The sequence below is a fragment of the Phascolarctos cinereus genome, unplaced genomic scaffold, assembly GCF_003287225.1.
Source record: "Phascolarctos cinereus isolate Bilbo 61053 unplaced genomic scaffold, phaCin_HiC Scaffold_3;HRSCAF=262, whole genome shotgun sequence".
In the NCBI taxonomy this organism is placed as follows: Eukaryota; Metazoa; Chordata; class Mammalia; order Diprotodontia; family Phascolarctidae; genus Phascolarctos; species Phascolarctos cinereus.
In genome coordinates this window covers 120,262,099-120,333,696 of record NW_027555736.1, presented here as the reverse complement: position 1 = coordinate 120,333,696, position 71,598 = coordinate 120,262,099, and the positions used below count along the sequence as shown (strand labels likewise).

At 42.1% G+C, this 71,598-nt stretch overlaps 2 protein-coding genes across 5 annotated transcripts; both read left to right on the top strand.

The window, feature by feature from the left end:
- Positions 1-29,343: 29,343 nt before the first annotated feature.
- On the top strand, positions 29,344-39,804 carry AEN (apoptosis enhancing nuclease). 3 transcript variants are annotated; one of them, XM_020964785.2, is made up of 4 exons: positions 29,344-29,639; positions 33,466-34,096; positions 35,671-35,874; positions 36,634-39,804. In XM_020964785.2, exons 1-4 carry the CDS (start codon positions 29,605-29,607, stop codon positions 36,835-36,837), a joined length of 1,074 nt encoding a protein of 357 aa, XP_020820444.1. In that variant the 5' UTR covers positions 29,344-29,604; the 3' UTR covers positions 36,838-39,804. The 3 variants fall into 3 exon arrangements, with proteins under 3 accessions (XP_020820444.1, XP_020820452.1, XP_020820428.1); XM_020964793.2 differs by lacking the exon at positions 29,344-29,639 and adding an exon at positions 29,904-30,054; XM_020964769.2 differs by lacking the exon at positions 29,344-29,639 and adding an exon at positions 30,061-30,194.
- A 5,702-nt stretch (positions 39,805-45,506) lies between these two features.
- Positions 45,507-59,312, top strand: ISG20 (interferon stimulated exonuclease gene 20). Of its 2 annotated transcripts, XM_020964814.2 has the most exons (4): positions 45,507-45,765; positions 46,263-46,521; positions 53,316-53,516; positions 59,040-59,312. In XM_020964814.2, exons 2-4 carry the CDS (start codon positions 46,285-46,287, stop codon positions 59,124-59,126), a joined length of 525 nt encoding a protein of 174 aa, XP_020820473.1. In that variant the 5' UTR covers positions 45,507-45,765; positions 46,263-46,284; the 3' UTR covers positions 59,127-59,312. The 2 variants fall into 2 exon arrangements, with proteins under 2 accessions (XP_020820473.1, XP_020820472.1); XM_020964813.2 differs by lacking the exon at positions 45,507-45,765 and having other exon boundaries at positions 46,002-46,521.
- Positions 59,313-71,598: the final 12,286 nt, after the last annotated feature.

Sequence of the window (71,598 nt, the reverse complement as noted above, 5' to 3'; positions counted from 1 at the left end):
ATTTGAGGGACTTGGGGGAGGTAAGTAGCAGAACTGGTATTTGAAACCAGGTCCTCTGATGCCTGGTTTTGTCTGTGAGGTTGCCATTACACCATAGCCAAGTGGTTATCAGACTGATTGGCCTCAAAGGTGAAATTCGTCCCTGGATTCCACAAGGTATTTTCCATATCTATGCTTTATAATTCTGTTCTTCCATTATGGGAATTCATTTGCATTATCTTTAAAGGTCAACACTGGTAAAATCTCTCTAATGTTTAGGAAAATAGGAACATTTCCTCTTCTCCAAGGTTTCTGTGTTCCATTTAACAGTTACTCTATCACAGAGGTCCCCAACTGTTTTCAAAGAGGAGTTATTTTAATCTCTCAGAAGCCTTGAGACAAGGGTGGAGGTTGGGATTCAGACTGCTGTCTCTATGGGAATTTAGAGTGGGTATTGCTACTGTCTGTGCTCCCTTCCCACTCTCAGAAATTGAAGAAGAGATCATGGTAGAGACAATTGGTTCCCAATCTACTATCTAAGGCTCTGAAATCTACTGATGAAGCTCAGTCTACTAAATGGGGATTCTGTTTTCCACTCCTTCCCTTAAACAGAGGAGGAGCAAAATACATTGGGCAAAGGTATTTCATCTCCCTGGGTCACAGTTTATTGATCTTTATACTGATATGTTTGAACTAGCTGATCACTAAGGTTTCTTTCAATTCTGACATTCTCTGATTTCCTAAACCCCTGTAAAGCAGGGTCCTGTGACGCTGGCTTTTTTTTTTAAACAACTTTGCATGGTCAATATGGCCACAGCTGCAGTTGATTGTGAAGTACAATAAGCCCTGAGGATGAGGAGAGCTTATAAAACATATACACCCTTTCCTCCTCTGAGATCTTAAATAATTTCCTTAATTTCTGGCATAGGATGAAGTGTAGACTAAGTATGCATTTAAGGAGATGTCAGAGGCAGTCCTGGACTACCTAGGCACTGCTGAGCTTCCTGCCCAAGATGTGCAGTTCCTTCCTTCCTTGCTTCCTTCCTCTCTCTGTATGTCTCTGTCTCTGTCTCTGTCTCTGTCTCTCTCTCTCTGTCTCTCTCTCTCTCTCTCTCTCTCTCTCTCTCTCTCTCTCTCTCTCTCTCTCTCTCTCTCTCTCTCTCTCTCTCTCTCTCTCTCTCTCTCTCTCTCTCTTTTTCATCTGAGCAAAAGGACAGGGCTGGCAGAGTAGTAGTTGAGTGGGAATTGCGGCAAAAGAGGAAGAGATCAAAATTAAAAAGAAGATGAATTAAAAGCAGCAGCTATTGGGAAGGGTAATTATCCCTTAGTTAAGCAGAAATACAATTAGGGCCATGCTCTCTGAGCCTCCAGGATATTGTGGCTTTTGCTAATTAGGGAGCACATATGCGTTGAGGCCAGCCCAGACAGCTAGAACCTTAATCACATTCAAGTTGCACCATACCGTTGTGGAAATTAACAAGGGGAATGAAACAAACCTGGGAGGGATGGCCAGCATCCCTCCTACCTGCCCCAAATCTCTCCCTCTCTGGCTGGCTTTTTACCCCCCTTTTCTTCACACGGGGGCTGGGGGCACTGAAAGATGTTCTTTGTTGAGTCATTTAAAGGAGGATAAGGAGAGGGAGGAATTGTTGTGCATGTTGGAAAGGCTTTGAATGTGGTCCCAGCAACCGACTTGGTCTGTTGTACATCCTGAGTTAAGTATGGAGAGGTTTTTCACCAGAAGACCGGCTACTAGGTTGTGAAATTTGTGGCTACAGTGAATCATGAAATGCATTTTTTAAAGCTCCCTTTCCTATGATTTACCCTCATCTTGCATACTGATTACTTGATAACCGCTATGACCATACTGGTTGTAATGGCTTCCCCTTTACCCTGCTCCTTTAACCTTTGACTAAGACTGGAAACTGGAAGACAGCAAGTTATTACAAGATCAGGGTGTGTGTGTGTGTATGTGTGTATGTGTGTGTGTGTGTGTGTGTGCACATGTGTGCATACCACCATGTTTAAGCAGGATTAGTATCAAGGCCTACTGATTTCTAGACATAGCATAGTGGAATGAACACTTGCCTACCCTGCTTAGGGGGAGAAGTGGAACAAGGGAGAACTTCACAACTATTCTGATCCTAGAAGGCAACTAATATCAGCTTAGCTCTTTCTGATCTCATCCAGACCCCACTCATCCTCCTCCATACTGAAAAATCACTGCTATTTATGAAGGAGCATGTTTTGTAAGCCTATAAAAACCAGAGAAAGGAAATTATGAGACAACTCCATTCGCTGTTCTTTTAATATAATGGGCCATAAAGCATCACATCAAGGAGAAAAGAGGAATAGGGACCAGGAGGTTCTTTGCTGAGTGGCAGGGATGTGGTACCCAAAAGCTGCTTTCTGAAACATAAACCATAGAGAACAAGGGAGTGGGAGAGACTCTCAGGATTAAGAAAGAGGGAAATCACCTAGGTCCTATTGAATTAAGTCCTGAATTTTGATTCACAAAATCACTCCTTTACTGTGTAACTTTAATCAGTTTACTTCTCTGCTCACTGTCTTAGTTTCTTTGCTTCAGGGAAGCAAAACCAAACCAAAGAACAATTGGCCAGACTTATTTCTTTGGAACCAGAGACGTCATTGTGTAGAAAAAGGACAAGTCAGAAGACCAGGGCTGTGTAACCTAAACTAAATCCTTTAATTCTCTGGGCCTTGGTTTTCTTATCTGTAAATGGGACAAATGACTTAGAGTTAGGAAGGACTTTAGAGGTCACCTAGTACAGCCTTCTACTCCATATAGAAGTTATCTCTATCACATTCCTGATGGGTTGTCTTCTGCTTCTTTACCTCAGGGTTGCTGTAAGAACCAAATGAGGTAGGTATGAGAACATGCTTTGCAAACTGTGCAGCGTTCTAGAAATATAAGTATTTTAATATTCTCTTGGCACTCAAAACAGTTTCCATGCATCCTTTTCCTTGAGATTTGGAGTGTGAATAGAGCTACTGATCCCCATTTCACAGATGGCAAATAGATGCCATTTATGCAACTATGACTTGCCCTGGGCCATGTCACCTAGGTATCTAGTAGAGGTGACAGGACCAGGAAAAGCACTCAGATGTCTTTTGTTCTTAGTCCAGTGTTAATTGGGTCCCTAACCTCTCTCTGTAGACAGACTGATACCTTGCTGAAGTTCAGATTCTCTGGTAGTTCTGCTATCCTTCCCGACTGAGTCTACTATGGATATGATCCCAAATGAGACTGAGGGCTATCTTGAGCAAGCTGAAAGCAGCCTGTTTTCTGTAGGTCCAGATGGCTCCCCCAGGTTGGTACCTTTTGGGGAGACCCAAGATCAATCTAGGCTAAGTGTCCAGGAGCTCCTGACCAGGAAAGGTAGGATTGAGGAGCAAAACTCTATCTCCTCACATAGTTAAGATGGGTAGGAGATTCATTGTGAGGAGAGGTTAACTGCAATGAACCAACTAAATACCACCCAGGGGCAGACTAAAGGACCCTTTACCTAGGAATGGCTACTTTTTGTAAGTGCCCAGAGTTTGGTGCACGTGCATAATTTGCGTGTTTATTTACATATATTTGCATATCGAGGTCAAGAGGCTCTCACTACAAGTATGTAAAATGAGTGAATTTGTGAAATCCTATTCAAACCCATTATTGGAAGCATGGCATAGATGGAACAGATACTTGAGAGTTTTTTTAAAAATCAAATTGTAGATGAGGAGGGGCAGACAGACCTATAGACATGGATTCACAGAAGAAGAGTGGGAAAAGACCCTGGGACATAAATAGGACACTCAACTCAAAGCCATCTTGAAGATTTCTTCACAATTCTGCAGTCTATTGCTCTCAAGGTAACTGTGGTACTGTTCTCTGGAGCCATTCTCACTCAGGGTAACACCTACCTTAGTTAGACTATACTTTTCAGCTATTATAGTCTTTGTATCTTCTTGAGAGGAGCTGGGATTATAAACCATGTAAATGAAAGGCAGAGAAACCAGGAGCAGTGGGGAGAAGGAAGTGTGAGCCAGTAAAGGGACAGTACTGAAGTGTTGAGGGAAAGTGGGAGTGAGGATCTGGGGACAAGAAAAATCTAGGTTATCTCCTCCCTACCAAACACACACACTGAGAGTCCCTACCCTGAGGTACCATGCTCTTCCTAGGAGTCTTGAGATGTTGTACATGGCCCTTGGGGCAATGGGGGTCATCGGTGTGAACACTGGCCTGGCCCCATCTGGAAGACTAGTGATTTTGTTGTTCTCTAACTTAAAGATTGACAACAAATCCCAGTCTGCCTTATGGTGCCTGGTCATGTCAGCAGGAATGGAATCTTGGGGAAAGAGGCTATAATCTCTTCCTTCCTACTGCTAGGCTGCCTCCTCAGGTATTGTCTGATCTCTTCAAAGTATTTCTTTGTTTCCTGGAAAACAACAAGACATCCACACTGAAACAGCCCTGAAAAGCTCTTGGCAACTATCTGCCACAATTTCAGCATTTTCCAGAAGCAAGAGAATGAACAACGTATGTGAAGAAGGAACTCAGTACTAAAAGTTTTTCCTTCCTGTGTAAACTGGTAGCATGGTAAACAAATGGCCGAAGTGGGGGGTGGGAGTTCAAATCCCCTGTGGTCATTCATTCAGAAAGTATTTATTCAACGTTCATTGTGTACTTGTGTCATGGGCTTCCTTGCCCTTTTTCCCAGGGGCCACTCTCCAATGGGCCGCATGGTATCTTTTGTCTGGCAAGAGAGAATTATGTGAAAGTACACAGAAGACTTACATCTTAGATGCCCATCTGCTTGTTGTCTGTATGTCTCATGTTTTTATAAACTGTATTTGCGCTAGGTATGCATGTAGCTCATCCTTCAAACTATTGCTGCCTGACAGCAGTATGCCATGTACATCAACAAGCTTTATTAAATGCCTACTCTGTGCCAGGTACTGTGGTAAGTGCTTTACAAATATCTCTTTTGATCCTCAACCACTGGGATGTGTTATTATTCTTTTCACTTTACAATTGAGGAAACTGTCATTGTATATAAGAAATAAATACCACAAAAATAAATGTATATGTGATGTATAGAGATAAATAATAAAATACAATAATAATGAAATATAATAAACTGAATACAAAGACACAAGTGAAACACTGCCTGTCCTCAATGAGTTTCCGTTCTCTTGGGAGAGATGACAAATATATCTGTAAGTACATACAAAATAGATGAAATGATTTTGGGAGGGACATCACTAGCAGCTGGGGGGGGGAGCAGGCGTAGCATGGTGGAAAGAACAGTAAAGGTACAGGTAATGCTGGATACTAAGAGGTAGCCTGAAGACCCAGTATATTGCAGGCAGGGATGGGAAAGATAGCTACCACAAACATACAGAGAGGGAAATGTAGTCCTGGGCTCAAGGAACAACAATGAAGAGGCCAGTTTGTCTGGATTTAAATGATGTAATGAATAGAGCATAGGATGGGAAGACATGGGTTCAAATCTCATCTCTGACACTTGGCATATCACTTAACCTCTTGGGTCTCAGGCAATTCCCTAGGACTTATCTATTAAGTCACAGATGGATTGCAGTCCATAGTGGGGAGGCGGGGTAAGCTCTCCCTTAGGAGCTCTCTATGAAAATCCTTCCTCTATGTTGGTGTATGCATAGTCTTGAAACATACCTTGTGTCTGACCAGAGTGCTTGGAAGTCAGTCTCCCTGTACCCAAGAAGAATGCAATAGTATAGAGAAGTGCAGAGTTAAATGACCTGTGTTCAAATCTGACTCTGCTCCTTACTCCCTGGGTAACCTTGGGCTAGTTTTTTTTTCCCTTTTGAGGCCTCATTTCTTCATCAAAAAGTGGGGAAGGGGATGAGGATTGGATTATAAGACCTCTATGGTCTCTTATAGACCTAAATCTACAGTACTATATCCTTGGCAGTCACCTATGGAAGACCCCTTCTAGCCCTGACTCTTCATTCTCAGGGAGCTGGTGTGCCCAGTATGACGATCCAGGAAGAAAATTTTCACCTCATTTGATCTAGACGAGCACAAAATTCCCTATAACGTTTCCTGGGAAGAAGACAGTGACTGGCAAGAAGTTCTTTCCCAGTCCATCCCCCAATCACCCAGGGGACACACTCCTTTCTCCAAACCCTCCTGTCTTAATCAAAAGCAGAGTTTGAGATCTTTCAGTTGCCGTAGCTATGGGCACCACAGCAACAAAGTACTCCACGGGGAGCAAATTTGAAAGACAACCCCTACACAAAATCACACTCAAATATACATGTTCGTATATAAATCCTTCTCCACATAGTCGGCTATACACAAAATCCAGTACTTACCTCCCACAGGCCGTACCCTTTTGCTTCGAAATTATTCATTAGGGCTCTAAGTGAGATAATCTATAGGGCTAGGAGGAGCATCTGTCTAGGAAAATCTCCCCTCTCACTTTGAGGCCCCTCATCCCATCACTGATGCTCTCTGTTAGCTGGCTTAGATCAGGTGAGGCAGAAGACATTAAAAGACTAACCCACATAGGTTTGACCATGGGAAGACTCCTGATAAAGGGTCCCTCTGGGCGAATGTCTGATCTATGGGTCAATCTGACTGACCCCAAGAACCCTTGTTACTCTTCCCAAATCAGCAGAGTGACTGCCAGGAAAGTTATTTCACCAAGTCAGTGGCTGGATGCCAGTCTGTTTTCCAGAAGAGCATGCCACTCCCTCGGGTTCATCCGCTCTCTGTGGGCTATGTTTGGTCAGAACTTGCTGCTGAATTCCAGGAACCTAAGAACCAGCACCTTGCAGATTCTAACAGCACACTTTTGAGAGAAGAAAGAGCTATCCAACCTGAGAAGAAACCAAAGGAAGGCTACCTCCCTGGCAAAGAAACAAAAGAAGATGTGACACCCCAACATTCCCACCCAGGAAATGCCTGCTGTTCCTATAAACTCCCAGTCCCCTAGTTTTAGTTTTGTTTCATCTGCTTTTTAGTTTCTGCATAGCCTTGAGACAGGACCCAGACCTCCTTTCAGCCCAGGCTTGCTCTGCTTATTCCATCCCAACCCTTCCTGCAGTCAGCAGGCCCCCAGTCCTATTAGAAATCTTATTCACACTGTCAGAAGGCTGCAAATTGGTGTCACTCTGTGGGTGTCCTCTCTTCACTGAGATCACACTGTCAAGGATGGGAGGGGCAGGAACTACAGATTCATAGAAGAACTAAGCTTAGTCTCTGCCAGGACAACATCCACCCTCTCTCCCTCCCTCCTACCACTATGACCTACAGGCAAGAATCCTGGGCAGTAACAGAATGGGCTATGGGCCTTATTAATTCTGCAGTCTCCATCAGGTCTGAGCCTTCTTCCTTACTGCTGCAGGACCCAGACTTACTTCCTAGCCTTCTGACCCAGGAATAAACAGAAATAAATGTGAAGCCAGAATGTCATAGTAAGCATCAGTACAGACAGATGTATCTAGGGGGAAAGAGAATCAGTAAGAGGTTTGGAAAGCTAAATGGGGGAGAGAGAACCTCTTTCATGGGAATCAGGGGAGCTGCAGGGAGGTAGTTTTCAGCTAGAACTGTAGAACTTGGGGATACAGCCCCAGGGAATCCAGCCCTGAATGTTTAGCCCCCTACCTGGAGTAGCCATTAAGCATGTTGTTTCCATTGAAAACCTTTGGTGAGACTCTATTGTTCATAACAGTGGTGTCAAACTCAAATAAAAAGGGGCCCATAATGATCTCTGTGGACTGCATATTGACTTAGAAAACCACATATTAACACCATGTTTTATTGTATATTAATTTTGTTAAATATTTCCCAATTACATTTTAATATAGTTTAGGATTCGATTGGGAACTGTTATAGACACCTCTGACCTATGGGGTAAACTCAAATTCCTTAGCCTGGCATTTAAGGAACTCCACAATCTAACTCCAACCTACCTGTTCAGCATTGTTTCACACACGGTGTTCCAGCCAAATTGAATGGCTGATTGTTTCCTAACCTCGCCTTGTACTTTCCTGACCTCTCCTCTGTACATTCACACATACCTGAAACCACTGCTTCCTTATCTTCACTTCTTGAAATCTTCCTCAAGGCCCCAATCAGGTTCTGCCTCATCTACAAAACTTTTTCTTATTCTCCCAGCTGAATAGAACCCTTCCTTCTCAAGTTTTCTTAGGGTACTTTTCCCCCTGGATCTCTCCTTTTCTCCTATCCCATTCTACCTTGTATTACAATTATTTGTGTATGTGTCACATCTCTCCCAGTAGACTCTAAACTCCATGAGGGCAGGAACTGTATTGTTTTGCATCTTTGCATCTCCAAGGTCTAGGAAAATGCAAAGTACATGGTAGACACCAAATAAATGTATGTTGAATTGAATTAATTTGACTGAGCTTTCATTTTCCTAAGACATGATAGTCAGGGCATAGAGGGACTTTTAAAATAATAATGTAATCTATAATCAATTAGATACCAGACCAAGACTGGAAAACAAGCAAAGGCCAGGCTATGAGAGAGCTGAACAGGGGATAATTCCAGTTATTTGGTGGTTCTTGCTCCATGGCCAGGAGCCATCAAAATGTGGTGGTAACACTGCATTCCTAGGTGATTTTCTAATAGAGTGCAAGCTTTAGCAGTTCACCCCTCAATTACAGACCCAGAAATAGGCTATGTATATGACATTCAAGGCCCAGTCTAGCTAAGTCTGGGGAAGCTCACCAGCAGAAAAAAAAAAAACAAAGAGAGAGAGAGAGAGAGTAAAAAGGAAAACTTTTTAGTGATTATAATCAGCCCAAGTGAGAGGAATCCTGAAATCCTGCATCTTTTAAATTATTAAAATAAGTAAGAATCTCAATGCTCAAGCAGACATAGAGGTACTAGCAGGAGGGTCTTAGAACACCTTCTATCCCTTTTACCTCCACCAGCTTTTTTCTGTGCATTCTACTGGGATTGGGTTATAAAGCAAAACTGATTAGCCCAATGGACAGGCAGTTGGTCATTTAAATGTTTGGCCATCTGGGCACTTTGTCCTTTTCTAAAAAGGACAGAAAAAAAGCAGAATCCTGTCACCCTTGGAAATTTTGCCCCAGAAACAGTATGATGTAATAGAAAGACTGCTGAACTTAAAAGAGCTGGACTTGGGAACAGAAAGCCTGATTTCGACTCTCTGATGTGTAAATAAAGCTATGTGACCTGGGGTCATTTAACCTCTTGGAGCCTCGGTTTCTGCAAAATGACTAGAACAATAACCATATTACTTACTTTTCAGGGTTGTTGGGGAGGCAGTGTTTTGTAAATATAAAATCACTGTACAAATGTGAGTTATTGTTGTAAATTCTACTTCATATAGGAGGCAGCATGGTATTGTGGAATGAACCCTGAGTTTGGAGTCAAAAGACCTGGGTTTGAATCCTTGCTCTTTTACTGACATCCCTTCTCTGAACCTCAGTTTCCTTATCTCTAAATTAAGGGATTGCAAAGACTAGATGGTGTCTGGGGTTCCTCTTAGCTCTAGATCCTATGACTGGCCTCATGAGATTTTGCTCTAGCTTTATTACTCAGGTTATCAAACATGATGGCCCATAGGTTTGTGAGGATAAAACCAGGATGAAGGCATGTGAGATAGGTGGGGTTGCAATAGTAGATGCCCTTGGCAGGGATGGGGAGAGAATGAGAAACTCTAAAATCCTATAGCCCTTTAGGCACTAAAAACAACTGATTTCTTACCTAAAACCTGGTGATTCAACATGGAAAAAACAGTTGACAATCAGAGTGGTGGAGCAATGCCCTCTACTGGATATATAAGGTAGCTGCACCAAAAAGAAATTCGAAGACCTCAGGGCAGAGAGTATAGAACTCATCTGGCCTAAGTCACCTGGAATGTCATTGGCAAGTGTCCATGCCAGTTATTGCCTGGCCCCAAGATCTGTGTGCTAACATGGATAGAATAATCCAAACATAAATTCACAGCAGTTTTGTGAAATTGTGTAAGTGAAAGCAATTGGCTTGTGGATAGACTGTGGGAAAAGGTGAACTCTGAATTAAACTAAATTGGTAGAGAGGGAAAGAGTTATCAATAATATAAAACAATAGGGGAAAATTCTAATTTGTTTTGGCCATATAGCCAGAGATATGCATTTAGTCGTCTCCTCTCCCCACCAAAAAAAAAAAACAAAAACAAGCACACGTACAGAGTATTACTTCTCTCAGCCAAAGCTCTTACTGTCAACAGCCTAGGATCCAACTAAGCAGTGGGTAAGTGGAAATCCTAGTCACCATAAATAAAAATGATAAATAATCCTCTGAGTAGATATCCCACAAAGATAATAAAGACTGTGATGGACTGCAGATGAAAATCAGATTGAATGTTATTTGTTAAGCATGAAACAATGTGGGGTTATGCTTGGTCCAGTTAATCAGTGCAATTATCGTTCAATGCAGCTGTGGAGGCTCATCAGTGTTTTAGTGGCTTTGTGATGTGCATTCCCTCCAATGAGGCAGATTGCAAGCTCTCCTCACTCTTCCATCTTATTTCATTCTTGTCCACAGCTTTCTATCTCATCTATGAAGGATACATCCAATATGTTGGAAACCTTCCTTGGATTCCTTTAGTATTTCAAGGATACCAGGACAGTACTTTACTGTCTATTTCTTATTGTCCCTACCTCTCATAGCATGACTAGCCTATTTCCTTTCCTGGTCATAATGAATGTAAGAAATTAAAACAGAAAGCCATTTGTAGATTGTTGCTGCTAAAATGCATACTTGATATCAAATAACTATTGAGGTTCATCCACAGATTTTGGTTATTCAAAAGGTAGATCTTTTTTTGTGTGTGTTCTCACCTTCAGGAGTACAAAGGATCACATCAGAAATGGGAAATAAGATATACAGGTAACAGGGGTATAGAAATCTATCCTACCCTACAGGGAAATAGAAGGAAAAGGGAATAAGAGAAGGGGAAAGGAGATAGAAGGGAGGGCAGATTAGGGGAAGGGGTATTCAGAATGCATGCCGTCTTGGGGTGGAGGGAGGGATGAGATGGGGAGAAAATTTGGAATTCAAAATCTTGTGGAAGTGAATGTTGAAAACTGAAACTAAAAATAAATAAAAAAGAAATGAAGATAAATTCTAAACTCTAAAAGACTTAACATCTAATAACAAATAAAAGATATTATAATTTAAAAATAAATAAATAAATAAGAAATCTACAGCTGAAGGACTGCTGACTGAATGCTTCAAATCACTACTAATAAGAGAAAAAGATGGGAATGATCAGTGGTGGAAGTATTACAAAAAGATGGGCACATTACTGCAATGTTGGTTGATCTATGTACTGGACTTACCATTCTGGAAAGGAACTTGGAATTGGGAAATAGCCAAGTAAATTGTGGTATAGAAATGTAATGGAATATTATTGTTTTATAAGAAATGATGAATACAGAGAAGCATGAGAAGACTTAGGTAAAATGATACAAAATGAAATAGGATCAGGAAAACAAGATTCTGAACAAAGACTATAATGAAAATGGAAATAAAATAATAAATGATCCAAACTGAATGTTGTGAAATTATAATGATCAAGCTTGGCCCCTAAAAAGAGATATGAGAAGTCATTTCCCCCTTCTTTGCAGAGGTGGGGGATTATAGTTACGGAACACAGCATGAAAAGCCATGTGGTTTTTTTTTTTAATATGTCTGTTAATTTTACTAAACTGTTTTTAAAATACCTTTTGAATATTTTTTATTATAAGAGATGGGTTTTGGGGAATAGAAATACATTGGTAAATGGAATGATATAAAAGCAAAAGACAACAATAAAAATGTATTTCAAAAAAGAATTCTAGAATCTTCTCTCAAGCTACAACTGGTTCACAGGGCCATAGCATCTGATTTTTTGATTCTATCATACTCCTGCCTCGCTATTATCAATGAAGTATGACTAGGTCCCCTGTGACTAACAAGTGGTATCATCTATTACAACATCTATGTAGAATTCCCACCACTTTCTGTAGTGATTTTGTAGACTACTGGATAGACAGTCTCTCAATTATATGGTACCAATCTGCTACCTTGTGTTGGCTTTGGGGGCAGGACTATATCCCATGGCTAGTTTTTTTTTCTTTTTTAAGCAAACTCAATTATTATACCACTGATTTTTCTTTTGTACTCTACTGGGTTGAAATTATAGCTCAGTGGTTGACCTTTCTTAATTGGTATCCTTAAACAAGTGACATATGGATCATCAATATATAGATCTCCTCCATCCTCTGAAACTCCAAAGGGTCAATCAATGGGCACCATAGCTCTTATTCAAACATCAATATGTATTGGATAAAGCCTGTAGCATCATGTCTGGTAATATATATGGGGAGCTCTTAAAATACCAAATGCTACCCCCACTGAGCTTGTTTGGGCTCCAGTGTGCTCAGCATGTGTAGCAGAATGTAATTAAAATGTTGTGGCTGTAGGTCTCCTTGAGGATGATATGGTCTAGTTGTAGACATTCTCCTTTCTTCCACAATGAGTTCAGTGCCTGGCTTATAGTCTTTCTCTCCTTGCCATCTCCTGACCTCATACTATGTACTTATGATACCTTCTCAAAAGCTCTAATGTTCCAGTTCTTCAATCTACTTCTTTCCTATGACCTACTGCTCCACTCTACATCAGTTACACACAACAATCATACCTTTGACCTTACTATATCACCCACAAATATTCCATTTCCAGATTCATTAACTTCAAGATTCTTTTAGCTGATCATAACCTTTTATCATTCTATTTTCCCCTCTAACTTACGATTCCTAATTCTGTTCTTCACCCTCATTGTGATATCAATTCCCTGAACCCCTTAGTTCCTTCCCAGGCCATCATCTTTGTAGTAGTTCTACGCTCCCTCATTTCTTTATCTCCTCCCACTTATCTCCTACCCTTGATTTCATTGCCCCCTGGTCCTATTGCCAACCATGTCTTGCCAAGCCCAACAGATTACTCATAGCATTTTCCCCCTTTGCTCCTATTCATGTGCTGTTGAATGGAGCTGAAAGAAACCATGAAATCATGCTGACTGAGCTATAAATTTTATGTTATCTAATCTTAACTAAACCCTCACGGCAGTAAGACAAACATTCTATTCCTCCTTAATTGATTCACAATCCTTCTGTCCATAGCGGCTGTGCTGTTCTAAATCTTCTTGCCTCTCCTCAGTTCTCCCACAGTACCCATCGCTCCTGCCCTTTCCACTGTCTTCATATGCTCCACTGAAAAAAAAAATTTGAGACCATTTACCAATGATTCTTCCTCAACTCATATTAGTCAGATACTTTCCTCTACTATCATTTTTCACATTGACCTCAGATGAAGAGGTGGCTCTTCTTGCCAAGGCAAACCCCTCTACGTGTACCTTTGATTCCATTGTCTCCTGAGTTGCCCAACAATTTCCCTCCACTATCGTTCTTGATCTCTCTCAGTTTTAGTCTCTTCCTATCTCTTTTCCTGCTGCCTACAAACCTACCCGTGTTTTCCCCACCTTTAAAAAACCCTCACTTGACTTGATGATACTTGCAAGTTGCCATCTTGCTGGTTACTATCTCTCCTCCCCTTCATGGCTAATCTCCTTGAGAAAGCAATCTGCAATCAGTATCCCCCCACAACTTTTCTAAATTCTGTGCAAACTGGCTCCTAATCTCATCATTTAATTGAAACTACTTTTTCCAAAGATGCCAACAATCCCTCAATTACCAAATCGAATGGCCTTTTCTCAATCCTCACCGTTTTCAACCTCTCTCTAGCCTTTAACACTGTCAATCAGCTTCTTCTTCTAGATGCCTTCTCTCTGTTCTCCTCATGACACTGCTTTCTCCTGGTTTTCCTCCTATCTGTAAGGCTATTTGTTGTTCAGTCATTCCAGTTGTGTCTGATTCTTTGTGACCCTATTTGGGGGGTTTTCTTGGCAAAGATACTGGAGCAGTTTGCCATTTCCTTCTCCAGCTCATTTTACAGATAAGGAAACTGAGACAAACAGGGTTAAGTGACTTGCCTAGGGTCACTTAGCTAGTAAGTGTTTGAGGCCAAATTTGAACTCAGGAAGATGAATCTTCCCGACTCCAGGCCTGGCACTCTAACCACTGTGCCACCTAGCAGCCCCAAGGCTATACATATGTGAGAAGTTATTAGTATAATTTAGGAGACTCTGCAGTGTTCATCAGTAAAATGCCATCTACAAACTGGCATTCAGAAGACCTAGTCTTCTATAGGTAATCCTTCTCCTATTTTTATTGCAGACTATATATCCTCCACAATAAAGTAAATAGCTAAAGAGGTATCTTGTTGTAGTACATGGTTTTTCTATAGTACATGGTTCAAATCCTGTCCTGCTGCTTACAATCTGTATGACCTTAGACAAGTAAGTTAATCCTCTCTGGGCCTCAATTTCCTCATCTGTAAAATTATAGAGTTGGACTAGTCAACTCAAAGGTCCCTTACAGTTCTAAATATCATCCTATAATTTGATACCTTTTGAGAGCATAGGTCACCCAATATTATGCCTCGCATGACAATCAAAAGATTGTCAATTATCTCTTGTATCTAACAAGACATAACATTCAGTTTCAACATATGCATGGAAAACTCGTTTTTGGAGAAGAGATTTTAAGGCTTACTTTTGAGCTACCAAATCAAAGGCTATTTTTTAAAAATCTACAAACAATAAATATAGTAGGATCTTGTATTTCTTTTCTGTCAATTGTATGGATAGAAATATGTGCTGTCCTGTATTTTCTGGGAAGCTTACTTGTTCTCTTCTCATATTTTCACTAAGGATGACTTCGATACTCATGTGGACCATCTTCATTTAGATTTGGTAAAGCTGAGAAAGTAAGCATATGAGTTGTTAGTCATTGATATCTTCTCCATCTAACCTCAGTGCAGAAACTCTGGAAATACTGGTTTGTGTCTGGACCCACCAGAGTATCCACCTCTTTGCTAATGCCCATGACCTTCCTGGGAAACTCATAGAATCATAGATTTCAAGCTGAAAGGGAACTTAGAAGGCATCTAGTCCAATCCATTCTTTTTACTAATGAGGAAACTAAGATACAAAGAGGGAAAATCATTTGGCCTAGGTCACTTAACTTGTCAATAGCAAAGCAAGCTTTTGAATTCCAGCAAAGCAAGCTTTTGAATTCCATTTCACTGACTCCAAATCCAGCCTCTTTTCTACCACCCCATACTGCCCTTAACTTTGGGGGATAGGATGTAAACTAAAAGATAACTGTGATATTGTTGGTCCTTTGGACCAAAGCAAGAAAGGTTTGGTCTTCTAAGACAATATAAAAGAGTATATCTTAAATTGTCTTCATAAAATGATTTAAATATGGTCATTACATATGAACCACTGTCCAGCCCAATCAACTGCTCATCATACCTTTGATGCTCAATGTCACTGTTTCATGGGATCCTATGAATTCAGATGGAACAGACCAAAGGAAGGTCTCTGAGATGAGGCCTGTGAAGGCCCCTGTTCCCTGCCCCATATCTATTTCTTGACAGCACTTTCTGCTGCAAATTGTATTCTTCTCCCTAGTGAAAATCCTGCCACACCTCAGAGAGAGGTATGTGGCTATAGCTACTAGTTAGTTTCCCATATAAGATTTATAAGTAGATCCCAACTGATTGATTGGAGAGCCCTATAGTAAAATGAGGAAGATGTTACAAAAATATAAGCCAATAAGTCATTTAATCAGCAAGCATGTGTTGAGTGCCTACTGTGTGCAAGACACTCTACTAAGGACCATGCATCCAAAGTATATAAATCAATCCCTGTTCTCTGTTCTCAAAGAGCTCACAGTCTGATGGTTGAGACAACATGCAAACAGCTACTTATAAACAAGTTATATACAAGATAAATAATTCTATTTTCATGATGGCTTACTGGCAATTAAGCTATTGAATATGGAAGCCATCTATTGCCTGATTTCAGAACTCATTCACTTTCTTTTCTGTGGTGTCCAAATAATAATGCAAAGGTGCAGACCCATTTTATATTTTGCCTCCTGGTACACAGCTGTTAGCTCAGTACTCACTTTCTGCTGGTATTTTTCTCTGGGCCTTTCTGAGTATCTCAAAGTCAGGAGGTCACAGAGTCTGCATATTTCCACTTCTATGCATGCAGCCTAAGTCTCAGTCAGTTTTCTATTTAAAATGGTACCACTGCTCCCCTAGGTCAGGCAATTCTTGGCATGCAAAAATCAAAAACCTTAGCCTACATTTTTTTTAGGCAAAGGCATTAAATAGTCTATGAGGCTCAGAGGCAGTACGACAGACGGCATGAGGTAGGCCCTGCAAATAGTGACTAGTGACACATGTTCATGGAATGCGAGGACATGCCGCTCATGCATGGGTCTGTTTGACTCCACTTGAGCAGAGTATAAATTTCCACTGTATAAGATCCACACATTCAGGCAGTAGCTACAATTAAGTTAATTTTGGCATCTATAATGTTCCCTGAATAACAGCCCTATGCATACTGTAGATCACATTGCAACAACTTTTGGTTTGGGATAGGCTTTAGGATCACAGGGATGACAGAGTTAAAACTGAGAGGTCTTAGAGACCTTCTTGTCCAACACTCTCATTTTACAGATGAGTAAACCAAGGCCCAGAGTAGTGAGTGGCATGTCCGAGGTTGACAGGTCTTTTACCGGTACCATTTTGGTATTGTAAAACCTTCTCTCTGGGGTACTCCCTCTAATTTCTACTTTTCCTGACTCAAGCATTTCTCTACTCCAGTCCATCATCCACCAAGCTGTCAAACTGATCTTCCTTAAACACGAATCTATGTCACCCCTGACTCCAGACTCCATTCACTAAATTCCAATGGCTCCTTATCACCTTCAAGATCAAACATAAAATCCTCTGTTTTGCTTTTAAAGCCTTTCATAAACTGTCCCTTTTCTACCTTTCCTATTCCTCTTACACCTTACTCCCCTCAGAGTACTCTTCAGTCCAGTGACACTGACCTCTGTTTTTCCTCACACATGATACTTCACCTCTGAACCTTGAGCATATTCACTGGCTATCCCTCTATGCCTAGAAACTATCCTATATCATCTCTCCCTCCTAACTTCCTTCATGTCTCAGCTAAAACCCCACCTTCTGCCTTTCCCAACAGTCCATATTCTTAGGGCCTTCCCTCTAAAACTATCCCTAATATTTCTGTCACATTTTTGTTTGTATATAGTTGTTTGCATGTTGTCTCCACCTTTAGACTGTGAGCTCCTTGACAACAAAGACTGTTTGGGATGGCAGAAGCCTCCCCAGTTTGTTCCCTCAGGTCCTCAGCTTTTTGATCCGTTACTTCCTAGGCAGGAGGTCAGAGAGTTTGGTTTTCCCAGCAAGCTAAATGCCCTTTAGACTTTTCCCTTTAACAACTTTTCCTGGTACTGGGCTGGGTCACTGTAATTTATGGTGAGTATTCAGTACATTTTTTAAATCTCTGTTTCTGAAGGCTAGGCTATAAGCAGTTAATAGCCTTTCACCCAATAATCATCATACAGCTTTGGAGTTCAGGGTCCTATAATTTTAAAAAATTCTTAAGTCTCTTCTGTTGATTCATGAATATGTGAAAAAATATTTAGTTGCTATGTGCCAAGCATGGGAATGAAAATATAGCATCAAAGTCCCTTCCCTGACATAGTTTGCATTTTGATAAAGACAGACAACATATAAGACAGGTGTTTTGGCTTGGAAAGTTACATGGATGGGAATGGATCTATAGGAGAGTAGATTGACTTACCCTTTCCAGGAACAAATCTCATGGTTTGATCATAGTCCCTTTCTAGGGTGGGAGGTAGAGGGTAAGCATCCAGTGGCAAGAAGAAGCCTGGGAAGTAGGTAATAACGTGAATCATGGCAGAGGTCTTCCTGAAATAGTGGGTCAGGTAAGGCATCCACCAATCAGGAAGGGGGGTGGGGGGTGGCAGAAGGTGGAGTGAAAGAACTAGTACTTGTAAGGCATAGTCTCCAATCCAGAGAACCAGGCTAATGAGTAGATAGGAAAAGATACTGGAGGCAATTAATGCCCTTGGCAGGGGCAGGAAACCTGAGGGCTAGAGGCCACATGTGGCCCTCAAAGTCCTCAAGTACAGGTTGGGGGGGCCTTTGACTGAATCCAAATGGAGAAGTTCATTGTCTCAAATGGCCACACACTACAACTTCCCTTGTCTTTTTACATAAGATACCTCAGAGTCTCCCTTCCTTTCTTTTTTTTTAAATCTCATATGATTTTTTTATAATTAATTAATTTATTTTTAGTTTTCAACATTCACTTCCATAAGATTTTGAGTTTTAAATTTTCTCTCCCTCCCACACCTCCCTCCCCCAAGACAGCATGCAATCTGATATAGGCTCTACATACACATTCATGTTAAGCATATTTTCCTGTTAGTTATGATGTACAGAACAATTAGAACTAATGGGAGGAACCATGAGAATGAAACACTAAAACAAAACAACAAAGGAAAAGGAGAACAAATACTGTGCTTCCATCTGCATTCAGACTCCATATTTTTTTCTCTGGGTGTGGAAAACAATGTCCATCAAGAACCTTTTAGAGTTGTCTTAGATTCTTGCATTGCTGTGAAGAGCCAAATCTATCAAAGTCAGTCAACCCATAATGCGGCTGTTACTGTGTACAGTGTTCTCCTGGTTCTGCTCATTTCACTCTGCATTTGTTCATGTAAGTCTTTCCAGGTTTTTTTTGAAGTCTGCCTGCTCATCATTTCTTATAGTACAATAGTATTCCATTATATTCATATACCACAACTTGTTCAGCCATTCCCCAATTGATGGGCATCCCCTCAATTTCAAGTTCTTTGCCACCACAAAAAGACTTGCTATAAATATTTTTGTACATGGGGGTACTTTTCCCGTTTTTATGATCTCTTTGGGATACAGACCTAGAAGTGGTATTGCTGGGTCAAAGGGTATACAGTGTTTTATAGCCCTTTGGTCATAGTTCCAAATTGCTCTCCAGGATGGTTGGATCATTTCACAATTCCACCAACAACGTATTAGTGTTCCAGTTTTCCCACATCTTCTCCAACATTTATCATTGTCCTGTTTTGTCGTGTTAGCCAATCTGATAGGTGTGATGTGGTACCTCAGAGTCGTTTTCATTTGTATTTCTCTGATCAATAGTGATTTAGAACATTTTTTCATATGAATATAGATAGCTTTAGTTTCTTCCTCTGAAAACTGCCTGTTCATATCCTTTGACCATTTATCAATTGGGGAATGACTTGTTTTATAAATTTGACTCAGTTCTCTATGTATTTTAGAAATGAGGCCTTTATCAGAGACACTGGTTGTAAAATTTTTTCCCCATTTTCCTGCTTCCCCGCTAATCTTGGATGCATTGGCTTTATTTGTACAAAAACTTTTCAATTTAATGTAATCAAAATTATCCATTTTGTGTTCATAATCTTCTCTATCTCTTGTTTGGTCATAAATTCTTCTGTTCTCCATAGATCTGAAAGGTAAACTATTCCTTCCTTCCTTTCTAAGGTATGAAAGAGTCTATTTTGATGTGTAAAGGGGCCCCCCTTCAAAAGGTATTGAATGGGAAATACCCATATATCTTATTATCTTTGTTACTTGTCCCTTATATTCTGCAAGTTTGGCAAAGACACCTCCCTATAGCATTTTAATTAATGCTGATATTATCTGATGAGACAGCAAATTATGAACTTTGACTAGATAGATAGATAGATAGATAGATAGATAGATAGATAGATAGACAGATAGATAGAGGGCACAGGGTGAGTTGAGGATGAAGGGGTGATAGCTGGAGAATAAAATTAAGGGGTGAAAATGGATTATACTGGGAAAAGGAGAAAGGAAGAGGTAGAATGGGGTAAATTATCTCACATGAAACAGACAAGAAAAGGCTTTTACAGTGGAGGGGATACGGGGAAGGTGAGAAGGAATGAGTGAATATTATTGTCACAGGATTTGGCTTAAGGAGGGAATAACATACACACTCAGTTGAATATGGAAATCCATCTTACCCTACAGGAAAATAGAGGGGGAGGGGGACAAGATAGCAGGAGGATGACAGAGGGAAGAGCAGATTGGGGGAGGGGGTAATCAGAAGCAAACACTTCTAAGAAGGGACAGGGTCAAAAGAGAGAATAGAATAAATGGGGGCCAGGATAGAATGAAGGGAAATATGCTTAGTTTTTCACAACATGACTACTATGGAAGTGTTTTGCATGCTATACATGTATAACCTGTATTGAGTTGCTTGCCTTATCAATGAAGGTGAGTGGGGAGGGAGGAAGGGAGAAAATTTGGAGCCCAAAGTTTTAAAAACACATGTTAAAAAAATTGTTTTGCAGGGGCAGCTAGGTGGCACAGTGGATAGAACATCGGCCCTGAAGTCAGGAGGACCTGCGTTCAAATGCGACCTCAGACCAAACACTTGACACTTACTAGCTGTGTGACCCTGGGCAAGTCACTTAACCCCAATTGCCTAAAAATTAAAAAAAAAATTTTTTTAATTGTTTTCACATACAACTGGGAAATAAGAAATACAGGAAATGGGGTATAGAAATCTATCCTGCCCCATAGGAAAATAGAAGGGGAAGGGAATAAGAGAAGGGGAAGGATAGAAGGGAGGGCAGATTAGGGGAAGGGGTATACAGAATACATGCCGTCTTGGAGTGGGGGAAGGGATGAGATGGGGAGAAAATTTAGAGCCCAAAATCTTGTGGATGTGAATGTTGAAAACTAAAAATAAAAAAAGAGGGAAAAAATAGTAAGAGCTCACATTTATATAGTGCCTACTATGTGCTTAGTGCTTTACAATTATTATCTCGTTTGATAATAGCCAATGGCTTTAGAGAACACCCTATACTCTCAGGTTACCCTAGCTCTCTAAAGGGATGACGTAGCCAGAACAGCCCTGGGAGAGGGATCCAGAGCATAGACACTACCTATAGATGGCAAACAGAGACCTGGAGAAGTGACTCATACAAAGCCACACAGGGAGTCAGTAACAGAGAGAGGAACTTAAAACATTCATCCTAATCTCTAGAGGGAAAACTAGGAAGAATGGATGGGAATTTGAGAAGTAGATTTTATTTCAAAATGCAACCTGAAATAAAGAGAACTACTACCACAAAACAACTGGCAGCAACAAAAGTCTTTAATTGAGGCAAGAAAATTGCATGCAGGACACCTCACAGCACCAAAGAACTAGAATGCCTGACAGACAGGTGCAGAAGGGGCAGAATTCAAATACACTTCAACAGAAGCCGTTCCATAAGTTGTTCAGCAAAATAGCTGAAAATCCATAGAGCAGGCTGAGGAGGCTCAGGGAGACATTTGGTCAGAACAGTGGATTCCAGGTGTAGTAATAGGGAGTTTGCTGAGAAATCATAAAATTGAATCCAGATGTTCCATTGGGTCAGGGTCAATAGTCCCTTTGATGGCTATATTCAACAAGTATAAGAAAGCATTTTCTAATAATTTGAGCTTCCTGAAAATGGAACAGTATTGTTGTTGTTCAGTTGTGTCCCACTCATCATGACCCCATCTGGAATTTTCTTGGCAGAGATACTGGAGTGGTTTGCCATTTCCTTCTCCAGCTCATTTTACAAATGAGGAAACTGAGGCAAACAGGGTTAAGTGACTTGCCCAGCTAGTGTCTGAGACCAGATTTGAACTCAGATCTTCCTGACTGTAGGCCTGGTGCTCTATCCATTTTGCCTCCTAGTAGACTGCCTCAAAATGTACCAAGGTCTAGTTGCCTGAGCAAAAGCTATGTGACTGTCTATTAGGGACATTGTAGAGGCGTTGTGGTCTAGGAGATCTGGGAACCCAGAAAGTCAAGGGCAAAAGGTGCAGGTCCTGCCTTGAAAGACTTTAACTCAAGCCTTCTTTCGGTCAGAGACAAGGTTTATTGTATTGCCGTAGAAGAAGGCCAGACTCTTAAGGAATCTGAACAAATGGCCAGATTTTAAGAATCTGAGCAATTTAGTGGAGGCAAGATGGACCTTTTATACAGAAAGACTGTGGGAAGATCTGGATGTGATCTAGGAGTAACCAAGTAGTCTAGGGTGACTGCAAGGTAACAGAGAAAGGGTCTAGATGGAATTAAGGTGGGAAGCAGCCTAGGGCGATCCTGGAGGTAACAGACAATGAAGGGCTGGGCTAGATCGGAGTTAACAAAGAACTGGAAATTGGGGCAGCTTCAAAGCCACAAAGCAAGGAGAGCTGAAAGGATTAAACTGAGATGAGCCTCTGTTGAGTGTCATCAGTGGGTTTCCAGGGCCCATACACCATCAGGGGGAAATACTTTCTGAGGGGGTGAGGGGGTGGGGAATGGAGCTGTATGTGCAGACTGCCTTCCAAATATAAGATGCTATAATGATAATGAGTAATTATGAACATCACTATTGCCCGTAATTAAGCTTTGGGCCAGAACATACATACTTATGTACACATGTTATATATTCCTTCTTCCTCAGTCTCTCTGACTGATCCACACAACCCATTGCTAGAATTGTACATTAGAAAAAATAGAGAGAGCAGGCAGATACATAAGGCCAGGAGTGGACCACTAGAAATCTATGCTAGGTCGCAAATAGCACCAGGCCCAATTTTGCAAAATGTTTTATTACATTGCCCATTTCCCAAACTGTTGCACCGACCCAGATGGCAATCCAGAATTCTATAATCTCATCTCTCCTCAATAAATGTTTATTGAATTGGAACAGGCATAAGATTTTTTTTCCTTTGGGTTAAAAGATTACGCCTATTAAAATACAATTTCCTTTAGGAAGTATTTGGCCTTGCCTGTCATTTGTACCTCTTTTCTTCTGGTTAGCAGGTTTAGAAAAGGGAGGGAGAAAAGCTTATGGCCATCAGCCATGGCTTATGGCCATCAGCATAGCCCCCCCCCAGTGAGGGATATTTACAAAGATGAAATAAGTAGTTCATTATGAACTTCACTTTAAGCAAGCAAAGCCAATTAAATTTACATTTATAATTAAACTACTTTTAAAGATTTTCTGCATACTTCTGAAAAGGGAGCATTTTTAATATTTAATTTAAAAAATACTCATATATTTATATAAGCCAGAAAATTTAGCTCCCTGTAATAATGTTTTTATTTTGTGTGAGTCAATCCCATGAGTCACAATAAAGACTCAAAGCATGAGGAGAAAAGAAGACAGGTTTTCAAATCCTGCCTAGTATTCAAAAAGGTTGTGCTTGGGGTTGCCATTATGGGCCCTGAAGTAGGACACAGGAGGATCTGAAGTTGAACTCTACCTGTGATTCATTCATTCATTCAATAAGTATTTAATGAGCATTAGATGCTTTCCTGTGCCTGGTGCTCTAGAAAATACAAATAAGTGTGAAGGGTTGTGGGAACCTCTGAACTACATATCCCAGAAGCCTATGCATTGTTAGTTCAACAGATTTCAGCTGGCTCAGTTTGAAGGAGGGGTGGAAATCTCATTAGTCTGATAGAATGTAAGCTCTTTGAGAGCAAGGATTGTTCCAATCTTTATAGGTGCTGGTGTGCCTGTAAATGTTTAACCATCTGCTGAGGGGCATGGGTAATGTACTGCAGGGCACACTTAAATTTAATCTGTTAAGTTTAATTATTAACATTTTCTTCATCAGTTTCTTAAGTCTAGGCCAGGGGTCAGCAAACTATGGCTTTAGGCCAAATCCAGCCAACCTCTTGTTATTGTAAAGTGGGAGCCAAGAATGGTTTATATATTTTTAAAAAATAGGCTGTGTGCTGAATTTGGTCTGAAATCACCATTTACTGTCCCTCTCTAGTCTAGGCAATGAACAAATAAATCTCTGGATTTGTTGTGGATTTTCAAGGTGTTAATGTTCACACTGAAAATTTAACAATCAGTTCTCTCTCCTTAAAAGGCTCCACAACGTGCTTGTATTGCCAGAACCCTGTACTGCACCTGGCACATAATAGGCACTAAAAGCTTGTTGATTAATTGATTGACTCGGATTAAATCCAGTGAAAAAAATAGATGAAAGAAGAAGAAAATAGGAGCTATATATCTACCCCACGCTAGTGCTAAGACTCCTAGTAGAAAACAGTTTCTCCCATTCTAGCTCCTGATCTAGAGGAATGTTTCTGGGCTGTCCAAGCATTGAGGCTTCATCTTTGCTCTGATGGGAAAATCTTTAACTCCCTCTTTTCCTTGGCCTGTATGAAAAACCATTCCGGGAATTCAGACAAGTAGACTTGTAGCTTCTGGCCCTTGTAAGTTTGGAAGGTGGTAGCCTTGGGAAATGGGCCACGAGATTGCTTGTTGTTCTATTTAACAACTTGTTGTTAACCTTGCATTCTATTTTAAGAAAGTGTCTTTTGCTTTATTATGCTGCTACATGTATTATTCTGGCTTCTGCTGGGTGGATTCAATGAATAAGGATGCTCCTTAACTGTGGATTAAGATAGATGATTATCCCTGGAGTACCATGGGCCTTCCAGCAGCTAATGGGGGCAACTGAGGGAGTCTAGTGGCTAAAAAAAGTAATATACAATCTCTGATCTCTAGGAGCTTTAGACTAATAGGGGAAGAAAAGTCAATAATGAAAAAGTTAAAAAGCAATTAAGATTCTAAGTTGTCTAAAAGCAGGAGCTGGGTTTTTTCCCTCAGGGCCCCATTATGTTTGTATCCCTCAGCACAGGGCATAAGGCATTGTTGGAACTTCATAAATGTTTGTTGAAATTGAAGAAAATCAATCAAGAAACATTTATAAAGTCCTACTATGTGGCAGTCACTGTGCCTGGGAATACAAAAACAAAAGTGAAAGAATCCCTGCCCTCAATCAAGAGTCAAATGAGAAACACAGAAAAGGATTGCTCTAGGACTTCAAAAGTGAGATAAAACTTGTGGATCAACCAATTCACAAGTTGATCCACCACCAAAGGACCTTCCACCTCAGACCTGGGGCACCACTTTATTTTGCAACTCTTTCATGTTGGGTTTGGTTCCAGAATGCAGCAGTAAAGCAAATCACACAATTTTTCTGGTTTCCCAATGTATGTAAAAAGCATGCTTATACTATACTGTAGTCTGTTAAGCATATAATAGTATTATGTCTAAAAAAACCAAACCAATGTACATACATTAATAAAAAAAAATACTTTATTGCTAAAAAATGCTAACCACTATCTGAGCCTTCATTATCTGAGCCATTTTTTTTTTCTGGTGGAGGATTTTGTCTCACTGTTGCTGAAGGTTGGAGTGGCTGTGGTCACACCCTGGTCTGACTGGCTGGAAAACTCATAGGTGAGTTAGGGGAGTGACTATTTCAAGCACACAAAAACTTCCCTCTGCCAAATGGTCGAATGAGAACTATTTGTTCCAATAGAACAATTTGTTCCAACAGCCATGAAGGCAGCTGTGGAGTGCTTAGAACTTGGTCAGACATTGAAGACACCAAGGTCTCCCACTGCATCCTGGGCCATGGCTGGTCTTCTCAACTTTTGTCCTGCCACTGGACTTTGATGACTCTGGGAGAAAGAGTAAAGCTGTGCAACTCTGCCTTACTTAAATACAATTCACACATGAGTCAAGACATCACTCCATGATGTCATTGGTCCTCTTAAAAAAAATGAAGGACAAACAACATTAATTGGCCTAATTTCAATGTTGTATCCCAGGGAAACAGAGAGGCTGGTTGGTGAAGCAGTCAAAATACAAACAACATTTATCGATTAAGTTCAAAGTCTTATATGGCCTGGTTAGTGGCATCCTAAAACAATTATAATAGTAACATCAAAGATCACAGATCACCATAACATATATAATAGCAATGAAAATTTTGAAATATTTTGAGAATTACCAAAATGTGACCCAGGGCCACTCTGTGAGCACATGCTGTTGGAAAAATGGTGCTGATAGATTTTCTGAATGCAGGGCTGCCACAAACCTTCACTTTGCCAAAAAAAAATGCATTGTCTACAAAGCACTATAAAGCTTACAGCAATGAGGTATGCCTGTACTTAGGACCATATCGATCTAAATTAAAGATAATTTAGAGATTATCTAGTTTGACTCCCTTAGTTTACCAGTAGATTCTGACTATAAATTTAAAGCTGGAAGGGGCTTTAGAGGACATCTAGTCCACCCTCCTCATGTGAGGAAACTGAGGCAAGGGAAAGGAAAGTGATATACTGATAGAATCCCATGTTTTCAACATCACCTGGGACCATAACTAGCAAGTATGGATGGATCAAGTGAGGATAGGGCAGACATGGATATGTTTGTAGGTCACAGGGAAGCAGCAGGTAGACAAGGAGAGATTTAAGATAATTGAGAGAGTGGGGATAATAGAGGGGGCAAACTGCTGGAGGAGACAGGATGAAATAGCATCATCTGAAGCAAGGAGAAGAGTTTGAAAAGGACCGACTCATTATGTGAGACAGGGATGAAAGGGGAGGTAGTGGTAAAAGGTATCTGGGTGATGTGAGTTGAGTAGGAGAGGAGAAGAGGACCTCTGGAAAATGGCCTCAATTCTTTCAGTGAAATATGAGGCCAGGTTCTCAGTTGAGAGTGTAGGGGTAAGGGGAGCTATGGTAGGTTTGAGGAGGAATGAAAGGGTTTGGGAAGGTGGCTATGGTGATGGGAAAGTAAGTCAGTTAGACAGTTGTAAAAGGATTGATTTGCTGCAGTGAAGGTCCCATTGAGATTATGTAACATAAATTTGTAGTGGATCCAGTTAGCACAGTTTCATGACTTTCTCTAATTTAATTCCAAGACACCAGATGGTGGGAGAATTCCAGGACTGAGGTTTGGCAGGGTAAGATCTGGGACAGAACAAAGAGACAAAGCACAGTGTTAAGTTGAACTGGTTTATAAGGGGTCAAGATATGGAAGGGAGGAGTGTTGCCATTACAGACATGATGAACTAACATTTCAGGGGTGATATAGGGAAAGAACTAAGGGATTGGAGGTCCATGACAACAATAAACAGGGTTTTGGATTTGCAAGAAAGTGAGAGGTGGAATAACATCAAATTGTGACTGGATAAGGGAATTTCAGCATTCATAAACATGGAAGAGGAACTTTTGTGGTTGATGGTAGGACCAAAAGTATCACCATCTGTGTGTAGCTATGGTGGGGTGGAGGAGGGAGTCATGGGAAATGAATAAACTGAGGAACTGGAAGGTTAGAGTATTTGAAGGAGAATCAATATGTTGAAGTCCTCTAGTATGAGGACAGGAGTTGGGGAAAAGAGAAAGACTAAGCCAGGCACTGGACTTATTGAGGAAAGGAGAGTGTACTGGAGGTAGGTAGACAACAGTGATCAGAATTTTGATTGGAGAAGTTACTAAGTGAAAGAGGTTACTGAGTGAAAGAGTATTCCAACTTTTCCACTTGGACTGATTAGTCAGGATTATGAGTGAAAGTGCAACCAGTGTTTGAAAGGGATTCAAAGGTGGCCAGGGTGGTTGTATCATCAGGAGGGATCTAGGTCAGAGTGAGAGCCAGGAGATGAAGGGAGTGGAAAAGGAAAAGATTCAGGATGAAAGTGTTTGTTACCTACCGAGCATCTGTTCCAGGGAGCACAATGGAAGAAGTGGGTAACTTCAGAGTGGGACATTGTAGTCAGTGGTAGGGAGGGATATATGTGAATGGATTTTGTGTAATGAAGGAGGGGCATTTCGGGATGATTTGGATGGCCTGGGTATGATGGGGTTGGGTGTTTTTTAATCAGTGTCAAATGAGTTCTGGAGGGTTAATAACATCATTAGATATTTAATCTCAGGAAGATGACCTCTCAGGTTGTTAGTCCTCTCAGGCTGGGGAGTAGTGTAGGGACCTAACAGAATAGGTTTTCTTGCCAATACCTTCAGAAAGGTCAAGCCAGGCCAGGAGATAAGTAGGAGCAGGAAGGAATAGCATCTCTAATGCCTGAAGGCAGGAAGGGTCCCCTGAAAGTGAGAAGAGGACAACCCAGGAGACCTGAACATATGAAATAATATTGATCAGAGTTTTAAAGTGCTTCAAAGTTGTTCAGTTTTACAGGGTTGTGGTTACTGTATAATTTGTTCTCTTGATTCTGCTCATTTTGCTCTATATCAGAGTGCTAGTCTTCCCATATTTCTGAAACCATCCCTTTCATCAATTTACTAACCCATTCTTAACATCTTCCATGCTGCTCTAGTTTACATTCCTGAAACAAAAGGCAGGTGTTAGGTTAGAGCAGAGGTTCTCAAGGTATGGTCCTTTGAACCCTGTAGATCAGGCCTAGACCCTTTCTGTCCTTGAGAAAATTTCAGAGGGTTGATTAGGTCAAAACTATTTTAATGATAATACTAAGGTATTATTTATCTATTAACGTGCTCTTCCCTTCTCCAACTATACATATCTGTGTAAGGCTAGATTTTCTTCATTTTTTTTCAACTACAACAGCATATCACAACAGATTGAATGCAGAAGCAGATAGGAGAATCCAATTGTCTTCTATTAAGCCAGACTTTAAAGCGATTTGCAAAAATTGGTAAAACAATGATCCTCTCCTCCCTAAATTTCTTTTTGTTTTGGGAAACCCTTTTCATAAATACATTACCTATGTTAACGTGTCGTTGGTTTATTATTGTTATTTTTAAATGAATTAATGCTATTTTAAAACTTATCAGTTTAAAATTTTAGTAAGGTAAATATCAAGAGATATAACCAAAAGCTGTTTGGGGTCTTCAGTAATTTTTAAGAGTATAAAGAGGTCCTAAGACCAAAAAGTTTGAGAACTGCTGGATTAAAGCAATGACAACTGAAATGACACATGGTAAGTCGGGTAAGAAGGAGAGTGGAAAGAGGGAACTGGGAATTGTACTCTGAAAATTTTATTTTACTTTTTTTTTTTTTGGTGAGGTGATGGGGTTATGTGACTTGCCCAGGTTCACACAGCTAGTGAGTGTTAAGTGTCTGAGGCTGGATTTGAACTGAGGTCCTCCTGACTCCAAGGCCGGAGCTCTATTCACAGCGCCACCTAACTGCCCCTGAAAATTTTATTTTAAAAAATGTTTCATCGATTCTCTTTTCTTTTTCTGCATTCCTGTCATTTCTCAAACTATTTTCCTATCCCCGCCCTCCACCAAAGAATTCTTCTCTTAAAATAAAGTCAAGCTAAACAAATCAATACATTGGCCATAACTGAAAATATATGCCCCTTTCTATACCTAGAGTCCACCACCTTTCTCCAGGAGAGGCGAGAGACTCCTGAAGTCAAGATTAGAGCCCTGAAGTTTTTTCCTTTTTCCTTTATTATTGTATTATTGATGTCTCCTAATTCAGGTTCTGCTCACTTGGCCCCGTCCCCGTAGCCTTTACATTTAAATCCACCCCATAGGTAAACCAGAGGGGATCCTGGAAAACCCCGCCCCTTCCCCAAAGCCACGCCTCTCCCGGCTTCGAGCCGGCTCGAGAATGTCAATCCCGTGACCAATCAGAGGAGCTTGGGGGAGGGCAGTACAGTTGCAGGAGCCAATTGATTGAGAGCAGAAGCAGGGCTTGCCCGGGCATGTGGGAGCCTCTGCCTTCCGTGCGACCATGTGGAGGCCGGAAGAGGGACTTGCGGGTGTCCGGTAAGCTGTGAGGCCGGGGGGGTCGCAGCCAAAATCCAGGGCCTCCGGGGAGGGGACTCGGAACCGAGTGAGGAGGGAGACCCTCGGGAAGCGGCAGGTCCTCTGGGTGGGGTGGGGGGCGAGGCCGGGCCGGGGGCGCGGGTCGGGTAGGCGTGGGAGTGGGAGCGAAGGCAGCGCCCCGAGGCGCCCCCCCCCCCGTCGTGGCACTCGCCGAGCTTCCTTTATGGCCTCGCCACACGTAGCGGGGCAGAGAGACCCCCGGTGGGCCTGGGGAGGTTCCAGCCCCTCTCCTGGGCTGGACCGTAGGGTCGGGGTAGAGGCATCAGGGGGCACCCCAGTCCTTTCATTTTACTGAGGAGGAAATGGGACTTCCCCATACCCCCCTCCGGGCAAGAGCTTAACCGACTGGTCCAAGGTCAGGCCCCGAGACGGGATTTGAACTCAGGGCCCCGAATCATGGTACAGGAGATAGCATGGGCTTATGGAGTTAGAGAACCAGACAGCAAATATTCACCCCCCCGATACTTGCTACCTGTGTGACCTTAGACAGATCAGGTAACCTCTCTGGGTTTCTTCTTTCATTAAATGAAGAGAATTGACCTCCCACATTCCTTCCAGCCTGTGAGCAGAGCAGTGCTCTTTCCATAGACCTTGCCTTCTGTAGACCTCAGTTTCCCCTTCTCTGAAACTAGGAAATGGGTCTAGATGACCGATAAGAGTTTTTAGGAGCTTTATTTTTTTTTTAAACTTCTCTTGGGCATTCTTTAGTCAATCACCCAGGTCCCACCCTATTGCTCCTTAAATTAGGTTTCCAGTTTGAGGGCAGCATTTGGAGTCCACCCCACTGATCGCTGCCCACTTCCCTGGAGGCCTTACTCTTAAGGACTCAGCCCTCATTTTCCTTCAGGCTTTTGTGTGGGTCATACAAGATTACAAAATTGTTAAAAATGGAGACTTTAGCTATCACCTAACCAACCTCGTAATCTCACAAAGGAAACTGAGGTCTAGAGGGGGAGAGCGACTTGACAGAGGTTATATAGCTATTAAGTAGCAGAGTCATGATTTGTACCCAGATCCTGGGATTACAGATCCTCACTGTGAAGAATAGTGGCTCCTGCCACTCAGGACTATTTTACCATAAGGCCTCTCATTCAAGAATCCTGAGTCTATTGCTCCAGAATTCTGGAGGGATGGTAGTGGTGAATTGGGTCCTGAATTCTTGGTGCTGTAGAAGAGGAAAGAGGCTGGATCAATGACTTCTCCCTCTGAGGTCCTGATAGGGATATTCAAAGTCTGAGTTTTGTTCATCAGAGCATTAGTCACTCAGAGCTTTGTCAGCACTAATTATAACTTACTCTGAATCTTGAGAGCCTTTCCTTTGATGAGGTCATGCTTATTGTATTCTTACTACTCAGCCTGGACTTTTCCCTGTGGGATAAAAAGTGGTCCTGGAGACTTCTCATTTATTGCCTAGTAACCTGAAGTCTAGAGAGCTTAAGTATTATAATAGAATGAAATTTTTGACCTTAGGATTTGGAAGTGACCTTAAGGGTTCTCTAAAGGAGAGAAAGATCTCTGGGGGGGAATCAAAGAATCTGGGTTCCAGCTCTGCCACTGTCACTGCCACTGTGTAGTCTTGGGTAAATCACTTAATGACTCAGTTTTGACATCTGTTGAACAAAGGGGTTGGAATAGATGACCCCCAAGGTTCCTTTCAGCTACAAATCTATGATCCTATGTGCTCAGTCCAACCTCTGTGGGTGGCCAAGGTTGGTAGTCTTCTGGCTCCTTCCCCCAATCTAGTGCTTTTCATATCATCTGGCAAATTGGTGGCAGAAAGTCTAGAATGTTAATCTCCTGGCTCCTTGTAAGTCTCTGTCCATTGGAATTCAGATTATCTTACTCTGTGTTCATGATTTATTTCTCGGAGTCTTGACTAACTTGGATTTCCAAAGCTCTGGAACTTGCCTACCACAGTTACCTTATCTCCATCTGTGTCTTCTTGTCTTTCAGTGTTTATATAGGTGATCCTACTGAAAGAGCTTTAGGGGTTGCCTGCTAGAACTCAGTCTCTTCCCTGCAGTCAGGGAAAGTAACAAGATCCCATCCCTACTACTTCTTCTTCTTTTTCTTCTTCTTCTACTACTACTACTACTACTACTTCTACTACTACTACTATGATTTGGGGCAAATCATTTTCGGGGCTTCCATTTCCTCAACTGTAGAACGAGGAGAAAACTTTCAAAAACGTGGAATGACATGCCTGATGATAAATGTGCTAACATTAAGAGTTAGGAGTCAAAACCAGGTCTTTTGACCTCTTGTACACATTAAAATGTTTAAAATAACAAAAAAGCAGAAATATGGATTGGAGTATAATGACAATGTTGTGATATAGATTGAGTTAATTAGAGAAGAAATCATTAGAAGTGAATTCTGACCACTGTTTATAAATGAGAGATCCACAGAATCTAGAGATGGTAGAGAGGCAGTATAAATCAGAATCAAAAATTTATAAAAATGAGTATGTTGGTCTGCTTCTGGATGACGAGGAGTAGAAATACTGACACACTCACCTCTAGTCTAAGTACAGGGACTATTTATAGCATGTAATCGTGGAGGAAATTCCCACCGAATGATTCTAGGAGACAAGCTGCTGTCTCGCTAAGCAGCCTTGAGTCACAGTCATGGGACTGGGTGTGGGAAACCAAAGCAGTACTCATATCCATAACCCAGGAAGTCTGTATCCAGACTGTAAACTCAATGGCCCAATCCTGGTAGGGTTGCTGGAGCCTTTTGTAAGTGGATCAGTTTAGGATAAGGAGGTCCTAGATACTTTTGAACACCAGTCTTGAGTAAAAACCTTGGCTCGGGGCTCCCTCTGTCCTTGCTTGGTGAGTGCGTTAACTGACTTAACTATTTCTGGTAGGCCCCAGACCATGTTTCCTCTTCTTGGCAGTCATCTTGCTGCCTGGTCTACTCTCCCTGTCATGACCCCTCTTCTCCATTTCCAGTTCTCAATCCATAATCAAATCAACAGTGCCTTTTGGTAAGAGGGTATGTTCATATAGCTTAACTCATTATATCTATACTCTTTCAAAATTGAATGCCTGGCTGTAGCTACCACCCCACCTGAGATGCCACAGACTTTGGCTCACACTGCACAATGTGAATTCTCTCTTCATCTGTCCCTGTCCCTGGCCATCACTCCCCTGTTTGTGTTTTCTCCTGTTAGAATTTAAACTCCTGGATGGGAGAGACTGTCTTTTTTTTTTTATTTGTAGCCCCAGAACTTAGAATGCTGTGTATAGGCACATAATAAATGTGTTTTTATTCATTTATTCATGGATTGCTAGAATTCTTTTGCTGTCTGGGTCTTCACTAGTGGATTTTTCAGTCATTCTAGCTGTTTCTGTCTATGTGTGTTGCTCCTGTCACTGGCGGGGTCTAATTTAACCAGCTTGCATCCATGAGTAACTTGTATGTAGGGTTTGTTTAGTAACAACGAAGGGGAGGAGTTGGCAAGCAAGTAAACTCAAGTAAAACTCAAGGGTCCATATCTAAAGGATCAGCAATACAGTGTTCCCATTGTCCCTGGGGAGAAACTGTTCACTACTATCTGATTTAAGTCTGGAGATCTAGGCTCGAATCTTGGCTTTGACATTTACTATACCTGTGACCCTGTAGTAAGTTTATCTTATCACAAGGCAGTTTACATTCTGGGTTTCAGCTGACATATCAATGAAATGTTTGGGAAGGGGTAATGTTCTAATGAGCTCTGATGATTACTCTGACTTGACTTCTCTGTTCCTTGTCCCCTTCTTAGGGTGCTGAGCAGTAGTGGGTCACAGCCTGGTAGAGAGATGGCCACCCATGTTCCCCTCAGTGAGCTGACAGGGATAGCAACAAAAGAGAGCTCTAAGTACTTTGAGTGCTCAAGCACACCTTCGACCAGCTTCGGTGGTAAGGACACACCTCGGTGGTGGCACAAGAGGAGGAGCCGGCAGCACCAGCGGTTCATGGTACGCAAGGCCTTTCTAGAGAAGCGAGGTGTGCTGAATTTGCCTCAAGAGTCAGAGGGCACCCTCCAGTTGGCCAGACCAGAGGTTCTGGAGGGCACAGAGACCACCAGGGGTAGTACACGTCAGGCTACACTCAGATCACCTGATACTCAGCCCAGAAAAAAGCCGATTCAGAAGATTGAACCCCGCAAGGGCTCCTCTGGCCATGCTATGCCCAACAAATGTGTGGCCATTGACTGTGAGATGGTGGGTACTGGCCCTGGTGGGCGAGTGAGTGAGCTGGCCCGATGCTCGGTGGTGAGTTACCACGGGGACGTTCTGTATGACAAATACATTCGGCCTGAGACACCCATTGTGGATTATCGAACCCGCTGGAGTGGCATCACCCGACAGCATATGCAGAATGCTATCCCCTTCAGAGTGGCACAAAAGGAGGTATGGGCATGGCTAGGAAAGCTCTACTGATGTGCTGCTAAGTATTGGAGGACCCCTGTTGGCTTCAAGATTCATACCTTCCTCCTAAGAGGATTTGGGGCAACTTACAAGTTAAGGACAAAATAAGATTGAAAAAACAGAACAGGGAGGCTCATGGAGTCTTCATCTGGTCCCACTTCTAATAACTAATAGCAGGGCCTGATTCCCCCTGCCACAGGTGACTTGAGCCTGGGACTAAGAGTATGGTTTCTGACAGCTGTCTTGGTTCCATCATGTGAAGTCTTGTCTCCTCAACTAGCTTTTAAGTTCCTTTAGGGCAAGAAATGACCTTAGAATCTTGTATCTCTATATACCTAGCAGTAGAGGCTGGCAGTGTCACCTAGTGCGGAGAGAGCTGGCCTCAAAGGCAGGAAAACCTAGTATTTCTGGTATGACATCTGACCCATACTGGCTATAACTGTGGGCAGATCACTTAACCTCCCAAATATCTAGGCAGCTCTCCAAGACTAGAAGTTTTAGAGAAGGGCCAACTTGTGTTGGAAGAGGCCGCTTCCTCTTCTGGGAGTTCAGTGAAATCATAGGTCCAGTATAGCACCTTCTTGCACACTGCTGGGTATGGAGTATTCAGTCTAGGGGTGGAGAACCTGCAGCGTTAAGAGGCCACATGCAGCTCAGTCAGTGACTTTTGATGGGTTAATGAGTGCAGGATGGTGAGGAATCCTCACTGCACCTGAGGAAGTTGTCCTAGAAAGAGATACTTTGGAAGAAGACAGGTTAGATCAGATGGGAGGGGAAGTATCCCCTATTCTCAAAAGCTAGGGAATTAGGACCAGGGGGAATAAGTAGGAAAAGACAGTTACCAGAAGAAAGCAAGTCAATGCTTTGTGATTTGCATCATGCCAAATACTATGGAAGATAGAGAAGAGGTAAAGGACAGGATCCTCAAATCATTTGTAGTCTAATTAGGGAGACAGGATTTGAAAACATGCAAAACAGGCTCCCAATTCAAGATACTCCAATTACTAACTGGCATTTACACAGTGCTTAAGGTTTGCCAAATAGTTTACATGTTTCATTTAGTCTTAAAGTAACCCAGTGAGGTAGGTTGCTGTTATTATTCCCATTTTGCAGATGAGGAGACTGAGGCTGAATGAGGTTATGACTTGACCAGAGTCACATAACTAGTTAGGTATCTGAGGTAGGAGTTGAACTCATGTCTTCCAGACTCCACTCCATCTACTGTGCCATGTATGAGGTTGGGGAAGGGAAGAAATCAATAAAAGAGATATAGAATATGACCAAATTGTAAAATGTGGTATTGCCAGTAAGAACCCTCAGAGGTGAGTGGATGGAATCCTCTTCATAAAAGAGGTATCAGACTTTACTCTTGCACTAGAATGGTTGGAGCAGATGTGGGCCCCGGCCCTTAGGAATGAGGGTGGTCCTGGATCCTATCAGAAGCCTGTTCTCTCCCTGGGTTACTTCTTGAACCCTTGAAAGATGCTTGTCCGCTTGTAGCAGGTATTCATTGGTAAAGTGATAAGAATCTCACTGATGCATTTCATGTTTCTTAGATCCTTAAGCTGCTGAAGGGCAAGTTGGTGGTGGGCCACGCACTCCATAATGACTTCCGGGCCCTCAAATACTTCCATCCCCGGAGACAAACTCGCGACACTCTTTCTGTCCCTAGCCTGATCAACCAAACGGGATTCCCTGTCAGAGCCCAATCCTCTTCTCTCAAGAACCTGGCCCTGCAGCTGCTGAACAAAAGAATCCAGGTGTGTGAGGGTTGATGGGGAGGAAGGAATGGACAGAAGATGAAGAGAGTTCCCATTGTGGAGTGGGAGTCAAAGCCTATGGCATCTCAGGTGGAGTGGTAGCTCCAAGCATGGCTCTAACCTGAAGAAACACTCTGTTGTGTATGTGTGTGTGTTGATCATAGGAACCTGAGTTTACAGCATTTTATAGATGAAGAAACTAAGACCTAGAGATATGAAATGACAAGTCATAAATAAGCAGTAGTGGCAGAATTGGGATTTGAACCCCAGCCTTCTGCCTTCAAATCATCATTCTGTCCATTACTATTTGTGGGTTTACTTTTCCTTGTAATTGCTTTTTTCCCAACTCAAGCCCAGAATACTTTAGGCAAGGATCTCCTTTTTTCACAGGCCTGAATATCACTGTGTTCTGTGACCTCCTTCCCCTTTCCCTAACTCCCCCCTTATTTGTGTCCTGGAAGATACCAGATCCTTCCTTTATTGATTTATTCCTTGGAGGTTCTTTCTTAGTCCCCAGTCTCCCCAAGCTTCCCATCTTCCCATCTTAGCTCCTGTTCTTCTTCTGTCTGGATTTAGCCTACCTTAGCTCCCCTAAAAAGGTTATGGAAATTAGTCCATCCTGATCAGGAATTACTTGTTAAGATGTCTGCCACTTTGTGGCATGGGACAGAACCCACCAGTGCAGCCTATATCCCTGTTCCCTGGGAGCTCACACTCACCTTCAGGCCCCAAGGACTTTGATTCCTTTTTCCTTTGCAGGTTGGCCAGCATGGGCATTCATCTGTGGAAGATGCTGCAACTGCCATGGAGCTTTATCGGTTGGTTGAGGTGCAGTGGGAGCTGCAGGAGGCCCGCAGCCACCCCTCAAACTGTGAGGACAGCCTTCAGGACAGTGGCACAGACACCGAGCATTACATGGAAGACCAGTTCTGGCTAGAAGATCAGACTGAAGGCTGTAAATGATCAAAGGGCTCCCAGGGTGGGAAGACTATGAGCTTCCTTGGGTAGCCCAGTAAAATTGGCCTTGCAATGTGTGTGGGAAGAATGGGCTCTTCTGGTACTGTGGCCATCGGGCCCATTCATGCGATGCGTTGATCCAAAGAGATCTCCAATTTAGCATCCTTTGTCAGGTGGTAGCATGAGAATGCTTTGGCTTCTAGGGTGATGTGGATTGGGGACCTTTTCCCCCCATCCTCTCTGGGCATTCTAGGAGCCAGTTTCCTCTGATTTCAGCCCACAGTTACTTTGAAGACATATTAGTGGTAAACTGTCAAACCAGCCTGCTGGGGAGGAAGGCTGGTGAGGAAGTTACATCTTTTGATGTCTCAGTGAACAATGTTTTGTGGAATACACAAGACATTCCAAGACCTTGTGTGTTCTTCTTGGACCAGTGATGCACAGTGTCCCTGTACCACCTGCCTGCCCCCCAAGTTACTCTGGTTTTAAAGGCTATACTGTGCACAGGGTATGTTTTTATACCCTTATCCTCATCTACAAAATGGGGGTACTTGTCATTGTTATTCAGGGGCAGACTGCAAATACAGGGAGAGAACACTGGATTTAAAGTTAGTGGATCTGAGTTTACATCCTGTCTTGGTCACCTACCTCTGTGACTTTGGGCAAGTCACTTAAATAATCTGAGCCTCAGTTTCCTCATCTGTAAAATGAGGGGGTTGGACTAGATGACCTCTAAGGTTCCTTCCAACTCTGATCTGTGATCTCAGGGAATAGAGGAATTACAACTTGGGCTTTGAGCTTAGGTTCAAAGTGCTATAACAGACTAAAAGTATGAACTCTAATCCAACCAAGCTTACAATAATAGGGCAAAGAAAAGAGATTTGAACCTCAGTCATTCTAAATTCCTACCGTCTTTCCTGTAGGACCAGTATGGATACTGCTGGGGGAAAGAAATTCACCTAGAAGCACCCATTGGTGGCTGGGTGTCATATAATAGAAAGAGGACTAGCTTGGACAGAATTGGTTGGAATCTCATTTCTGCTGCTAATTCTGTGTGACCTTGGTTAAGTCTTTTACCTCTCTTTGCCTTGGTTTCCTTCTCTGTAAATGAGAGGGTTGTACTGATATCTTAAGGACCAGTCCGGCTCTGAAGCCTTCTGTTATCCTGTGATAATTCACTTTGTTTACATGCTTGCTTTGTCTCCATTCCCAGGAATTTACAGTGGCTGCTCAGAACACCTCTCTTTGCTGGTGTGTTGGCAGAAGGAGAAGGAGAAAGCTGCTCAGCTTTCAGTGTTCCTAATTGACACATTCCATTGGCTTGGATCAGGAATTCTTCTCCACCACTATTGCTGAACTCTTACAAGGGGACCCCAGGAACAGTAGCATATTTGTACATTTGGGGTTCCCTGAATAAAAATGCCATCCTTTCCACTCCAGAGAGCATCAGAGCATCTTACTGTATAGATGAGGAAAGTGAAACCTGGAGTGACATTGACTTGACCAAGATCATCCAGCCAGTTGATTACAAAACCTATTGATTGGAGAACAAGGATTTACTCTCTAGTTGGGGTTATTTGCGGAGTACTTAGTTCTATGCAAAGATCATCCCCTTTGATTTACATTCATTATTAGTTTTTATGTACATTGATTGTCAGCAATTCACTTCATTTTAAAGAACATTTCCTTTCCCCACATTTTCTCCTTATTCTTGCCTCTTCCTCCTCTTACATCCCTCCCTTTAAGTCGTCTAGCTCCTTTTGTATTGTTTAGCCCCCTCAAGTGCCATTTTACTCTTCTTCAGGAGAGCACTTTTCAGAAATGTCTGAGCATGCTAGGGTTTCCAAGAAAAGGGTTGAAAACCCTTGGCTTAGACAGGACTATTTATTGTTTAGACTTGAATATCCAGCAGGTGCCATTTGTGACCCAGACTCAGATGTGGTCTCTACCTGGTGGGCTTATTTCTTCTCAATTCAGGCACTGGAGCACTTATGTCTCATAATTAATTGGTAGAACATTGGCCTGGGCTGTTGGAAGACTCCAGATATCCAATATGGCCCTCTTAGTTGCCCAAGACCCCCAACCCCTCATCCCCTGCCCGCAGCCAACCATTTACGTTGATGTGGGAGAGGGCATAAAAAGTTTCCTAGATGTGGGATCTTTGTGGCAACTGGGGACATTATTTTTGTATCCCTGGGTTTAACAGTGCTTGGCACATAGTAGGCACTTGATAAATGCTTGTTGATTGGCTAATGACAATTGCTATAGTCAACTCTCACTTATTTCCTTTTCCCTGTATCTCTAGTGATAGTCTGGGATTTCCTTCTCCTTCATGCACAACTGGTGTTTCCAGGGAATGAAATGGATTTTCTTATGATCCTGATTGAAGGATGACTTACAGATGCAGCTAAGAATAAAATCACATGATGCATCCCAAAGCCAGATATCGATTGCTTTGGGGGTTATCTGCACTTACTAATTTTATTTTTGCCACTGCCTCCATCATTATTGCAGATAAATGAGGGTTGACTATATAAATTTTAGATAGCGTTGTAGTTGTTTGCCTTTCCTGAGGAGTTTCTTCACTTAAATTGCAGAATGCTGGTCTTCCATGAGTTTACAGCAGGCCTGATCTGGTCTGTGAAGACCAACTTCCTAGCATTTAATACTGGAGCAGCAGATCTGTGGCTTTCTGGGGCTGGTTTCCTCTGAGGTTTCAATCTCCCAGTTTGGCTGGGAATTAGAGCAATGGAGTCACTGTGCCCAGGAATTGACCAGGAAGCAGAAGGAGAAGCAGAAAGTGGGTGGAAAGATTGCTGACTGGACAAAACAGGGAGGAATACCTACAATCTGACTTCCCTTGCTGTGGTTTGGTGGGAAAAGGGAGGAACTGGGATAGATTTAGATTGTATTTGAAACCACCCATTGAAAACTGTTGCCATTGACTGAATAAATCTCACTTGAGAAGACCTGGCTCTGTGTGTATATGTGTTCTTGATTTAACTTTTATCTTCTAACTCTTCCTCTCTGGGGCCATATGGTAGGCAAGAGTTTGAGAGCAGGCCACTTATAGAGTATGGATTGGCAGTCTGGTTTTTTCTGTTAACTCCAAGAAACACCTGTCTTTAGAAGGAGGTTCTCCTAGCCTGCCCTCAGTAGGTTTTCAGTTTGGTGTTTTGATGTCTGTTCAATTGAATCTTGAGCAGCGGCTTTGTGTTGTACTATCCATGTTTTTCTTCCAGTTTCTCTTAAGGTTGTGGGACAGTTGACTGGGGTTAAGGGTTTGGCCTGTGGCCAGGATACCCATTCACTGTGGGAAGCCCTCTAGCACATGCAGACAGTTCTTGTGTTACAAAGTGGACTGTTCTCTAGACCTCTATGTAAAGTGATTTTTACATATTGAGAATTTGCCTGTGGATATGGAGAAGGGAAGGAAGGAGGGGGCCAGCCAAGGACCTATGGCATCCAAGGACAGAGAAACAAGAAGAGGAAGAATACAGAGGCCAGGCCAGGCACATGGACTGGACACAGACACAGACGGGAGAGGCCAGGTGACACATGGGGTGAGGGACAGACACAGTAGCTAACACTGGTGTATGGAGACTGAGGGGGTCCAAGACATGGGTGGGTGGAGTGGGGCTATGGTCTCTCGGCACCAAGCCCCTAATCAGATTTTACCACCATCTCTCCCCAAGTCCGTTCTGCTTTCACTTGGAGGGGTTTTTTATTGGTGGTTGGGAGACCGTGGAGTGCCAGTACTGTACAGTAAAGTTAACATAGGTGGGTTTGGGGGTTTTTTTGGTATAGATTTCTTTCAGAATTTTTTACATGAAATTGAATTTGTGTAATGCAAATTTACATAAAGTGAGAACTATCTATATATGATACCATTCTCTTATTTTGTGCAAGCTAAATCTTCTGGATCGTGGTCTATAACAGGGCTTAATCTTTTTTGGTGTCCTGAGCTCCTTTGGCAGTCTGGTGAAGCCTATGGATCCCTTCTCAGAATAATTTTTAATAATTCAAATTTACATTTCCCTATTCATATCCATGGACCTTCCTCCCATCTAGAGTTAAGAACTCCTGGGAATGAAATAATCAAGGCAAGGAGAGGTCTTATGTTAATTTTGTGTCAAAAGTTATCTCCATTCTCTGTCTCTTCAGGTAACTAAAGTGGACTCATCACTAAATTCCAGAATTATTGGGAAATTGAGGTAGGTCAGAGACCTGTGATTTCATTTGATGTGGAGACTGTACTATCCAGCTCACTTATAACTTAGAGCAGAGGTTCTTACCCTGGGGTCCAAACCCTGGACAGGTTTGTTCAAAGATAGATTTCAGGAGGATTAAACTTGGATGAGAAAAAAAAAAGAAAGTTACTTTTTCAATTTAATTGGTTTACTTTGCAATCCTACATATTTTATTTTGTCTATATAAACTATTCTGAGGAATTTCTAGGCTTCAGACTGCCAAAGGTGTCCATGACACACAAAAAGGATAAAAACCCCTGACTTAGCACAGTGCCTGGCACATAGTAGGTGTTTAATAAAGGCTTCTTGACGTAGGGTCTTCAAGTCACCCAGAGGTTAAGTGGATTCTTCACAGTCAGAGGCAGCTTAGTGGTGTGGTAGATAGAGCATGGAAGATAAAGCACAGTTCAGAAGACCTGAATTTGAATCCTTAGACATTTTAGTTAGCTGTGTGACTCCAGGAAAATCATCTAAACTTTCAGCCTCAATTTTCTCATCCATAAAAAGGAAATAATAATAGTTCTGTAAGTAGGATGAATTTTAGTGTGTGTAAGGTATATTTTTGTTATTCTTTCTTCTTTCCCAGGATCTATAGCCATAACAATCTCTAGTTTCCAGGCATTAGATATGAGTTCCCACGATCATGGTTAAAAAGTTTCTACTGCACAGTCACAGTAGATATAGGGATGAAGTAATGTAAAATTGTGAGGCTATTGGTGCTAACATACCTTCTTTCTCTTTTGCCCTATAAAGCAAGAGGGCTCTGGTCAATGACTAGGGACCCCCTTAAGGGTGAATGCACCAGCTGGAATGCTGCTGTGCCTTGAACGGCCCCCATCAAGGCTTGGGAGGGGGAATTTGTGTGTTTGCCTCAACCAGCCCCCATTGAGGCTTGAGGGGATTTAGTGGAGTGCACAAGTTGCGCCTGTTTCAATTGACCCCATCGAGAAGAGAGGTAGTTGTGGGGGGCGCTTCCCACCCCCCCACCTTCATGCTGGTTCCTGAAAGAAGAGTTGGTAGGTAATGTTGTAGGAGTTGGTGCTCCCATTATCAGCAAACTAGACTAGAATAAAGTAAGCTTATTTAACACCTTATCATGACTCTATTGCTGTCTTTTGTCTGACCGGATCAAAAGCAAAACTGCTAGTGAGAGAGGTGCTAGAAGCTCTCTTGTGTCTCCCTGAGAAATGGCATAGTCGGTGTGTTTACCTGTCTAACAAGTACCTACCTCTCAGGGTTATTATGAGGCACACCTAACACGGCATATGTAAAACGCTTTGCAAGCTTTAAAAGTGCTGTATAAATGTTAGCTATTGTTATGGTCATACAGCTCATAAGGGACAGATGATGTTTAAAACCCAGATATTCCTAACTTCAAAGTTGAGTCAAGGACTCAAAAAGATCAGCATTCATTCACCTATTGGGTAGTTAGGATTCTTCTAAAGATGGGCTGTCATAGAACAAGCCTATCTTCTCTGCCTTTGAAAGGATAGTGTGTATGTAACTTTGTAGGGCAGGGTTGACATTCCCACAGAGAGGCATCGGCTGACCTAATTGCTGCCTGGCTAGGTCAGCCTTCAGCCTGCTTCTCTGCAGGTTTAATAGACTTTGGGTCAGTGAAGATTCAAGGACAGGCCTTACCTAGGCCAGTGACTACTTGTTTGCCTGTCTCACAGCTGCTGTGAAGCTGCAATTTTTATGATATTAAAAGTTGTGGCCAACACTCACTTGATCCTTGAACTCGCATCTCATTTGTGCTCGACAAAGTTCATCCCTTGATTAGAGAATGTCCTTAGTAAAATGTAAGCTTCTTCAGTCAATCAGCAATGACTTAAGAAGTGCTTCCTATGTGCCAGGTGCTGCGGTAGGACCATCTCACCTTTCTGTCTGTTTCCCCAGCACCTAACTCAGGTGCCTAATACATGTTTACATGTTTGCTTATTTGATTCTTATTAGAACAACCCTGGGCAGTCAGCTGAGCAAACTCACATGATGGTAGACCCTGCCCACTTGAGGTCAAGAGGTAGAAAATGCCTAGATGGAAATCTCCCCTTGACCATGTTGAATAGATATGTGAATGTTACAAGCACAGCAGCAGTGAAATGTATGTATTAAGCATTTAGTACGTTGCAAGCACATAGATTTACCAGCCAGATCCATCCAGCGCCTTGCTCTATACCCAGGAGCTGCTTAACGTTTAATTGAGAATTAAATTCCCTTCATAATATTCCCTTTCTTGGCTGAATTACAGTAATGGAGAGTAGCGGAATGTTATTTTATCTCTCTTAGCCTCAGTTTCCTCATCTATAAAATAGGAGTAGCAAAAGCTACATTATCTACCCCCTATGGCTGTTGTGAGGGAATCACATTGTAAACCTTAAAGCACCTGCTATATGTTAATAATAATAATATTCATATTGTTAATACCTATTACACTGTGACAAACAACATTTCTGTTGACCACAACTTTCAGTTGTGGGTTTCATCTCATGTAAGGGAGCAATACCAGCTATTGCCAGTCTGTTTCTTGTGGCCAAAAGACACCTCTGTTCCTCCAGCCTCCTTAACATCCTTCATTCAATCTTGTCTTCTCCATGTTTACAAATGCTTTCCATAAAGAGACTATGTGTTGGTTCTTGGTGAAGGCTATCGCGCACTCCCCAAAATTATTTGGTAATAATAACCTACTCATGGCATTGCTAATTGAGGATCTCAGATTTTTCTCTACTGTTTACATTGCATCTCTCCAATAGCGTGTCAAGCTCTGGTGGCAGCTGGTGGTGCAGTGGATGGAGTACTGGGTCTGGAGTCAGGAAGAATTGAATTTGAATATGGTCTTAGACACTTACTAGCTGTGTGACCCTGGACAAGTCACTTAACCTGTATTTGCCTCAGCTTCCTCAATTGAAAATTGGGGAAAGTGATAGTACTTACCTCTTAGGGTTGTTGTGAGGACCACATAAGATGTTTGTCAAAAGCACATAACAGTGCCTGGCACATAGTAGGGTGCCTTTCTAAATGCTTATTCTCTGCCCTTACACTTGCCCTCTTTGAAGGTAAGGGCTTGTTTCTGTTTCATCCTGATGAGTGCTTGGACCCCAGCCCTAGACCATATCTCTCCCCAGCCCAAAGACTCTATCTCTGGCAATATGTCATGAGTGGGCCCAGGAAAACAAACAAACTATCTCTCCCTGTTACATGAACAAGCTGACCTCTGTAGAATTTCCCTTGTATGAACAAGAGAGCAGAACTATCATGTACTGATTCCCACAGTTACTGTATAGATGTCAACTCTGAAGGCTATCTTGTTATAGATGTAGACATACAGACATACAGACCCCTTTACAGACCCAGGCCATGCCAGTAGTGAATGACACCTGTGCCCCAAGGTACAGAAACTCTTATGTTCACCACCTAATTAGCATGCTTGCCACACAAGTCACTGTACCTGTTCTATATAAGCCTTGGCATCACTCCTGTTAGTTTGTGAGTTCCCTAAACAAGCTCTGCCTGCTTTTATTAGTGTTATGATAAACTTTTTGCCACCTGACTGGAAGACTGCTTGGGTGTGTGAATTCTTGCCAGACAGCTTAGCCCTACACCCCAAACCATATCAGTCCCACAGGGCTTTGCATGCTTGTGGTTCATCCCTTGGTTAGAGAATGTCCTTAATAAAATGTAAGCTTCTTCAGTCAATCAGCAATGACTTAAAAAAGTGCTTCCTATGTTCCAGGTGCTGGGGGAGGACCATCTCACCTTTGTATCTGTATCCCCAGCACCTAACTCAGGTGCCTAATAAATGCTTACATGTTTGCTTATTTGATTCTTATCTGCTGATTGGATCCCTTTCCCTGTTTCTTGACCCTACCCCACCTTCTCTGGATAGATCACAGGATAGGTCTCCTTCCCTTAAGCCCACAGGAATCAAAGCTGGAAGAGACCTCAGAGGTCTACTCCAACCCCAGAATTTTACAGTGGAGAAAACCGAGATGAAGTGACTTGTGCATGGTCACCGGGTGAAGCAGATTCAGCATCTGAACCGTGCCTCCTCTGACTCGATGTTCTGTCATATTCCATTCTGACGTCTTTTCCTCTTTCTAATCCCAAATCAATAGCCACAGGGGTCCAGTTACTTTACTTTCACCAAACAAATTTCCCCCACTCTTCTCCCCATGATGTCAGCCTGGCAAGAGCACTCTGACATTGTGGGGTATTCTCTAGGGTCCAAACCTTACTACATCTTTTCTAGAGGGCTGATTCAGGGAGGAGGAGACTGATAGAAGAAAGGAAGATGTTGCAATAGAATCAGTCAATTCAGATGACTCATTCAGGATGACAGAGCTGAGGACTTTCCTGTTTGTTTTGGTGGAGGGGGGCGAGTGGGCAAATGGGAAACTGGAGAAAAGCACAGCCAAGTGCCCTGTAAAGAAACGCAACCATCAAGAAAGAGAATTGATACAGAAACTTAAATGAGGTTGCCCAGGCTCCTCTGAACCCATGTGATCACTGCAAGGAAACTGAAACTAGGATTTCAGGGTTCCTAGGTCCCCGGTCAGAGATGAGTCATTTGTGATACCAGCTGCAGACGCTAAAAAGTAGAGGGAGAGCCAGTAGTAAGTTATTTTGAGGGCTGACAGCACTTTTGGTGGCTGGCTGAGTAGGGTCCTGTCTGAAAAGATAGAAGGTGAGAGCACATTGATTTGGGTCTCCACGAAGAAGTATGTTCTTTGTGGCTAAACTTAACTTGTGTTGAGGTCACCTGAGATGGAGGCCAGCCAGGATGTGTTCCTGATCTTGTCTAGCTGGTTGGGGAGGGCTCAGGATCTTGTCTTCCTCTCTCTCTCTCTTCCCCCCCCAATCTCTCTCTCTCTCTCTCTCTCTCTCTCTCTCTCTCTCTCTCTCTCTCTCTCTCTCTCTCTCTCTCTCTCCTCCCTCTTCTCTCTTCTCTCTCCCCCTCTTGCTTAGTGTAAGGAAACTGGTTGGTTTGTCAGGGTGCCAACTCCTCCTGTTGCCAGGTGGCATTTGTGACAAAAGACAGAGATTCTGTAACCTGACTGCTATGCTTCACAGAGCTTAGTTCAGAACCAGTTCCCCTGAATAAGTCCAGGCACCACTGAACTCTAATGATGGTTTAATCAGCCAAAGAATCTCCAGTCACTGTTCCATGATTTCCCTTCTTAGAGCATCTGAGTGCCTGCTGACCATGGGGGACCGTGCCAGGGAGGACCAGATCATCGCCATGGACTGTGAGATGGTAGGAGTGGGACCTCTTCGGGAAAGTGGTCTGGCTCGGTGCAGTCTCGTGGACTATCATGGCTCAGTGGTGTATGACAAATACATCAAGCCAGAAGGGGAGATCACAGACTATCGTTCCCATGTAAGTGGGATAAAACCTGAGCACATGTTGACAGCCGTACCTTTCGCAAGTGCCAGGGAAGAGGTAAGTGAGGGGACCAGACTGGTGGGAGACTGGGCAGGTGAAAAACATCTCTTGTTCCATAGTTTTAGTAAATGAGATTTATGGACAGCAACACTGTAGTTGGAAACTAATGATGAATCACTAGAAAATCACCAAGCACAGCTGGTTGGTGAGTTCCCACAGCAGTGGAGAAAGTCCTAGGTGTACGGGAGCTAGAGAGCAATCCCTCTGACTTCACAGACCTGGAGACAGGACCTTAGTAATCACAACTCTTGAAGTTTGCAGATGAATAAATTGGGGCACAAAGAAATAAAGTGGCTCATGTCTTGTACAGCCAGTGACTGCCAGATTTGCAGCTAAGTCTCCTTCCTAGTTCTCAGTCTAAAGCACTTTCCATTACACCGTGACAGTGCCTGATAGGACTGCTATCATCATGATACCCTGGCATTCTTATCAGACAGCTTTCTGTGTGCATGTTCTCACAACCTTGGGACAGGGCTGGAAGAGTGAATTGGTGAGGAGATGGGGATCCACTAGGAAACACAGGATGCCATTTGTGGCCAGAGGTTGGCATCTCCTTTAGATATGAATTAACCAAGCCTTCTGCCTCTTGTATTATAGACAACAGGAGGTAAATATTGGAATTCTACATCAGGCCTAACGGACCTTCCCCCATATGATTCTCATACAGAATATGGGGCTTAGTGGGACAGCAGAGGCCCTGTCTGTATTTTAGAACAATTATACGGACACCAAGGTTCTCCTCTGAACACTGTTTTTAACCTGCTGGGACATTATAGGTCATATTCTCCTACTGCAAATTTGTTTCCATATCTCACTGAAATGAAAGTTTTGTACTGGCCAGTCACTCACTTCCCATGACTGTCCTCAGGACCAATGATCTAGATGAAACCAAGGTAGTTCAGCTCTCCGTTTTCTGTTTAGTGAGGTCTGGGAGAGGATAAGGAAATCGTGGTTAATCAAAGTATCAGGATGGGTTTCCCCTCACTGGAAGTATTCTAATGGAATCTGGATAGCTACTTGTCAATCAGTCAGTTTATTGGGCACCTGCTATGTGCCAGGCACTGTGCTAAACATTGGATATACCAAAAAAAAAAAAGAGGTGAAAGACAGTCCTTGCTCTCAAGGAGCTCACATTCTAATGGGAGACACAATGTTCAAACAGCTCTGTACCAACTAGATAAACTGGAGATAATCAAAAGAGAGAAGGTATTAGAATCAAGGAGGATTAGGAAAGGCTGCCTATAGAACATGGGATTTTAGCTGGAACTTGAGAGAAGATGGGGAAGCCAAGAGGCAGAGATAGGGAGGGAGAGCATTCCGGGCATAGGGGCAGCCAGCTCGAGAGAGGATTCCTGCCAGAGGATGCCTTGAATGTCCCTTCTATTCTTAGAATCTGATCATTCCAAACCTCATTTTGGCATCGAGCTAAAGCAAAGGTAGACTTGGGGAGATTCCCGGCTTCTTCCAGCCTGGGCACATAATTGGGAAGCTAAGAAACAGTGAGACAGCAGTCAGCAAAAGGGAAAAGGAAGAGCAGCCAACAGGCAGAACAAATACAGGAAATGGCCCTGGTAAGACAAAGCAGGAAAAAGTAATTGGCTTTTGTAATGAAACAGTGCAGGAGGTACTGGGTTAGGTGCTAGGGATACCAGTACAAAGAATGAAACAAGCCCTACCCTCGAGGGGATCCAATAGCCCCTTGGCCCAGCCGGAAGGTTGGCTTCAGTCTGGCTGGGATAGGTAAAAGGGCATTAGACTCCTAGAGGTTGGCAACCCGGAGACATGGTCCTGGCTCTGTAACTAATGGTGATTTTAACCCCACTTGCTAGTGTTCTTTGTTGATGTGGCCCTTCTCCTGCCCTCCCTCTGCCCACTGGCTAGGTGGCAAATAGAATAGAGAGCCGCATCTGGAGTCAGGAAGACCTGAGTTCAAATTTAGCCTCAAGGTACTTACTAGCTGTGAGACCTTGGGCAAGTGACTTCAGTGCTGTCTGCCTCAATTTCCCCAACTGTAAAATGGAGTTCCTAGTAGCACCTAGCTCACAGGGTTGTTATGAAGATCAAATGAGAAAATAACTGTAAGGTGCTTAGCACAGTGCCTGGCACACAGTAGGTGTAAAGTGCTTAGCAACAGTGTCTGGCAACCATATCAGACTTTGTTCTAAGAAAAGAGACAAACAAATTAGGTTGTGTCCACGTTTTCACTTCTCTCAAGCTGGCAACATGCATCGCATGAGCCAGAACTGGCTCAGTTTGGGGGTTGGGGGTGTACAGAGTTACATGCCCTTCGAAGAGTAGGTGTTCCCAAGGGGTACCAATCAACTCTGATTGGTCAACGCACTGGGAGGTGGGCTACATTAAAATGAGGGTCTCGGGGTCTGTGATTTAGGTCACTTAATCTTGGTCAAAGAGATATCAATTTCCATGTCACCTGTCTTGATCATGGGGAGGAATCAATGTTCTTCCAGACCTGTCTGGGCAACACAATGAGCAGGAATAGACCCGTTTAGATTACATCTTAATTAGATTAATTTAGATTACATCTTCCTTCTGAAGGACTGAATTTTGAAAGAAAGGGGAATGGGGAAGCTCTGAGTCTTCAAGATAATGATTACTAAGAAAAATCATTTTTCACATTGCTAAATAAATGCTTGTTTCCTTTCTTGCTTTCCCCTCTGCCTCAGAATATAAGCTAAAGAGTGTATGTTCCAGGCAAGACCTTTTACATTCTAGTCTTTGTGTCTCTAGGGCCACAGTACCTGGCACATAGTAGGCACTTGATAAATGCTTGTCAAAGGAATGAATAAATAGATCACTGAACTTCTTAGAAAAAGAGCGGGTTGAGCCAAATGATCTTTAAGGTCCCTTCCAGTCCTATCATTCAATGACTCTTTGACCGAGAGAGAGAAAGAGAGAGAGAGAGAGAGAGAGAGAGAGAGAGAGAGAGAGAGAGAGAGAGAGAGAAAGAGAGAGAGAGAGAGGGAGAGGGAGAGAGAGAGAGGGCCTGAGAGGATAAATTCCAAAGTCTTTGGAAATGATGTAGATCCAGCCCTTCTGAAAGAAAAACCTCCTGAAAGAGCAAGCATATTGCTTTGTTAGTTGTTAATAGCATAGACCACTCATCCAATCAAGGCCCCAAATCCATTTCAGCATGGACACATTGAAGTATTTCAACAAACCTAGAGAAGAAAATCCTCCCCTATCCTCCCTGCTGCTTTCTTCAGGCTAGCTCCAAAGGCTTCTGCCATCAGATGCATTGTTGCTCTGACATTAATCAATGAGAAAAGGACTGGTGAAAGTTTGCACGCATTGACAGGGCTTGAGATGGATCTTTTTAAAGACCTCATCTCTTTTTAATAGGAATGATTGTGTTGCTGCTGGCTGATGATATTAACCAAGTGCCAAATCACCCAGCAGCCCATGGCTTTCAGACACTCATCTTGTTAGGCATAATTCAATTTTCAGTCAAGTGCATAGTGCCCTTTCCCCATGTCCATCCTGAGCCTTGCTGGGGAAGGCTGTAATAGCTAAGAATGTAACAGCTGTCTCTGTGATGAACTAAATGGAAAGAAAGATGATCCCTCCAGTGGCAGTTGCACGCATCAGATTGATGTATTTTTACAATTCTCCTTTTAAAATATTTTCGTTTTCTAGTGTTTCATTTTCCAGGCTGAGCCCCAGCCCCCAAGATGAGGCACTACTTTCGTTTCCTCCTATTTTCACCAAAGGGGGCAAAACTCTCTTTCAAATTCTTTAGAATCATGTTTGCATTTGTGCATACATAGATGTATCTATGTTGAATCTGGAATGAGAAGGGAACTCAGAGGATCATGAGTTTAGAGCTAGAAGGTGCCTTAGAATTTATCTAATCATAGGATTGTGGATTTAGAAGTGTAAGGTACCTTAGAAACTATCTAGTCCAATCTTTTTAATTCACAGATAAGGAGACTGAGGCCCAGAAAAATTAAGTGACTTACCTAAGGTCACACAGGTACTAAGGGTCAGAGGTGGGAATGTGAATCCAGGTCTTCTGACTCCAGCAGAGAAATCATTCTTCCCATTTTAATCCCTCGATTCTACACACACAAACACACACACACCAGCATTTTACAGATGAAGAAACTGAGGTCGAGCAGGTGATTTCCTTGAGGTTACACAGGTAACAGGTGGCAAATCTGGGGTTTGAATCTGGGTCCCCTGAATTCAAATTCAGCACTTTCCTCACTATATCACCTGGCTTCTGTTGGGTATGAGCTTCGGGGCTTTATTTACATTCCATTTGAGAGACAGGGAAACTGATGTCCAGGTCCACGAGGCATAATCATAGCAACCTATTATCTATCTATCCATCCATCTATCTCCATTCATTTACCCATTTATTCATTCATCTATTCATTATTCATCCATTTATTTATTTGTCTATCCACCCACCTACCTATTAATTCATTCATTCATTCATTCATTCATTTGCTTATTTATTTAATCATTCTGAACCTGTGATTTTATTGCAACTCCTGCTATGGAAACTTACGTATTTAGTTATCTTTCTATTTATCTTTTCATTCATCTAGCCATTTATTTATTTATTTATCTATTAATCTATTTATTTATCCTGAACCTGTGATTTTATTATAACTCTTGTCATGGAAACTTTACTTATTTATTTACTTAATTATCTTTCTATATATCTTGTTCTTAATTTATTTATCTACTAATCTATTCATATATATATATATATATATATATATATATATATATATATATATATATATATATATATATATTTATTTATCCCCAACCTGTGATTTTATTGGAATTTCTGACATGGAAACTTTACTTTTTAACTTTTCTATCTGTCTATTCATGCATTCATTCATTCATTCATCTACTTATTTATTTATCCTGAACCTGGGATTTTATTGGAATTCCTTATTATTTACTTATCTATCTATTCATTCATCTATCTATCTATCTATCCCTGTGATTTTACCAGAATTCCTGCCATGAAAATTTTACCTATTTATTTACTTATCTATCTATCCATTCATTCATTCATTCACCCACCCATCTATTTATTTATTTATCTTGAACCTGTGATTTTATCAGAATTCTTGCCATGGAAACTTTATCATCTACCTATCCATTCATTTATCTGCCTTTCCCATGATTTTATTGGCACTTCTGCCATGGAAATTCCCTCCACCAATGAAGATCAACAATTCATCTGCAACTTTTCGTATTAGAGTTGGTTGAAGACACTAAGAGGCTAAGTGACTTTCCCACGGTCATGTAGGTAGGTTGTACTTGAATCTAGATCATCTTGACTCCAGGCCTGGCCTCTCAGTAGCATATGATAATAGCTAACATTTATGTTTTGTTGTTGTTCAGTTGTTTCAATTATGTCCAACTCTTCATGATCCCATTTGGGGTTTTCTTGGCAGAGATACTGGAGTGGTTTGCTATTTCCTTTTTCCAGCTCATTTCACAGATGAGGAACTGAGGCAAACAGGATTAAGTGACTTGTATAGGGTCACACAGACAGTAAGTGTCTGAAGCTAGGTTTGAACTCAGAAAGGTGAGTCTTCCTGACTCCAGGCTGGGCACTCTATCCACTGCACCTCTAGCTGCCCAACATTTATAAAGGACTTTGCAGTTATGAAGTGCTTTTGTATTTATTTTTTCATTTTAACCTCACAACACCTCTATGAAATAGAAAATCCAAGTGTCATTTTCCCCATTTGTTGATTAGGAAATTGAGTCACAGAGGGATTAGGTGATTTGCTTAAAGTCACACAACTCTTAAGTGATTGAGCTGGAATTTGAACCCAAGCCTTCAAAAATAATCCAGTGCTTTTCCTACTATGTTCTACTTGTTCATGGTTTGCAGCAGAAAACAGCACTGAGGCAATGGGCTCTTAAGCAATAGGAAGTGATTCTAGTGGCCATCAGTCCAACAGTGCTTGAATGGGGCAACGGGGCAATTGCATTACCTCTAGAGTACCTCTTTCCAGGTCAGTGAGGGTAATGGGTGTTTCATCAATTAATTTCCTCTGGTGTAACAACATTTTGTTTTTCAACTAGGGACAAGAAGTGGACTTTGGGTAGAAAACAAGTGAAGGACCTGGCTTGGGTTTGCAGGAGGGGTGTGGGGACAACACTTAGCAGCAGCAAAGTCCAGCTGATCACACCCTCCTCATGACCCTGACTTTTTAAAGAGTCCTTAAGTACAGGCTGATATTAGTCCATTTCTCTTATAGCCTCACCCTGATTCTGTGTCTCTTACACAACTCCTTTCCCACAATGAAACCTGAACCTGCAGCGTAGAGGTGCTGGGAGAAGCCTTGGCTATAAAAAGTGTCCAACAGTATATGCAGTGTTGTGCAGACTCCTACCTCAGCTGCTAATGAGGGTGATACAGATACATAGCTTTGGAACATCAGGAAATTTCATTCTCCATTGGCTCAGGAATTGTTTTGTGGATGTCAAATCACAGGTATCATAGTGATGGCCCAAGACATTGAGGAAACAGTAATATGGAGTGGAGTGGCCGTGGTGGTGGCATTGTATATGATTTTTCAAATAATGGACTGTCTGATTCTGCTTAGATGCCCCATCACCAGGCACGTGATTTTTTTTCCTTGAGCCATATCCTGTCCAGTGGGGCTCCTACAGTGATTAGAGAACATGTGGTCTTTTCCCCTTTGCTTAAAGAGCTTGAAATGAGACTTTGATCTTCATAGTTTGGGCCTGATGTGTAAGGTGATGAATGTGTCTTGTGTCTCCTGGTCTAGGTCTTGGAACTCCTCCGAGACAAGCTGGTGGTAGGCCATGACCTCCGCTATGACTTTAAGGCACTGAAGGAGGACATGACAAAGTACAGGATCTATGATACAGCCCAGGACAGGCTGCTTTGGGAGGCAGGAGGCCTGGGGGGCTGCCGACGGGTGGCCCTCAAGGTTCTGTGTGAGAGAGTCCTCAGGAGAAGAATTCAGGTGAGATGGGGATTGGGATTGGGATTGGGGTGGGGTGTTGTCTCTTTTTTAATAACCTGTGTTTGGACAAACCAAGACCACTTTAAGATCCCATTATGATGCTCAGGCACTGAATGACAGCATTCTCCATCTATTTAATCCCAGCACTATTACTAGAAGAGGGCAAATCAGGATGTTCATCTCAGTGGGTCATGTGCCTTTTGGGGCATCTATCCATCCTCATGTAGTGCAATGATTCGAAGAGATTGCCAGCCACTGGTAAAGGAGCAACCAACTAGCAGTATGGTGGTGTAAAAAAGAATACTAGAAAATGGAGCTAGAAGATGGGGTCATTCTAGTCCTAGGATCATAGGATCTAGAGCTGAGAGAAGGACCTTAGAGATCATTTAGTCTAGGGATTCTTAACCTAAAGTCCATGAACTCCCAAGAAGTAGATTCTTTTTTTTTTTTTTTGGCAAGGCATTTGGGGTTGAGTGACCTGCCCAGAGTCACACAGCTAGTGAGTATTATATGTCTGAGGCCAAATTTGAACTCAGGTACTCCTGACTCCAGGGCTGGTGCTTTATCTACTGCACCACCCAGCTGCCCCTCACGAAGTAGATTCTTAACTTGGGGCCCATGATAGGAAAAAATTACATTACATTACATTAATTTTTAATTGAAATTTAGTATTTATTTCAATTATTTGTTGTCAACAAAAATTTTTTAAGTGCTTAGGTCCTGTGCTCAGTGCTCAGGATGCAGAAAAAATGCAAAAAACCAGTGCCTGCTCTCAAGGAGCTCACAGTTGAATGGGTGAGGCGATGTGCAAACAATTATGTGCAGAAAAGATCTAGAAGGGATGATAGACTGAGATAATCCCAAAAGAAAGGTGTTAGTATCTGGGGGGGTCAGGAAGGGCTTCTTGCAGAAAGTGAGATTGTTGTTGGGACTTGAAGGAAGCCAGGAGATGGGGATGAGGAGGAAAAGAACTCCAGGCATGGGAAACATCCAGAGTTGCCAGAGGGGTCAAGGACGCAAAAAAGCTAAAGAACCTGTCTCCTAGCTTTTGCATTAACCTCTGTCAAATCACTTACTTCACTCCTTCAGTGTGTCAGCTTTGTGGGTTTTTTTTTATCTGCAAAATGGGGATAATGTAAAACTGCCTGCTTCACAAGAGCCTACTGGGCTCAAATGGAATAGAAAATAATTGAAAACATTTTGAAAACTGCTGTGTGCTCACCAAGTATGATTCCATTTCATTTGCAAAGGATCATTATTACTATTCTTATCATTTACTTATAGCCTGTTCTTAAGGCTCCTCCCTTCTCCCACTCACAATCTTTATGTCGCATATTTGCCTAATAAGGTGGAATGGTGACAGATAGCCTTATCTAAGTTTCCCAAAGGACCCCTATGACCAAGAGGTGACATTGCTCGATCTTTCCCATTCAGCTATTGAGTGGTGTTCAGGCTGGTGTGCACGGTTACTCTTTATGAACCTCACTTTCTACTTCTTGGTTAAGCGTGGGTGATAAAACCCGCTAAAATTCAGAAAGAAAGAAGGAATTAGGTTTGGAGGCTTTGAGGCTCAGGCCCCTGATCAGAATGTTAGTTAAACTTGGTTTCCTGCCAGCATATGGTGGTAAGACTGAGCCTTGGAGAACCATATCTGATGGACCATAGCACTATAGCTAAAAAGGAACCTAGGCATCATTTGGTACAGCCCCACATTTTTGAAAAAGAGGAACCTGAAGTCCAGAGACGTTAAGTGATTTGCTCAAGTTATTAAGTAGCAGATCTAGGATTCAAAGTCAGACCTTCTTATTCCAAATCCAATATTCAGTCCATTATACCAGGTTGCCATGATATTTGGTGACATTTAAGCCCTAAACCATTATGCCCAACTATTTGTTTTAAATTATTTCTCTAAGCAGATTGCATAGAACCCATATCATATAGCATAGAATACCTACTCCAGGATTTAGAACTAGAAGGGACCTTAGAGGTCCATTTTAGAGATGAGGAAACTGAGGACCAAGAAGGGAGGTGACTTGGCCAAGGACACACGAGCAGTAAAGTGGCAGACTTAGGGTTTGAACCCCAGTCTTCTGACTCTAATACTATGGGACTTTGCCCCATACCAAGAGGAGCCCAGAGTAACTTGACTTCCAGAGTTGCTTCTGAGCAGCCACACTATTAAGGGCATGTCTTCTATGCGGAAGAAGTGTTGAAGATGATCCTCAGCTTCAGAAATCTGGCTCTGGGGGAGTCCTAGGTGTGGTCAGGCCCTCTTCACTTCACGCTGAATGCATCAGAACATCCAACCAGTAGCTGATGTCTTTTCTTGAAAATCACACTTATGGGAGCCCAAGTAGTCAGCACCCAAGCATTGACTCATGTGGTACATGTGAGGGCATAATTTGAGACTGGCATGACAGAAATAAATTAGAACAAAGAAAGGATTTTTTTTAAATTCAAAGCTCTGTTGGACCCAGGAAAAGCTAGTTCCTGAGGGAGCTTGAGGTAACGTCTTCTCTGAGGATCTTTAGGAATAAGATGAATGCCAGTCTTGGAAACTTGTGAGTGCAGAGCTATAGAAACCCAACTTCTAGACACCTTAAGACCATAGGATCTGGGAGGCTAGAAGGGACCTTGGTTCTTCTTGTCCAGTCTTCTCAGTTCACAGGTGAGGTCCAGAGAGATTATGTGATTTGCCTAAGGTAGAATTGTTATAGAACCAAGATTCAAATCTAGATCCTTAGACTCCAAATCTAGTACTCTTTTTATTATACCACTACTGTCTTTGGGGAAGCCTAGCCAGTCTTTCAGGAAGACATGAGTTCAAATTTGACCTCAGATGCTGTATGACCTTGGAGAAGTCACTTAACCTTTATTTGCCTCAGTTTTCTCAACTGTAAAATGTGGATTGTAATAGCACCTACCTCCCAGGGTTCTTGTGAGGATTAAATGAGATAATATTTATAAAATGTTTAACACCATAGGCATTATATAAATACTAGCTATTATTATTATTATTGCTATTAATTATTACTATTTCAGAGTTATGGATTATTTCCCAACTCTTTCATTACTTTTTTCATGAATTTAAACAAATTGTATGATCTTACCAATTCAATAGACATTTATTAAGTGTCTATTATGTGCTAGGCACAGATGTAATTCTGTAATTCTTCAGAACAGAAATATCTGTCCTCATTTCTTGTAGCAAGACTTAATGAAAACCTTCCTGAAAGTTCCCTGCAATATGTGCATTTATGATTAGGTTGTTGTGAGATCAATTCTGGCTCACGTCTCTCTCTGGCTGTTGCTGATGTGGACCCCATGACACTGTTGCCTCTTTGCTTTCCAGACACATGGCTAGGGAAGCCAGGTCAATAAAACACCTCATTGGTTATTTTCAGCCTGAGTTGTTTCCTACCGGTCTGGGGCTCCTTAATTAAAAAATAGCTGCCAAGCAGTTGTGATCAACCAGCATGACAGCACTGAAGTGCACTCGTGAATACATAGCCACTGGTGCTTTTCCCAGGAGCCCTCTGAGGGAGAGAGGAAAAGGACGTTTGCATTATTGTAAACAGTATATTGTAATGAATTTTATGGGGACATTTTTTTCACGGATAGAAAAATCTATGTACACTTCAAGTTCCTGAACATGATATGTGAATGTTGCCAATGGTGGTGGTGAAGGCGATGGTGGGTTTCAGATTCATTGCCATTTTCCATATTCCTTGGCTTTCCCTGTAAGATACAGTTGGCATCTTTGCACATCCTACCAAGTTTTTCTGCTGCGGCACAGGAAGTTAAGGCTCAGAATCCCTCATCCTTTTCCACCTCCCATGATGCTGAAGGGTCTTATCGAAATGCTTCAGTGATTCTTTAGCTCTTTGGCACATGCTAGAGGCAGCCCAGTGGGGTGGTGATTAGAATGTTTGACTTGTAATCAGGAAGATTTGAGTTTCAATACAGACTCAGATGCCTAGTAACTGTGTGATACAGGGCAAATACTTAACCTCTCTTAGCCTCTGTTTCTAAATATGAAAAATGAGGATAATGATAGCACATACATTGAAGGGTTACTATGATGATAACCTATATAAAACACTTTGTAAACTTTCAAGTGCCATATAAATTTAGTCACATTACTGGCGTGGTGTTGAGCGTTCATAGTGCTCTAGGCTTAGTAAAAACAGAGCTGTGTTATCTCTATTCCTGTCACCAAGAAGGAATTCTTGGAAGAATTAGCATTTCATAGGGGATAGAGTATATGTTAGGAATAAGAAGACTGCAGATATAAGGAACTTTCTAGAAGAAAGAACTGAAAAAGAACACAATAGTGAGCAAATACTCAGATGCTAGCTGTGTGACCCTGGGCAAGTCAGTTAACCCTGTTTGCCTCAGTTTCCTCACCTGTAAAATGGGTTGGAGAAGGAAATGGCAAGCCACTCCAGTATCATTGCCAAGAAAATCCCAAATGGGTCAGATGCAACTGAAACAACTGATGAGAGAGGTAGCTTTGGGGTCTCCCCATATCCCTGGTCTAGATCAGACAGCTTACACTTTTCCTTAAGCTAAGTCCCTGCTCTATCTCCTGGGCCTTCCAAGACTCTGGTCCTCAAGGGAGCCAGGATATAGCAACTCTGTGGCTTGGGGTTTAATAATTGTAACAACTCACATTCATATGTCACTTTACAGTTTATAAATCTCTCTTCATAATAGTCCCACAAGATTGGTACTAAAAGAATTATTGTCCCTACTTTGTAGATGGGGAAAGGGGAAGGGAATAAGCATTTACATAGCACCTATTATGTGCCAGGCATTGTACCTGTAATCATCATCATCATCATCATCATCATCATCATCAATATTATTATGGCCCCCAAGACAAGGAGCATTCAATTATGCAAAGTATTTGTTACTACAGTAACAAATAGCCCAGTTTGTGTTGTATAACCAGTCTGTTGGTGTGACTTACTAGGGAGAAGTTTTCCTGATATCTTGGGAGCTGTGGCATGTGACCTAATTACTTGTTCCTTCTTTCTTTGCTTTTACAAATATCTCATTTGATCCTCACAACAGCCCTGTGGAGTAGGTGCTGTTATTATCCCCATTATATAGTTGAGGAAACTGAGGCAAATAGGTAAAATGACTTGCCCAGGATCTCACAGCTACTAAGTACCTGAGGTCCAATAACTATTCACTATGTCACCAGCTACCATAAACAGATGGGTAAACAATTTGAGTAGTCACTTGATGTCTTGCAGCCCCAACTCCTTCTGTCTCCAAATCCAAGTGTCTTTTCACTATACAATTCTGCCTGGCAAATCTTGAGTGTTTCTACACCCAAGCCCTGGCTCCAGAAAGTAGAGATGAGGATTAAGTGACCAGAGCCTTTGGTACCAAAGACAGGGATGAAACCAGTGCCTGCTTGAGCATGGGCCCCAGTCATGGTGGACATTTCCCAAATATCCTTTGTCTGAACTTCTTCACTCTGGTGACTGAATATCTATCTCTCTGTCTTTACAGAACAGCAGGTTTGGACACTCCTCTGTGGAAGACGCTAGAGCTACCATGGAACTCTATAAAAAATCCAGGATAATAAGGGCCCACTGAAAGGGGGAATGCAGGGGAGGATGGCCTAGACACAGCTGCCCTGCAGTTCAAAGGCCCATCTCAAGAGGATGAGTGGAAGCTGCAAACCTTCAAGGAAACCTTCTTCCCTTTAGAAACAATATCTCCCAAAGCCTTTCACTTTCTTGCTTTGTATTACGATAATAAAATGGATCTCTATTTTCTCTACTCAGATTTGATTTTTCTGCCACTATGAACTGGGATAGAGGTTGATGTTTGAAAAGGTTTATTTGTTAACACAGCTGGATGGTACAGCTGGACTTGCAGACAGGAACACCTGAAATTAAATCTGTCCTCAGACACACACTAGCTGTGTGACCCTGAACAAATCTCTTCAAATCTGCTTGCTTCAGTTTTCTCATCTGTAAAATGGGGATATAATAGCACCTACTTTGCAGGGTTTTTATGAGGATAAAATTTTTGTAAAGTATTTTACAAACCTCAAAGCACGTTTTAAATGTCAGCTGCTATCATCATCAGCAGCAGCGGCAGCATCAATATTTTTATGGGCCCCAAAACAGGGAACATTTAATTGTGCAAAGTATTTGTTATTATAGTAACTAAGAACCCAGGTTGTGTTGTGAACAGTCTGTTGGTGTAACTTACTAGGAAAAGGTCTTTCCCAATATCTTGGGAGCTATGGCATGTGACCTAATTACTTGTTCCTTCTTCTTTGCCTTCTCCTTTTCATGTTAAGTTAGTGAGTTTGCCTTGCGTAAACTACGGCTAAAAGGAAGCTAGTAACTTGCCTACTTCCTGACCTGAAAGGGAAAAGTTTCGGTTCTGTTGCCTGTGTGTAAGCCTCTCATGCATTTGGGTTTATGTTTGTGAGGGCTTTTTTCTGGTAAGTGCATCCTACAGAGCTTGAGTCCTCATCCCCAGGTGAAATAGCATGTTTCTCAAGTCAACTGGAAGTCTAGATAACCAGTTAATGCTGTGCTAACAGAAACCCAAGCACTCAACAGCACTGAATCAATAAAAAACATGTAATTGTAACAGAAAAGGAAGCATAACATATTAGAAACATTCTCAGCACCCATTTCCCAAATGGTTATATTGTCCTGCAATCTCACGTACTGGTGGGTGAGGTTTTAGACTTTCACATGTACCTTGTTTCACAACTGGAAAACTTCTGAGTTCTTACACAGCACCTTCCCCCTGCTTTCTCTCTCTCTCTCTCTCTCTCTCTCTCTCTCTCTCTCTCTCTCTCTCTCTCTCTCTCTCTTTCTCTCTCTCTCTCTCTCTTTCTGTATTTTTCTCCTCTCTCTGTGTCTCCCTCTTTCTGTCTGTCATTGTCTCTCTCTGTCTCTTTCTGTCTCCCTCTCTCTTGTCTCTGTCTTTGTTTCCCTCACCTCTCTCCCGCCCTCTCTCCTTCTCTGCTCTACTCTCCACATCCTCCTTTCTCTTCATCCTACTCCCTATCCCCTTCACCTCTTCCCTCTAATCTCCTCTCTCCTTTTTGGCAGATGACACAAAGGTCTTCTGAAGCCTCTATTGTGCAAGTATTTGTCTTGACTTGTTCCATGGGGTCAGCTCTATTCTGTCAGGTCTCCTGGTTTGGGGATTACATTGTAGCCCTAGCTTTACCCCTTTATCATATTGAATCTCCACATACTGTTCTATTGCTTTGTAAACCTTTTGCATCTCAGAAGAGTCTTGTGCTGATTAGAGTCTCCAAATTGTGACATAATTGACTTGTGCCTAGACACACAGTGCAATGGGATATGGAATATTAAGATTTTTTTCTCCCTCAATGAGTGATGCTCTCTGGGTCTGAGCATAGTGGAAAATGGAGATCTGAGGACTTCTCTCTTAAGCCTTGTTTTCTAAATTCTGTATTACTTTTTGCTAGTTCTGACTTCCCCTCCACTGAGTCCCTTTGGAAAGCTGCTAATTCATCTCCAGGCTGCCTCTAGTGAGATGACAGAGGGATCTTCTGGGTCCCAAGTGATCCATGTGCCTGACTCACTATAGCTATTTTTAAGTTCTTTTTTTGGAGGGACACTAGGGAAATACTTCAGAAATCTAAACATGTGGGTTTTTTTTTCTGGTTTAGTAAATGACAAATGAGAGTTTAGGTGAAGGAGTTTGGCACCAGAGGCAAAGATGAAACCAATACCACCAGGTGCCTCAATCACTGAGACAGCTAGTCACCCTGTAGTGTTGGCTAAAGCTCTACCTTCTCCTAAATATACAGACTATTTGTCTAGAGGTGGACATATATCACCATTTATACTGATGTTTTAGTAGAAGAGGACTGGATTTGGGGTCAGAGGACCTAAGTTAAAATGCCAGGATGTTACTTACTTCCTGTATAGCCTTGGGTAGGTCATTTACTCTCTTAGGACCTCGGTTTCCTCATCTGTAAAATGATGAGATGATCTCTGAAATCTATTCTAACTCAGTCTTATGATCCAAGAATAATGTAGATAGGATCAGCTCTGATTTGAGAGTTGAAGCCCTTTTGCTCCTAATCTATCTTTATTTCTAACATATTTCATTGATGCCTTTTTTCTTTCTATCATAGTCATTTCTGGAAAAAGACTCTCCTCCCTCTCTCTAGATCAAGCTCTTCTTGAACACAGAAAAACAGTTAGACTCATGAACAGTGACAGCATTTGAATACATATCCAATGTTTGATAATCCCTTGCTCTTCTGGTGTGAGAGGAAGGCATCCTTTGGCATTTGGGTTCCAGGACTATCCTTGCCAACCCTTCATTTTTATGACTCTAGCTCTTAGATGGGGTAAAGGTGAGTGTTTGTGCCCTTGTTTACTCTTAGCCTACAAGTGAGAGGATTTTACGGAATGCTGGATGGAAACTCCTTGGACTGTGTGTGTGGTGTGTGTGTGGGGGGGGCACTGTACTGTGCTTACAGGCAGGAAGACCTAAGTTCAGATTTTGCCTTAAATGCTAGCTCTATGACCCTGCACAAGCTTCTTATCCTTTCTCAACTTGTTCCTTCATTGATAAAATGATTAGGTTAAATTCAGGGCCTCTGAGGCACCTTCTGGCTCTAAATCTGTGATTCTCAGATTTGGGGAGTGGAGGATCGTGGAGTCTTGTGCAGTATAAAGAGCTCTGGTGAAATAGAAAGACTTTTCTGCATTTAGAGGGGGAAAGGAATGAAACAAGCATTTGTTAAGCACCTACTATGTTCCAGGCACTATGCTAAGCACTTTACAAATATTTTTTCATGTGTTACTTACAACAATTCTGGGATGAGGGGCCTAGTATTATCCCCATTTTACAGTTTACAGGAAACTGAGGTAAACAGAGGTTAAGTGACTTGCTCAGGGGTCACTAAGTGTCTGAGGCTGGCTTTGAATTCAGATCTTCCTGATTCCAGGGCTCTATCCACTAAACCACCTAGGTGCCTCAGGAGCCATAGGACTTTGGTTCAAACCCTGACTTCACTTTTTTTTTTTTGGCTAGGCAATGGGGTTAAGTGACTTGCCCACAGTCACACAGCTAGTGTTATGTGTCTGAGGTCAGATCTGAATGCAGGTCCTCCTGACTCCAGGGCCAGTTCTCTATCCACTGTGCTACCTAGATGCCCCTCTGACTTTACTTTTGTTGTGTTTTAGTCATACCTGACTCTCCGTGACTCCATTTGAGGTTTTCTTGGCAAAGATATTGGAGTGGTTTGCCATTTCCTTCTCCAGCTCATTTTACAGATGAGGAAACTGGGGTAAACAGGGTTAAGTGACTTGCCCAAGGTCATTCAGCTAGTAAGTATCTGAGGTCACTTTTGAACTCAGGACCTCCTGATCTCAGGGCTGACTCTCTACCCTTTGCTTTACCTAGCCGCCCCACTTACCTACTATCTGATCTGTAAAATAAGAATATAATATACACTATTTAGAGGGAATTTAGCACCTTCATAAAGCTTACAATAAGCCAAAAAAACAAAACAAAACAAAACAAGCTGTCTTTAAGAGTGACTGTTCATTAAGAAACCCTATGTCTCTGACCTTATAGACTCTGTCTTACCAGGATCTTGGCTAGAAACCTTCCTTGGCCTGGAGGTGGGGATGGGGCAGGGAAGAGGACAGGAATGGGAAGAGGTGGGAGAAGAGGGGAATGGGGAGGAGTCAGGAGAGGTTTCCTAATCTCTTACTATCATCTCTGGTGCAACTAAGGACATGCATCTTTGGACAATGACCTATGGCCTTGTTTTATTGTTCCATGTCTATTTAGAGCTTTTAGGTGTGTCTTGGGCCAGGGTGAGTCTGGGGTATGGACTCTGTGTATGTGTGTTTGGGGATGAACATTAGGTGGTGCTCTTGGCCTGTCTGTTCACATAACCAGATTATTAGGCATATAGGAACTGTTGGGGATGGAATGGAAATGGGCTTTCCCAAGCATGCTTAGAATGTCAGAGCTGAAAGGAAGTTTAGAGATCACATAATTTATCTCAGAGGCAAGAAAAATGAGACCCAGGAGGTGAGTGGCTTGCCCAATAATAATACTGGCTAGCATTTATGTAGTGTTTTAAGATTTGCAAAGCACTTTACAAATATTATCTCATTTTATTTTCCTGACAACCCTATGAGGCAGATAGAGATTATGCAGTTTTCCTAGGGTCAAACAACTAATAAGTTTCTGAGGTCAAATTTGAACTCAAGTATTTCTGACTCCAGGTCCAGGACTCTATTGATTGTGCCACCTAGCAGCCTCAAACTAGATAGTGTCAGAGCCTGCAGTAGGGGGGGGCAGTGAGGCATGGTAAAAAGAGCATTGACCTCTCACAATGGACTTGGAATTGTGAAGTCTGAGTTCAAATTCCAGGTCTGCTTCTTAAAACTCATGTGACCTGGGAAGGATGAGTCATTTAACCTCTTTAGGATCTAGTCTCATCATTTTTAAATTTAGGGAGTTGGAACAGACGACCTCGGAGGTCCCTTTCAGCCTTAGTTCTGTGCTCTTTATGATCCTAAGAACCCAAGGCTCTTTATGACTGGTCCTTTATAACCAACTCAACCACGCTTCCTGAGAAGAGACAAATAGCTGTCCATCAGGCAGTTCTAGAAAAGAATTTTTCAGCATGACTTCTTCACTCCATGTAAATATCACTACCCAGGTTGGAAAATAGGAAGGTTCAGATTAGGGTTACTGGTCTTAAAGTATTCTGGAGAGTTAAAGTGGTGTCAGGTGCCAGCTGATGAGCCTGCCTAACTGGGAGAGGAATGGAAGGAAGTAGGGGTGGTGATTTTGGGTCCCACGGGTGGGGAACCTGTGGCCTTGAGGCCACACGTGGCCCTCTTGGTCCTCAAGTGCAGCCCTTTGACTCAGTCAAAGTCACTTGAGGACCTAGAGGGCCATGTGCGGCCTCGAGGCCGCAGATTCTCCACCCTTGTTCTAAGTACTGGGACACATGATATCTTCGCAGGGTGCTCAAAGCCCTGCAAACATCTCTGGGTTCACAGTTCTGAAGAGTTTTAACTTCCCTTGGGTTTTGGAAGGGACCACGAACACAATTCTAACTTGGGCCTTCAGCCTTCCCATAACAACCAGCTCATCAGTCTGCTCTTTCAGTAGGTCACCAGCATAGCTAGATTTCTCAATGAAGTTTACACGATTTTATATTTGGAGTCAGAAGGGAGCTTTAGGGTCACTTAGTCTGACCCCTTCATTTTACAAGTAGGGAAATGATGGCCCAGAGAGGTGAATTGATTTTTCCAAGGTCACACAGAGCTGAGAAGAGAGCCAAGGCCCTCTGACTCCAAACCAGGGGCCTTTCCATCATGTCATGCTTATTGACTTCTTAGAGTGAGAAATAAATAGCTGCCATGGGACCACACATTGAGACTTCATTTGTAGAGTTGTTTCCTAACACCATTCGGAGACACTCTTGTCGTTTGTTGATCTCATTCAATTCCATTCAGCAAGCGTTTATTAGTCACCTACTAGATACCAAGCACTGTGGTAGGCATTGTGGATACAAAGACAAAGCCTAAGTGGTCCTGCCCTGAAAGAGCTTTCAGTTTACCATTGGGAACATCAGCGTGCTATTTCTAGACAGGTAGACGCTAATGCGCCATTTGTACATTAGGTTAGAGAGGAAGAGCCCCTTCCTTCCAGAAAAGCAAATTTGAGAGACCAGGAAAGAACACACAAAATGACTGGTGCCAATTAGAGACAGTCACCTACTGTCACCTAAAATGAGATGAGGAGAAGGGGGAGATATAAAGCCCTGCTACACAAAGGAGGACCTGTGAGGTTTTCAAGGCTACTCGAGAGTAAGGGCTCTAAAAATGGCCCTGTGGTCCTGAAAGAACCTGAATAAACTCTGACTCAGGCCTGTTTGCAAACAGATCCACCTTCCCAGCAGTCAGCCTGGCAAGGGCCAACAAAGCCAAAGGTTTGAAAAGCCACAGGCGGACTCTCCAATCAGAACTTACAGGCCCTGCTGCCTAAGAGCTGGGAGATTCTGGAGCCAAGGGGCCTATGCAGGGGAGGAAGTGAATCCTTGCTCTGGGAGGTAGCCCTGGTGCTTGGAAGCACTGTGCCTCAAAGTACTAGGGCCCACAGAGGAAGATGGCTGCCATTCTGTTCTCTCTACATTAGATTCATTGTCGGGCACAGCTCCTCCTCTTCCACTCCTTGGTGCCTCAGACATGGGGTAGTGGTACAGAAGACTGAATTTGGAGTTTTAAGGAATTGGATTCATATCCTGGCTTTGTCACTTACTACCCATGTGACCTTGGACAATTCACTTCACCAATGTCAGTCTCAGATTGCTGGATGACGGAACTAGATGACCTCAAACACCTTTTGCAGCTTTTGATCTATGAACCTATGATGCTACTTGATTAAGCAATCCTGCCTAAAGTCAGATAGGAATCCAACATGGAGCTGGGAAAAATCCTGGCTCATATTCTGGGCTTCAGATCTATTCTCCCATGCCAGGCCAACTTGCTGTCCTGGAAACAACTTGAACTATCTTCCCTGGATTTTATCCCCAAATTTCCCTGAATTTAGGCTCTCCTTCCTCAGCACAGGATGCTCTGGTCAGCTCTCCTGAGTTGCTACCTGCTGAAAACAAAAACAAAACAAAACAAAAAACCTTCCTATTTTCAGCCTCTCTTAGCCACTTCCTTCTAAAACCTTTCCTCCAACTCAAAAAATCCTCCCCTCATTTCCAGGGACATTTCCTCTGCTCTTCTAAACTCATGGAGTCTCCCAAAGCCTGAAGAGTCTTCACAACTCTTCCAGGACACTCCAAAGTTAGGGGTCCCCTTCTTTACCATATCCTCTCCCAACAGAAGCCCACCTCTGCCAGTTACACTGAATAAAAGGTTGTTTTTGTTGTTTTGTGTGTGTGTGTGTGTGTGTGTGTGTGTGTGTGTGTGTGTGTGGTACATTGATTTTGTGGTAACTAGTAAGGTCTATGGGAATAGGGATTAAGCTTTACATCTCACCTAGCATAGCGCTTTGTAGATAGTAGGCCTTTAACGAATGTTTTAAAAATGGAATTGAAAGACCATAGGATCATAGTCTAGGAGCTGGAAGAGACTGTCTTTCAGGCAATCAGTTAAGTGACTTGCCTAAGGTCACACAGCTAGTAAGTATCTGAGATCAGATTTGAACTCGGATTCTCTTGACTTCAGGGCCAGTGCTCTGTCCACCTATCTGCCCCTAGAAGAGACTTCAGACCATGTAATCCAAGCTTCTCATTTTATATGAATTCCCTCCTAAACAAGCTCTAGGATAAGACAGAGAGGAGTTAGCAAGAGGAAAGTTTCTCTTTGCTCCTTGGTCTCATGAGTCAGTATGACCCGCCAGATCTTCAGCAGTCCCCTAGAAGTGTGGCTTGATAACAGTATTTACTCTGGAAACATTTTTAAGTTTTAAGATATTCCTCTGCATCAGTTGGACAATTGGGACTTCCTATCTGACCTGCAGCCACACCTTCCTGCATGAGTTGTTTCCTCTGTTAGAATGTAAGCTTTCTGAGGGCAGGGACAGCCTCACTTTTTCCATTGTATCCCCAGTGCTTAGCCCAGTGCTTGGCACATAGTAAATGCTTAATAAACGCTTTTTCATTCATTAGTTTTTGTTTCATTCAAGTAGAACTTTCCTCTACATTTCTTTGGTCTCTACCCAGAACTGTGGATTCTGGGAGTGGAACCAGAAAGCTGATAAATAACTGGAACTAAAAACTAACCAGGATATTGTAAAGTGTGCACTGAGTGCAATGCTTTGAAAAGTCAGACTGATCTGCTTTCTAGGGGCCCCTGAGAGTCATGAGGGAGCAGTGAAAGATAACCATGGGTGATTGCTATGTGATGTACCAAAAAAGGGGGAGTGACTTTGCATGGTAGTGAATTCACTCTCCATCTTTCAGGCAGAGAAGTGGTCCTTGCTGCTCTGGATAGAGGAGAGAGACCTCCCTGGGAATAGCCATTGGAGAAAGAGAGGATGGCATGGGAAGCGGGGCCGGGACACAGAGTGTTTACAGGACTTGGGCACAGGAGCTCAGATGGATGCTAATGGGACAATTTTCCCTCCTTTTGAAGGTAGGCATGGAAAGTGTTTGGGCTCACCTGATTTCTTGGAAGCAGGGATACAAGGAGTCTAAACAATGGCTTCTTTGGGAAGAGTAACTGTCCACATTTACTGGGCCAGAAGCACTAGAATTGTAGAGGACGTGGTTGACCCTTTAACCTAACCACTGAGCAGCCATTTGGGGAATCTCCATACCATGTTTTATTCTCTTTCTATTTCTTGAAATGAATGCAGCTAAACTATAGAATGAGTGCATTTTCCTTTGGGGTCATGTCATACTGGAACAGAAATAAGAATCCTAATGAAAAGTGAGTTTTATTTGGAGACTTTCCTAGGATAAAATTTCAAGTGCTGAATCTGTGATAGAATTATGAACCATTCTGCATCTTCAATCCTAGACTTAGCTGAGAGGAATTTGGCCACAGCAGGGTTTACAGCAAATCAAAGGATAAGCTTTCTGTACTTGGCAGCATCAACTAAGCAGCCTTTGCATATGGGGACTAGATTGTCCTCTTGGGTCACTCTGTACCTGTGCTACATACAGATGAGAAAACTGAGACCTGGATTGGTCAGGTGACCTACCCAAGGTTACGCAGGTAGTATGTGTAAGAGCCAGGTCTTGTAGTTCAGTCTTCTGGCTCCAAGTCAACATACTTCTATGCTATCATGTCCCCTTCCTGGGTCACATGCTGGGCAGAAAAAAAAGGTGTGTTACACTGGAGCTCTTTCCAGAAGAAGCTCTAAATTAACACTCAAAAGATTAAAGGATTTGAAACTTTGGCTATATCAGTTAGTCATTACGGTGGACAGAATGAACCAAAATCCCTTTACATTTCCTGCCACAATATTCCTTCTGATAGTCTCTTTCTGAATGGAGAAAAATATCTATATCTGGAAGAAAAGAGACTTAATTCTTCTTTTCTCTTCCCATCCTCCTTTCCTCCCCTCAATACTTTCTGACTTTTGCATATAAGCAAGCATAATCTGACACATCGTATAATGGTCCATTTCCCCCACACACACCTTTCATCCCCTTCTGCACCCAAACCCAATCTTGGATACTATTGTCTCAGAAATATATTTTACGTCTGGACCTCTGTTTTCAATACCAGGAATGTTGGCTAATTTCCTGCACAGCATTCTGGGGGGTTGAGATGTGCTTGGGAGTCAAATGGTTTACTCATATGTGGCACAATTTATCCTCTGTATGGAAAGAACGTATGTTTTTCCTGCTGCTGGAGAAAGTGTTTCCCTCTATATCTTTGTAAATCTACTAGAAGCCCCAAATCCGACCATTCCATGCCTTGTGATGTGTGCTCTGTAGAAGAATCCCATTCCCCTTTGCTCTCTAATACCAAGAAAGACCCATCCTTTACCTGTGGCTTTTGAAGTTGAGTCAGTGCCTCCCCTTTGGCTTTAGATGCTCTGGGTGCCCAATTTCCTTGGTTCTATTTTTATGGGCTCAGAGCCAGGGGTTGGGGGTGGGAGTGAGGTGGTGAGAAAGAACTTGGTTCTCCTGGCTAGCCTGGATTTCTCCTTCAATATTTAGACTCTTGGGATACACATTTGGGCAATGGGTTGAGTCTGAAATATGGGGCTTATTTCTTACCAAGAATGTGTTCAGGGCCCTATATGCAGGTACCATTCAAGAAAGTTCTATGGGAGATGATGAAGGCCTAGCCAGCCCTGACTGTTTACATTTTGTCAGTGTTGGGGAAATATTATTGAAAAAATATAGAGCCAGAACATCTAAGTTAAATTGCTCCATTGCTTTTTAGCTATGTGTTTATAAGTGAGTCTGTCTCTGAGCCTCAGTTTCTTTAACTGTAAAATAGGGACAATAGTACTTGTATTACTTACCTCATTGGTGTGTTATGAGAATTAAACACTGTTTAAATTACATTTTAACCATACCGTATCCTCACTCCTAGACTCCTGTCCTTTTTCTGAGACAATATAGAGAATTGTTTTATTGGTTGCCGTTTTAAAAATAAATTTTCTAATGTATCCTTCCCATACGCTACTCCTTCCCTCCCAGAAAGTCGTCCCTTGTAACAAAGAATTAAAAAGAGGGAAAACAGTTTGACAAAACCAATCAGTCCTTAAGAAAATCTTACATCTACAGTGTTCCACATCTATAGCCCCACTACCTCTGCAAAAAAAATAAGGGAGGTGCCTTCTAATATCTCTTTTTCAGGGCCAAGCTTGGTCACTATTAATTTCACCTATTCCATTTCAATTGTTTTGCTTTTATTATTTCCATTTAAATTGCAATCATTGTGTGTATTTTTTCCTGGCATTGCTTACTTCATTTTGCCACTTTTCATATGTTCTCTCATGGTTGTTTGAATTCCTCATTTCTTACAGCACAGTAATATTCCATTACGCTCACATGCCACAATTTGTTTAGCTGTTACCCAAGTGATGGACGTTTACTTTGTTTCTAATTCTTTGGTATGACAAAAATTGCTGCTCCAAATATTTTGGTGCGTATTGGGTTTTTCTTTTAACCGCTGATCTCTTTGGAGTATACACCTGGCAGTGGAATCTCTGAATCAAAGGGTACAGACATTCTTATTATTTTTTCTGAATAATTCCAAATTACTTTCCAGATCGGTTTGACCAATTCACACCTCTACCAACAGTTCATCGCTGTGCCTCTCTTTCTACAATCATTGCCATTTGCATTTGCTGGGTATGAATTGAAACTTTAGGCTTGTTATTATTTTCATTTCTCTTATTATTAGTAATTTGAAGCATTCTTTCATATAGTTGTGAATAGTTTGCAATTCTTTGTTTAAGAATTGTTTTTTAATGTCCTTTGACCAATAATCTACTGGGGAATAACTTTTGGCATTATATATTTCTGTTAGTTACATATATATTTTGGAAGGTTTTTTTTAAAAATAATGAGAGTCTATGTCAATTTTCCTAAAATGAATTTATCTAGAGCATGGATACTCAACTAAATTGGCCATGGAACACTTTTGGATTTAAAGTACATTGATAGAACCCATAAATTCTAGTCAGGAAGATCTTGGCATATGTAATACCAGGACAAAGTGGGGAGCCAGTCAGGGTAATTTTGGAGCAAAATAGAAAAAATTAAAATCATGTTCATACCAAAATATTGCCCCATGTAATATAGTGCTAAGCCTGGAGTTAGTAAGACTAACTTTCTTGAGTGCAAATCTGGCCTTAGACACTTACTAGTTGTGTGACTTTGGCCAAATCACTTAACTCTGTTTGCCTCAGTTTCCTCATTTGTGAAATGAGTGGAGAAGGAAATGGCAAACCATTCCAGTATCTCTGCCAAGAGAACCCCAAATGGGGTCATGAAGAGTCAGACATGACTGAAAAAAATGACTAATTTATATATAATTATTATATATTAATATTATTACATATTAGATTATATATGTTATATATCATATACCACACTATATATGTATATAGTTTATTTCTTCAGCAGAGACCCACTCTATTCTGGCTTCAAGGTATGGAAGTATCCATGAGTTACCAAGGACTATAGCAAGCAGAGCACAAGATTTGATAGGGCCAATGATGTACTGGTAAATGTACAGCAACTGGCTGTCTGGAGGAAAAAAAAGTTCTGACTTTTAAGTTTAATCTGCATTATCATTTTCTCCATCACTTTTTAGTCTACACAATCAACAAAGCATTAAATTAAGCCTTGATTTGTAGTGTTTGCCCATTTCCAAGGTATAAATACTCACACTGAAAATTTAGCCACTGGCTTTCTCATGCCAATAGAAAGTAGCTCCAGAATACTCCCGGATAGGTGTTTCTGGAAAGAATTCAAGTACAGACTTGGGGATGGGTTGAATGTTGATCATCCAAGGATCAGACGTTCTAGGTACAGAGAGGCTTCTCTGTATCAGAAGTTTGGGTACTAGGTGATTCTTCCCCCTGCCCGCCCTCC

Bases quoted from the DNA above. Each gene is read 5' to 3' on its own strand.
- AEN (XM_020964769.2), top strand. From the start codon at position 30,121: ATGGAGTTAGAGAACCAGACAGCAAATATTCACCCCCCCGATACTTGC. The intron at 34,097-35,670 runs GTATGGGCATGG...CATGTTTCTTAG, and splicing joins TCAGAGTGGCACAAAAGGAG to ATCCTTAAGCTGCTGAAGGG. The intron at 35,875-36,633 runs GTGTGTGAGGGT...TTTCCTTTGCAG, and splicing joins TGCTGAACAAAAGAATCCAG to GTTGGCCAGCATGGGCATTC.
- ISG20 (XM_020964813.2), top strand. From the start codon at position 46,246: ATGATTTCCCTTCTTAGAGCATCTGAGTGCCTGCTGACCATGGGGGAC. The intron at 46,522-53,315 runs GTAAGTGAGGGG...CTCCTGGTCTAG, and splicing joins TCGCAAGTGCCAGGGAAGAG to GTCTTGGAACTCCTCCGAGA. The intron at 53,517-59,039 runs GTGAGATGGGGA...CTGTCTTTACAG, and splicing joins TCCTCAGGAGAAGAATTCAG to AACAGCAGGTTTGGACACTC.